The sequence below is a fragment of the Coregonus clupeaformis genome, unplaced genomic scaffold (assembly GCF_020615455.1).
Source record: "Coregonus clupeaformis isolate EN_2021a unplaced genomic scaffold, ASM2061545v1 scaf0360, whole genome shotgun sequence".
Classification (NCBI taxonomy): Eukaryota; Metazoa; Chordata; class Actinopteri; order Salmoniformes; family Salmonidae; genus Coregonus; species Coregonus clupeaformis.
Window position 1 is genome coordinate 243,438 of NW_025533815.1, and position 72,089 is coordinate 315,526.

At 42.0% G+C, this 72,089-nt stretch overlaps 1 protein-coding gene across 1 annotated transcript; it reads right to left on the minus strand.

Moving 5' to 3' along the window:
* Positions 1–29,372: 29,372 nt before the first annotated feature.
* Positions 29,373–58,844, minus strand: LOC121555894 (metaxin-2). Its single transcript, XM_045215057.1, has 10 exons — positions 58,709–58,844; positions 53,767–53,814; positions 53,197–53,243; positions 48,778–48,850; positions 47,618–47,694; positions 39,963–40,055; positions 39,349–39,387; positions 35,595–35,720; positions 33,627–33,703; positions 29,373–30,000 (listed from the first exon to the last, which is right to left on the minus strand). Exons 1-10 carry the CDS (start codon positions 58,746–58,748, stop codon positions 29,799–29,801), a joined length of 822 nt encoding a protein of 273 aa, XP_045070992.1. The 5' UTR covers positions 58,749–58,844; the 3' UTR covers positions 29,373–29,798.
* Positions 58,845–72,089: the final 13,245 nt, after the last annotated feature.

Consider the following 72,089-nt stretch of genomic DNA (forward strand, 5'->3'; position numbering starts at 1 on the left):
GACCACAAGGAGCAGATATTAAGATAAACACAGATGATTATCTGGATAAAGAATTTGAGATTGAGAAGAGTGTGCCACATGTGACCTTGTTGGTTTCTGAAGGCTATGAGCAGAAGCAAATAGGAGAAATGATGACAGAAGCAGAGAAAGCTGTTTTTGTACTGATAAAAGAGAATTTGGGGATTTGGAGGAGTGAAGATCAGCGATTTCTCAAAATAATGATTGTGGCTCAAGGACAAGGAGAGTCATAAGCTCTACGGATGACACATTAATCTATTTGCAGTGTGAAGATGGATTGAGGACCTATGAAAGAGGAGATGTTGCAACAAGTTCAATATTGTTTGTGGTCTCAAAGTAGTACCGATATTGGACTTGTGAAATCAGCCCAATTGAGGTGAAAGTTGAACTTCAACCAGGAGCCAGACCTCCTTGGAAGAATCAGTATCCATTGAAAGATGAAGCAATCCAAGGGATTGAACCACAAATTGAAGGACTTTCAAAAGCAGGTGTTTTGAAGACAATGAAAAAATCCTCAGAGTAACAATCCTTTGTTGTCTTTGGAGAAACCATGAGGGGTTGATAGTAGCGCCTCTAGACCTATTAGGTCTGATGATTTAGGAAGCTATGGGTTAGCTAATGTTGCAAGGGGGAGGTTAGGAGAAAGATCACAAAGGAGTAGGGTTTTTGGGAACCATATTTGCTTGAACAGGTTGACTATGTCATAGGCAGGTGCACAATCTGTCTGAAAAATTATGTTTGCAGGGGTGTGAGTGTTATTCTTGGTTACATTCCTACACCAAGAGGTGCATAAGATGTCAAACTAAGCTAAAAGATGCTCAATCTTTTGCCAAGTTTTTGTGTAAAGAAGTCATAAGCAGGTGGGGAGTTCCCGATCAAATATCCTCAAATTAGTGGGAAAGGAATTTGTGGATAAATCAGTGAAATGTTTTTTGAAAAAAATTGTGGGAAAGGAATTTGTGGATAAATCAGTGAAATGTTTTTTGAAGAAATTAGGAGAAAAAGTCAGACTAAAAAGTTATGAAAACTAGGGTTGAAGGAACTCTAGGACAGTCAGCTCAGCTTCAATGTTGGTACGAGAGAGAGAGAACAGTGGTGAAGGGAAATTTAGAGTTCAGTGGAGAGATAATTATGGAGAAGAAGTGTTGTTATCAGGACAAGAAGTAGAAGCTGTTTCACCTAGTCAAAGGAAGTATATTTTGTACAACGATATGAAGTGGAAGAGGGTTATGAGTGATTGCTCACTTATTTTGAGTAATGTTAGAGGGGAATATCAGGGAGAATACTATCATGGAGGTACAGGATGAGTTCTTTGATTTTGATGGAAGACAAGAAGATATATCTGATCAATACTGCTCGTTAGGGAAGAGAGAAACTAAATGGAAGGCATATGGATTTGATTCTTCTGTTTTGCAAATTAAAGATGGATGGGCAGGTAGGAATCTTTGGTTCCAGCAGTAACCTCATTCTGTAAGATCAGTGAGGAATCTTGAGGGTCCATGTCTGTTGAGAATTCCAGCACCAGGAACATGGGGTTGAATCTTAGAGAAGGTAGCTCAACCTCTATCAAGTATGTGTCAATATTATGCTTTATCATGGCTGTTGTATCAGCAACAATCATTAACAGATATAATAATGTCGTTGTGGAAGCATTTGTTTAGGCCGAGGTTTAAGTGTTCTTGGTTAAATGAATTACCCTATGTGAATTTGTTAGATCGGAAGGAAAATCAGTTAACAGCGCTTCATGAAGCATTGGAGGTGAAACCTGTGAGGGCTAAAAGCTGTTTTTGTTAAAATAAAACATATGATGGAAAGGGGATGTTTAGGGGAATATCAGATTGTGATGATTATATGATGACTTTGGGTAAGCATGAACAAAAGGTTAGTAATGAGAAATATTATGTAACTTTTTATGTTCAAGTTAGTAAGAAGAGCAGGACTTTGATGTTGAAAGATCAGCTTTTGCATTGTAATGTGACTATTGGGAATTTTAGAGATATTTAGGGGTTTGTGGTGATAAAGCATATATATTCTTATGGATGGAAAGGACGTTGTTACATGTCGATGTTGAAGCTTCCATATGAGGTTTTTACCATTAAAAGAGGGGAAGCACCGGAAACAGATTATTCTGATTCTGAAAGAGAGAAATGTCATAGTCTGGAAGCCTACCATTGGAGGATAGGTCTAGGAGAGAAGTGGGGACTTGGACTTTTTCCATGGTATGGTGTAACATTTTTGGCAGATCACATTGATAATATTACCTATACTTTGAAGGGTTTTGCAAATGAAACGATAAGAGGGTTTAACCTTCTGTCAATACTCAAAGGAGTATTGATGGATAGATATCAATTTTGAATATCCGATCATTTTTCACATGTTTTTAAATAGGCGCGGCTCACTCCTGGATCGCGTCCTACCTGACCAGTCGCTCCTACCAAGTGGCGTGGCGAGAAGCTGTCTCCGCACCACGTGCTCTCACCACTGGTGTCCCCCAGGGCTCAGTTCTAGGCCCTCTCCTATTCTCCCTATACACCAAGTCAATTGGCTCTGTCATATCCTCACATGGCCTCTCCTATCATTGCTACGCTGACGATACACAACTAATCTTCTCCTTTCCCCCTTCTGATAACCAGGTGGCGAATCGCATCTCTGCATGTCTGGCAGACATATCAGTATGGATGACGGATCACCACCTCAAGCTGAACCTTGGCAAGACGGAGCTGCTCTTCCTCCCGGGGAAGGACTGCCCGTTCCATGATCTCGCCATCACGGTTGACAACTCCATTGTGTCCTCCTCCCAGAGTGCGAAGAGCCTTGGCGTGACCCTGGACAACACCCTGTCGTTCTCCGCTAACATCAAGACGGTGACCCGATCCTGTAGGTTCATGCTCTACAACATTCGGAGAGTACGACCCTGCCTTACACAGGAAGCGGCACAGGTCCTAATCCAGGCACTTGTCATCTCCCGTCTGGATTACTGCAACTCACTGTTGGCTGGGCTCCCTGCCTGTGCCATTAAACCCCTACAACTCATCCAGAATGCCGCAGCCCATCTGGTGTTCAACCTTCCCAAGTTCTCTCACGTCACCCCGCTCCTCCGCACACTCCACTGGCTTCCAGTTGAAGCTCGCATCTGTTACAAGACCATGGTGCTTGCCTATGGAGCTGTGAGGGGATCGGCACCTCTGTACCTTCAGGCTCTGATCAGTCCCTACATCCAAACGAGGGCATTGCGTTCATCCACCTCTGGCCTGCTGGCTCCCCTTCCTCTGCGGAAGCATAGTTCCCGCTCAGCCCAGTCAAAACTGTTCGCTGCTCTGGCACCCCAATGGTGGAACAAGCTCCCTCACGACGCCAGGACAGCGGAGTCACTCACCACCTTCCGGAGACATTTGAAACCCCACCTCTTTAAGGAATACCTGGGATAGGATAAAGTAATCCTTCTACCCCCCCCCACCTAAAAAAATATATATATATTTCATAGAAATGTATTTACTCTCCATAAAGATGTGTTCATATTTCATAGAAATGTATTTACACTCCATAGAAAAATGTGTTTTTGGTTTATTGTTAAAGTTACTCAATAAGAGAAAAATTGTTATTTGTCATAATCCTATTCTTTTTGTTTTCGAGACTTAGTTAGTCTTGAAGGGGGGAAATATGTAGTATCTAGACAATTTACAATTTTGCTGACGTTTGCAAATGGTGTTAGAGGAAGTTGACTCAGCTTGTGGAAGCATCTGGAGAGCATTTCTATAGGGGAACCCTAAAACAGAGGAAGTCTGTTATGTGGAGTCCTGGGATTGGTCTGTAGGGGAAAACACCCATATCAGGTTACATAGGATATATATACTATGCTTTGGGACAAAGGACGGGGAGAACAACATCTTAAGAGATTGGGCCGTTGTTCTCCAGATGTCTGCAGAAGTCTGTAAATTGGCGCTGAGATCTTCAATGTAATAAATAATTATAATCGAGGACAGTGTCAGCGGATTTCTTGTTCTCACAGCATCTCAGCATAGTTCTCGACACTACAGGTTCCTTGGTGTCTACATCACCAACAAACTATCATGGTCCAAACACACCAAGACAGTCGTGAAGAGGGCATGACACCATATTTTCCCCCTCAGGAGACTGAAAAGATTTGGCATAGGTCCCCAGATCCTCATAAAGTTCTACACCTGCACCATCGAGAGCATCCTGACCGGTTGCATCACCGCCTGGTATGGCAACTGTTCGGCATCTGACCGTAAGGCGCTTATAGAGGTTATTGTGTACGGCCCAGTACATCACTGGGGCCAAGCTTCCTGCCATCCAGGACCTATATACTTGCCGGTGTCAGAGGAAGGCCCAAAAAATTGTCAAAGACTCCAGTCACCCAAGTCATAAATGTTTCTCTGCTACCGCACAGCAAGCGGTACCGGAGTGCCAAGTCTAGGTCCAAAAGGCTCCTTAACAGCTTCTACCCCCAAGCTATAAGACTGCTGAACAATTAATCAAATGGCCACTATTTACATTTACATTGACCCCCCCCCCCTGCCCTTTGTTTTTACACTGCTGCTACTCGCTGTTTATTATCTATGCATAGTCACTTTACCCCTACCTACATGTACAAATTACCTCGACTAACCTGTCCCCCTGCACATTGACTTGGTACTGGTACCCCCTGTATATAGCCTCGTTATTGTTATATAATTTTGTGTTTGTAGTGTCGAGTCAATGCTGGTAATTATTGCTGTTGAACAAAGGAGTCCGCTCATACTGAACCTTGATCATAAGTTTTATTCATATCACAAGATGTCAGCATAAGTTTACGGGTGTCATGATCCCCCTGGAGAGCAGCGTTTCCCAGATTGTAATGGCCGCTCTAACCTCTTCTTCGTTTAAACCCAGTATATATAATCTTCCCCAAAATATGGGTGGCTCCCTCTACTGTCCAATCCCCTGTCTACAACACACTTCCTCTGTTCTATCTGGGGTGTCACACTAAAAACAGCTCTCTTTGAACCTAAATAAACATCCCCTCAAGTTCCACTTAAAACCATTAACACAGTCATAATCTTAATACACTACATATTCCCCCCTTCGAGACTAACTAAAAGTCTCGAAAACAAAAAAGAACAGGATTATGACAAGTAACAATTTATCTTATTGAGTATCTTTAACATTAAACCAAAAACATTTCCCTCTGGAGTGTAAATACCTTTCTATGAAATATGAACAAATGTTTATGAAGTGTGAATACATTACTATGAAATATGAACAAATCTTTATGAAGTGTGAATACATTACTATGAAATATGAACAAATCTTTATGGAGTGTAAGAGCGAAAAACTGTCTGGCAGCCTTCTTTCATCAATCAAGACAGTAAAATTCTCTCACAGCCCCTCTGCCCCAGGCAACCACCTAGGTACTCCAGATCAATTCATAAATCTTTATCAGTGCATTTGAAACTATGATGCAATTAAATACACATGAAAGCCCCAGCAAACAAAATACTATCCAAAAAATATCCACACTAAGGCTGGTCGACCCATCGGACCCTACAGTGGATCTCTATCCCTGCCTAGACTCCCTGTCCCTAAGCATTCCCGAAATAAACAAAAACATCTAAGATCCCCACATGTATTCAATAACATCAAATATCATTCTACAAAAATTCATACCTAAGAATATGACACACATTATGTATTACACATGCAAATATGTCTATATTTCATTGCAGACACTGGAATGTAGTCCACTACACTTCCTCTCCTCCGTAGTCTCCTCTTCCAATGCATTGTTGATGATGGAATTGGAACATTTCCACACCTTCCTTGTTCCATCTCCTCCAGTCATTGTCCTTTCATATTGTCCTTGTTTGAGTATTTCAATCTCTACATATTCCCCCAAATGCTTCTGGAAGAAAAGAAAAGACCAAACAGTATCTTTTGCAAAACAACACATTCAAATTAAAACATCACTATCAACTAAGAATATAAAAAATGATATAAAATGATATATGAATCACATTATCCTATTTCCCCCCTTTGATTCATAACATCATACTAAAATCACACTACTATTGAAAAAAAAAATTTTTGAAAAATGATCAAATAATCAAAAAGGATATTTATCCATCAATACTCCATCCAGTCCCACTTGTCCATCTTCATCCAGATCAGGAACAGTCAACAACGGCATCTGAGCGTTGTCTCCAGGCATCACAACTCCAACCTATCTCAATATCATAGCTTTCTCAAAGGTCATTAACACATTACAAAAGAAAAACATCACACACACAGTGCTATCAAAACTGCTATTAAATCGTAAACCATCACTGCTCCCACTGGGCCTAACTGATCTTGCAACCAAGACTTCGCTGACCATCCAGCTCCTTCAGATCTACCAAATGCATCCCTTATATTCTTCAATGCATCTATAACTATCTGGAATCAAAGTATAGCTAATATTATCAATATGATCTGCCAGAAATGTTACACCATACCATGGAAAAAGTCCCAGTCCCCACTTCTCTCCTAGACTTATCCTCCAATGGTAGGCTTCAAGACTATGAAATGTCGCCATGTCTCTTTTCACCCTATTTCCAAACCTAGATTCAGATTTATCTGTGTCCGGTGCTACCCCTCTTTTGATGGTAAAAACCTCATATGGAAGCTTCAACGTTGACATGTAACAACATCCTGTCCATCCATAGGGTAAGAATATATATGCTTTATCACCACAAACCCACCAAATATCTCTAAAATTCCCAATAGTCACATTGCCAGGCAAAATCTGATCTTCCACCATCAAAGTCCTGCTGTTCTTACTAACGGGAACATAAAAAGTAACATTATATTTCTCATCTCTAACCTTATGTTCATGCTTACCCAAAGTCATCATATAATCATCACAATCTGATATTCCCATGAACATACCCTTTCCATCATATGTTTTATTAGAACAAAAACAACTTCTGGCCCTCACTGGTTTCACCTCCAATGCTTCAGGGTTCGCTGTTACCTGATTTTCCTTCCCATCTAACAAATTCACATAGGGTAATTCATTTAACCAAGAACACCTAAACCTAGGCTTAAACAAATGTTTTGATAACGACATTATTTTATCTGTTAATGATTGTTGCTGATACAACAGCCATGACAAAGCATAAGATTGACACGTACTTGATAGAGGTTGAGCGACCGTCTCTAAAATGGAACCCCACGTGCCTGGCGCTGGAATTCTCAACAGACATGGACCCTCAAGATTCCTCACTGATCTAGCAGAATGAGTTAACTGTTGGAACCAAAGATTCCTACCTGCCCATTCATCTTTAATCTTCAAAACAGAAGAATCAAATCCATATGCCTTCCATTTAGTTTCTCTTTTCCCTAACGAGCGGTATTGATCAGATGTATCTTCTGATGTTATGTTGAAACCAAAGAACTCATCCTGTACCTCCATGATAGTATCTTGCACTATTTCAGATGAATCTATATTCTTCTCTACCACCATCTGCTCTCCTATTTTAACCCTATCCTTACTACCATTGACAGCACTCTCCATCCGTATCATAAACTCCTGAGTCACTCTTGCTACATCCTTTAATTTCAGAAAAGTTGTTGTTGGTGTCTGTGTCATACTTCCTACATTTATTATTGCCATCGTACCATTAATCCCTTCCAAAATTACCATTAAAGTAGTTGATTTAGTTGATGTATTAACACCCTTAACTACTTCTAGTGGGAAAGCTACCGATATCCTCTGTGTATTATTTACTGTTGGAGTGGCTACTGTAATATACTTCTCCTGAACTCCTTCGGTGACTGTGGAAGCTTCAACAGACTTCAACTCTTTCATTATAAGCGTCACTTTGCGAATTACATAGCCTTTTAACCAATAATTCTTAACCGGAACAAATTTTAATGCTTGCACTAGATAAGTACACATATATTCTCCCTGATCTTTCTCTGTAACATTACGCAAAATAAGTGAACAATCACTCATAACCCTCTTCCACTTCATATCGTTGTACAAAATATTCTTCCTTTGACTAGGGGGCACAGCTTCTACATCTGGTCCTGATAACAATACTTCTTCTCCATAATTATCTCTCCATGTGGGAGGAACGTCCCCTCCCCCACTCCATCTCTCACAGCTACAAGGAAGATGAGCTGTATCACCCATCCTAACCCTAATAACAGTCTTTTCTTCTAAAATTAGTGCTGGAGCTATTGGTTCCCTTGTAATCAAATGCGATATATTTATGGCTTTAATAACTATCAATGTTGAAAGAGTTGAATTGCTTCTCACTGTTGTTTTAATATGCTGAAGTGTTGATGTCATTGTTGTTACTTCATCCATTCTCCCTAAAGCTTTGAACTCTTCACTTGTATTTCCATCTATCACCACTAGTGTCACTACATTCACTCTCTCTTCCTACTAACATTGAAACTTAGCTTACTGTCCTAGCGTTCCTTCAACCCTAGTTCTCATAACCTTCTTAATCTAATATTTTCTCCTAACTTTTAAAAAACCTTTTCCACTGATTTATTCACAAAATCCTTTACCACCAATTTTTTGAATATGTGATTGGAAAGTCCCCACCTGCTTCTGACTTCTTTACACACAGACTTGGCAAACGATCAAACATCTTTTAGCCTAGTTTGAAATTTCCTGGTGTAGGAATGTAACCAAGAATAACAGTCACCCCTTTTAACTTTATTTTTCAGACAGATTGTCTAATAGGCAGTCTAATAGATTGTCATCCTTCCTATGATATTATCTTTTCAGGCAAATATGATTCCCAAAAACCCTACTTTTTAAAATCTTCTACCAGACAGCCGTCTAGTGTACATCTTATTGTACAGTTCAATTTACACAATGCATCTCTTCCCAACAATGCAATAGGTATATGTTCTAATACCAGTATGTGTATTTTAATTTCTCTTTGATTTTTTTTATAGCAGAGCTCAATTGGTTCCTTAAGAGTAATCAGCTGTTTTACCTTCTCAAATCCCTATCCTAATTAGTTAAGTTTACATAGTGAGATGTTTAACCTCTTTAGGCTCAACACAGATAAAAGCTTTTCCACTATTCACCTCTCCTAGTCCTTTGTTTTCACTTCAATTGTTAGATATTTTCTCTTCTTCTCTAATCAGTGCTATCAGCTGACACCCCCCTTCGTATCTTCTAGGCACTCTAGAATCCTTGCTCCTTTAAGGGTTCACCTGGAGAACAGGTGATCTTCACTTGCTCCTTTATCTTCCTCAGAAATGTCCTCTGTTGTTTCCTCCTGGCGCATTGCACTCACAGGTAAAGTAACCAACCTGTCCACAATTATAACACTCTTCTGAAAGTTGCTGGAAGTGTAGCTGAAACCTTCCTCCTCCTTCTAAGCCTTCTCGTCCTCTTCCTCTCCAATTCTGTGTCTGTCCAGAAACTGGCTGTGGATATGGAACAACTTGTACCGCTATTGGTGGCTGATACAATTGCATTTGACCTTGTTCAGTTGACGCTGTAGCAGTGATTGTTGATTTGGTTCACTCTGATTCTTCATAACCAAAGCTTCTCTTCTCCTTCTTCTTCTCCCCCAGCTGTATTTGATTGAGTTTTCTGAGAGTTTCTTTGTCCTGTTCTTTCTGGTTGTTGACATATCAGTATTCTTCAAAAGGTTATATTCTAAGTTCTGTCCTCGAAATATCATCTTCCATCATCTTCTTACTTTTCTCTCTTTCCTTGGCCTCAATGTATTCTTCTCCTCCAATTCTTGGGATCCTTTTCTCAGCAGTTTCTTCAGCTTCTTGAGTTGTTCCTCCAGTTGTGTTACTTCTTCTAACCTATTCGCTTTATCCAGGCATGATACGCATCGGTCTATATCTCTTTCTCTTTCTTCTTTGCTAATCATTGTTGGATAAAATCCTCTTGAATATGAAGCACCTTTAATCTCCAAATCTTCATCGCTGTCTTCATCTTTGCTTTCATCAGAAATCGAATCTCTTGTATCCTTCTTCCTTCAACTTCCATCAGAGATCAAATCTCTAGTATCCTTCTTCTTTCCTCTCTTGCCAACTTCCTTCTGATCACAGAGTCATATCCACCCATGATCTCTTCTTAATCACTCATCTTCATCATCATCATCTTCTTCAAGTTCCATCTTCCTTAACCTCACTCTTCTCTTCCAGACATCTCATTTTCTTCCTTTTGGAGTTTTCTTTTATCTTTATGGTCGTTTCTGCTTGTCCTCTCTCTATTATTCGTTCATCTTCATCTCTGATGCAATAATCACCCTCCTGGATGATCACCAGAAGCTTTATCGTTGGTATCTTTCATCAGTTTTTGTTTGAGAATGAAGGACAACTTAAGAACACCCAGCTCTCTTTGTCTCTTTTCTTTACGTTGTTCCCTTTTTCCCTTCTTTTGATCTTCTTTATGAATTGACAGAAGCACTTTCATGATGTTGATGACGTCAGGGTTAAGATTCCCTTCCACTGGCCATGGTTGTTCAATGTCAGGCCAACTTTTGTTCCATTTGCCGGATAACCTAGCAATACTTTAGTTAAAGGATTACTATTTTCAACTATATCAACAGGTGTAATTACCTTCATAGTCCTGATATCCTTTTTCCCCATTGTAACAACTCTTTTATATTCCTTTATTGTGCATTATTTTATTTTAGACTATATAGCCTATTGCTTCCTCCCTTTAATTATTAATATAAACAACAACAAAAAAACTTAAAATAAAAAATAAAAATAAAAACTTTTTTTAAATCCAAATAACCAAAATCAAATCAATAAAAATATGAATATTCAAAAATAATTAATTACAATTTTTCCCCCCCTATTAAACAATTACTCAATAAATTTATGAATAATCAAAAATCATTTTTTATTTTTATTTCCTATTTTACTAATATATCAATTAATGGCTATCTTACCACATCCCATCAGGAAAGTAAATGCAAGTAGTCAACTTCACAGCAATCCAAAAAATAAAGACTTCCAATCCTACAACACTCCAATACTCATAAATTCCATTGTTTAATAAGCACCCAATTATCTTAATTTTACAGAATAATGTTAGTACTCGATTTCCAACAGAACTGTAATCAAACCCACTCATTCACAGAAACTCCAAAATGCAAATTTTATTCAATCAGTCTTTTGCCAAGTCTCTGTGAAATTGTCATAACATCAAATATCCTGTAGGGGAAGATTTTGTAAACAGAACAGTACTAGCCTGATAATTGACTCGATCCTCTGTCGCGTCACCCCTTGTCACGTGATGTACACGTCAGCACCTCCTCTCTTTCTCTCTCTCTCGTCCCATCGCCTCTCATATGACAAAAGAACACAGAAACAGAAAAATAATTTAGCAGTTTATGCAATCACTGAGTCACTTCAACCATTCAATATTCCTCGCTCTAAGAATTAACTCAGGAATAATTATAGATAGCTCAATAACATTTTTATTTTATTTATTTACTTAATTATTTTTATTTTTAATCCATCAACATCTCTCTCTCATTTATCAATTCAATATGTATCAAGAAACCCGTTTCATCGTCAAACAGCCGATGTAACAACTAGAACATTCCATTCGTGTTCAAATCTCTCCTCTTTGTTCCTTCGTCTGTGTCTCTGTCTCCCCACAGCACCGTGTAGCAGAGGACCTATTCTCCCTACGTCACTCTAGTGTCGTAAAATCACACGCATGCGCAGTACATTCACCAATACGATTTCACCGTGGAAGGGAGCTTCTCAGCTCTCTCCCCAACCCAAACAGACAGTTAACAGTCCCGCTGTAACTCCGTTTTCTCCTCATAGTCAAACAACATTTAACAGAGCTCACAAAGCATAGAAATTAAATTCTACACACACAAACATAATTTAAGAGGCTTTATGCCATCGCAATGGCCCTCTAAGGTCACATGTTAGCATGTAGCATGCAGCATAATTAGCATTTAGCATTAGCATTTAGCCTTAGCATGTATGTAACATGTGGCGTACCATATGTAGCAATGTAACCTGCATTGCGCCTTTTTCTTTGTCTTAGTCCCTACCTTTTATGATGCCGTGAGTTCTGGATATTATATGAGAGGTTCCCCCAAACAGATACCCCTGTCGGATACAAGATGAGCAGTAACTTACAATAGAATATATAACCACACTCCAGAGTCCCCAGGACTCACCTAATCACACCGAACGCGTTATCAGGATTTTCGGCCCACCCTATAGGTCGCCTCGTTTCAGAGGTCTTTACAAGATTGCAATGCCCTAATGTGTATACGTATCTCTGCCTTGTGTATCTGCCTTGTGTGTCTGCCTTATTCACTACCATCGATTGCTCTAGAATTCCTATTCAAGCCTATTTCTATAGACATTCCCCCCTATTTGCGCCGTTTACCATTGCAAACAAAATTTTGAATAATTATGACAGACCCTTAGTCGACAGCAACAAAACCACATCAGCACACACAAGTAATTTACACGGTACATTTTCCCCAGCGCACACCCATAAGCCAGCGACCCAACCAGCGCCCAAAATTTGTGAGGAATCTCACCTTATAGCCGGCTTGAGCAGGAGTCACCTCGCGGCTCATGAATGGAACACAAGAAAGACGCAGACCGATCCCGGACGAGCCCCCATTTGTAGTGTCGAGTCAATGCTGGTAATTATTGCTGTTGAACAAAGGAGTCCGCTCATACTGAACCTTGATCATAAGTTTTATTCATATCACAAGATGTCAGCATAAGTTTACGGGTGTCATGATCCACCCGGAGAGCAGCGTTTCCCAGATTGTAATGGCCGCTCTAACCTCTTCTTCGTTTAAACCCACTATATATAATCTTCCCCAAAATATGGGTGGCTCCCTCTACTGTCCAATCCCCTGTCTACAACACACTTCCTCTGTTCTATCTGGGGTGTCACACTAAAAACGTCTCTCTTTGAACCTAAATAAACATCCCCTCAAGTCCACTTAAAACCATTAACACAGTTATAATCTTAATACACTACATGTTACTTTTTATTTTATTTAGAAGATATATTTTCTTATCTCTATTTCTTGAACTGCATTGTTGGTTAAGGGCTTGTAAGTAAGTATTTCACGGTAAGGTCTGCTACAGCTGTTGTATTCGGTGCATGTGACAAATCTAATTTAATTTGATTTAAACGAGAAAACTAGTTGATATACAATTTTCGTTTTCAACTAGAAAAATGATAAATCAATTAATTTCCTCTTGTTTAGCCTTGCTGACATGAAAGGAAATACAAATTATCTATAAGCACATGGAGCAAATTAATATAATTTTTCCAGAATTAATTATTGTTACTCTAAAAAGTGCTGGGTTAAAAATAACCCAACTTGGGTAAAATTTAACAACCCAGCGCTAGGTCAATATTGGACTAACACAGCATTGGGTTAATTCAACCCAGCGAGTTTGGGTTGTGCTTCTAACCCAGTGTCTTTGGTTTCAGCATTTGACACAACTGCTGGGTAAATTAGACTATATTGCTGGGTTAAAACAACCCAGTGTGTTGGGTTGTGACATAAACCCAGCACATTGGGTTGGAGGATTTACCCATCAACTGGGTAATGTTTTATGTAATCATTTACATTTACGTCATTTAGCATTTACACATTTTATTTTATTGTATTTTTTTGGGGTGGGGGGGTGGGTTGGGGTAAGGTGGGGGGGTAGAAGGATTACTTTATCCTATCCCAGTTATTCCTTAAAGAGGTGGGGTTTCAAATGTCTCCGGAAGGTGGTGAATGACTCCGCTGTCCTGGCGTTGTGAGGGAGCTTGTTCCACCATTGGGGTGCCAGAGCAGCGAACAGTTTTGACTGGGCTGAGCGGGAACTATGCTTCCGCAGAGGTAGGGGAGCCAGCAGGCCAGAGGTGGATGAACGCAGTGCCCTCGTTTGGGTGTAGGGACTGATCAGAGCCTGAAGGTACGGAGGTGCCGTTCCCCTCACAGCTCCGTAGGCAAGCACCATGGTCTTGTAGCAGATGCGAGCTTCAACTGGAAGCCAGTGGAGTGTGCGGAGGAGCGGGGTGACGTGAGAGAACTTGGGAAGGTTGAACACCAGACGGGCTGCGGCATTCTGGATGAGTTGTAGGGGTTTAATGGCACAGGCAGGGAGCCCAGCCAACAGCGAGTTGCAGTAATCCAGACGGGAGATGACAAGTGCCTGGATTAGGACCTGTGCCGCTTCCTGTGTAAGGCAGGGTCGTACTCTCCGAATGTTGTAGAGCAGGGGTGTCAAACGTCCGGAGATGATTTTGTAAAGTTTAAAAATGAGCTGCAATTTTTCAATAAAAGAAACTGCTGTTCCAATTGTGTCCACTGGATGGCGCAATATCAATTGTGTTAAGCAAGCAAACTGTTTATACCGGGGCAGAGCAAATAGGTCAAGCAAGTGCAGCCAGTCCGGATGAGCTACTTTGTTTTGCCCGCGATATTCATTACGGCTTCTACTTTTAACATTATGTGCTTTGGCACCCTCATTGCCCCAATATGTCTCTGTCAAAAAAGAGAAAAGTGGACGCAGAGTGCAGAGTGTTCCAAGAAAAATTGTCATCCTTCTATTTATTCACGGAATTGAATGGGAAAGCTGTATGTTTGGTGTGTTCACAGCATGTTGCAGTGCTGAAAGAATATAACCTTCGTCGCCACTATGTGAGTCTTCATGCCGACAAATATGACAACTTTCAAGGACAGCGGAGAAGAGAGAAGGTGAATGAACTGTTGGTGGGTCTGAAGAAACAGCAGTCTGTGTTTACTCACAGCCGAGACATCAGTGACGCTGCAGTGAAAGCTAGCTACCTCATTGCTAATGAAATCGCAGTGGCTTCAAAACCATTTAGTGAGGGTGAATTTGTAAAAACATGCATGATGAAGGCAGCAGAGATTGTGTGCCCTGAAAAGCACCAGGCTTTTGCAAATATCAGCCTGACAAGAAACACAGTTGCAGACAGGATTTCCGATCTTTCAGTGGATTTGGACAGCCAGTTGAAGCAAAAAGTAAAGTCATTTATTGCGTTTTCGGTTGCAATTGATGAAAGCACGGACATTACAGATGTTGCACAACTGGCCATTTTCATCCGCGGAGTTGATGACACATTGACCGTCACCGAGGAGTTCGTGGAGTTGGTGCCGATGACAGATACAACGACAGCAGCTGATATTTTCACTGCACTCGTCGGGCGCGCTGGACAGGGTCGGAGTGGACTGGTCCCGCGCTGTCAGCCTGGCTACAGATGGTGCGCCCTCAATTATCGGGAAAAAAGCAGGCGTTGTGACAAAGTTCAGAGAGAAAGTGCAATCTGCAAATGGAGGACGTGATTTTTGACTTTTCACTGTATTTTTGCACCAGGAGGCTTTGTGTTGCAAGTCATTAAAGATGGATAACGTCATGAATAAAACAAAGCTGCGCTCAAGGCTCACGCACAAGCACTTGAATCACATCCTGAAGTTGGCTGCCACTCAGGATGTGACGCCTGATATTGATGCGCTGGTGAAAGCTAAAAGATGCCAGGTATCAGGAGTCAAATAAACTATGCAACCCCACTTAAAGTGCTGCATGAGACACCCTGATATAGTTCTGTGATCTGTGATATACTTCTGTGAATCACTGAGGCATTGTGTGTTTGTGTGTTGTTTGTCCTCAGAATTTCAAATAACTTGAGGTGTTTTATGATTAATAGTGATGTTGTGCTTTTGGACACACTGTCCTCAGGCTCCAGCTTTATGTTTATATGTTTTTATGTTGATGTGCTATTGTTTTTAATTGATTTTATTTTATTTGTATATTTAACCTATTCTTGACTCTGTGGTTCTTGCACTTGTTTGGGGAACAGCATTTCATTATTTGTATCTACATTTATGCCTGAGAAATGACACCCGGATATAGTTCTGTGATCTGTGAAACAGTTATGTGAATCACTGAGGCATTGTGTGTTTGTGTGTTCTTTTTCTTTAGAATTTTCAAATAAACTTCAGGTGTTTTATGATTAATAGTGATGTTGTGCTTGTACTATTTTGGGCACACTGTCCTCAGGCTCCAGCTTTATGTTTTATGTTGATAGTATTAAAACAAAGAAAACAATCTGAAGTTGTTGTTTTTAAGTTATATATACCATGATTTTACCGGTCCGGCCCACTTGGGAATAGATTTTCCTCCATGTGGCCCCTGAGCTAAAATGAGTTTGACACCCCTGTTGTAGAGCATGAACCTACAGGATCGGGTCACCGCCTTGATGTTAGCGGAGAACGACAGGGTGTTGTCCAGGGTCACGCCAAGGCTCTTCGCACTCTGGGAGGAGGACACAACGGAGTTGTCAACCGTGATGGCGAGATCATGGAACAGGCAGTCCTTCCCCGGGAGGAAGAGCAGCTCCGTCTTGCCAAGGTTCAGCTTGGGTTATTTTCAGTGTCATCCTAATTTCCAATTTTACTTGTGCATTTTTGCCTTCTCTACCATCCAACCCCCTCCCTTTCCTACTGTACACACACAATCAAGATACAATGTTGAATTTCAAATAATTAATTTGTATTGCCTGCATTTCAGAACATACCTCACATCAGAGAATGTTGAAACAAAGCCCTATTGTCTAAATATGTATTATTTCACAAGATAAGATTTCATAAGACAGGATCGATTATTATTCTTTATTTATATTATTTAATGAACCAAACAGTCCAAACATTAGACTAAAGCCTCAGTTGAACTTGATGTGCACACTCAGATTGCAATCTGAGAAAAACAAAGCATGCGTGGGTGTGACACTGTCTGTCTTAAGTGGTATTAACACAGACAGTGCCAGAGCTAATTAATAGATATTCACATTCACTGACACACTTATCTTAGGTGACAGCACACACACACACACCATGCTGCTTTGCCATACAGAAGTGTAAATGTTATATTTGAAGATCACTCTACTAAGGACATGGACTAATGACTCATTACTTAACTGTATTTCATTCATTAAGCAGTTTTCACAATCCCCCAAAATGTAACATTTGTATTTAAAATAAATTGTTGTGATATATATATATTGTTATCAGTATAAAAGACACCTGTCCACAACCTCAAACAGTCACACTCCAAACTCCACTATGGCCAAGACCAAAGAGCTGTCAAAGGACACCAGAAACAAAATTGTAGACCTGCACCAGGCTGGGAAGACTGAATCTGAAATAGGTAAGCAGCTTGGTTTGAAGAAATCAACTGTGGGAGCAACTATTAGGAAATGGAAGACATACAAGACCACTGATAATCTCCCTTGATCTAGGGCTCCACGCAAGATCTCACCCCGTGGGGTCAAAATGATCACAAGAACGGTGAGCAAAAATCCCAGAACCACACGGGGTGACCTAGTGAATGACCTGCAGAGAGCTGGGACCAAAGTAACAAAGCCTACCATCAGTAACACACTACACCGCCAGGGACTCAAATCCTGCAGTGCCAGACGTGTCCCCCTGCTTAAGCCAGTACATGTCCAGGCCCGTCTGAAGTTTGCTAGAGTGCATTTGGATGATCCAGAAGAGGATTGGGAGAATGTCATATGGTCAGATGAAACCAAAATAGAACTTTTTGGTAAAAACTAAACTCGTCGTGTTTGGAGGACAAAGAATGCTGAGTTGCATCCAAAGAACACCATACCTACTGTGAAGCATGGGGGTGGAAACATCATGCTTTGGGGCTGTTTTTCTGCAAAGGGACCAGGATGACTGATCCGTGTAAAGGAAATGGCATGTATCGTGAGATTTTGAGTGAAAACCTCCTTCCATCAGCAAGGGCATTGAAGATGAAACGTGGCTGGGTCTTTCAGCATGACAATGATCCCAAACACACCGCCCGGGCAACGAAGGAGTGGCTTCGTAAGAAGCATTTCAAGGTCCTGGAGTGGCCTAGCCAGTCTCCAGATCTCAACCCCATAGAAAATCTTTGGAGGGGAGTTGAAAGTCTGTGTTGCCCAGCGACAGCCCCAAAACATCACTGCTCTAGAGGAGATCTGCATGGAGGAATGGGCCAAAATACCAGCAACAGTGTGTGAAAACCTTGTGAAGACTTACAGAAAACGTTTGACCTGTGTCATTGCCAACAAAGGGTATATAACAAAGTATTGAGAAACTTTTGTTATTGACCAAATACTTATTTTCCACCATAATTTGCAAATAAATTCATTAAAAATCCTACAATGTGATTTTCTGGAGAAAAAAAATCTCATTTTGTCTGTCATAGTTGACGTGTACCTATGATGAAAATTACAGGCTTCTCTCATCTTTTTAAGTGGGAGAACTTGCACAATTGGTGGCTGACTAAATACTTTTTTCCCCCACTGTAGAGGTCTGTAATTGTTATCATAGGTACACTTCAACTGTGAGAGATGGAATCTAAAACAAAAATCCAGAAAATCCCATTGTATGATTTTTAAGTAATTAATTTGCATTTTATTGCATGACATAAGTATTTGATCACCTACCAACCAGTAAGAACTCCGGCTCTCACAGACCTGTTAGTTTTTCTTTAAGAAGCCCTCCTGTTCTCCACTCATTACCTGTATTAACTGCACCTGTTAGAACTCATTACCTGTTTAAAAGACACCTGTCCACACACTCAATCAAACAGACTCCAACCTCTCCACAATGGCCAAGACCAGAGAGCTGTGTAAGGACATCAGGGATAAAATTGTAGGCCTGCACAAGGCTGGGATGGGCTACAGGACAATAGGCAGGCAGCTTGGTGAGAAGGCAACAACTGTTGGCGCAATTATTAGAAAATGGAAGAAGTTCAAGATGACGATCAATCAACCTCGGTCTGGGGCTCCGTGCAAGATCTCACCTCGTGGGGCATCAATGATCATGAGGAAGGTGAGGGATCAACCCAGAGCTACACGGCAGGACCTGGTCAATGACCTGAAGAGAGCTGGGACCACAGTCTCAAAGAAAACCATTAGTAACACACTACGCCGCAAGGTCCCCCTGCTCAAGCCAGCGCATGTCCAGGCCCGTCTGAAGTTTAACCAATGACCATCTGGATGATCCAGAGGAGGAATGGGAGAAGGTCATTTGGTCTGATGAGACAAAAATATAGCTTTTTGGTCTAAACTCCACTCGCCGTGTTTGGAGGAAGAAGAAGGATGAGTACAACCCCAAGAACACCATCCCAACCGTGAAGCATGGAGGTGGAAACATCATTCTTTGGGAATGCTTTTCTGCAAAGGGGACAGGACGACTGCACCATATTGAGGGGAGGATGGATGGGGCCATGTATCGCGAGATCTTGGCCAACAACCTCCTTCCCTCAGTAAGAGCATTGAAGATGGAGTCGTGGCTGGGTCTTCCAGCATGACAACGACCCGGGAAACACACAGCCAGGGCAACTAAGGAGTGGCTCCGTAAGAAGCATCTCAAGGTCCTGGAGTGGCCTAGCCAGTCTCCAGACCTGAACCCAATAGAACATCTTTGGAGGGAGCTGAAAGTCCGTATTGCCCAGCGACAGCCCTGAAACCTGAAGGATCTGGAGAAGGTCTGTATGGAGGAGTGGGCCAAAATCCCTGCTGCAGTGTGTGCAAACCTGGTCAAGACCTACAGGAAACGTATGATCTCTGTAATTGCAAAAAAAGGTTTCTGTACCAAATATTAAGTTCTGCTTTTCTGATGTATCAAAAACTTATGTAACCTCCTGAGTGGCGCAGTGGTCTAAGGCACTGCATCGCAGTGCTAACTGTGCCACTAGAGATCCTGGTTCGAATCCAGGCTCTGTCGCAGCCGGCCGCGACCGGGAGACTCATGGGCGTCGCACAATTGGCCCAGGGTAGGGGAGGGAATGGCCGGCAGGGATGTAGAGCAGTTGATAGACCATGGTGTTTGCAACGCCAGGGTTGTGGGTTCGATTCCCATGGGGGGCCAGTATAAAAAAAATATGTATTCACTAACTGTAAGTCGCTCTGGATAAGAGCGTCTGCTAAATGACTAAAATGTAATGTAAATGTTATGTCATGCAATAAAATGCAAATTAATTACTTAAAAATCATACAATGTGATTTTCTGGATTTTTGTTTTAGATTCCGGCTCTAACAGTTTAAGTGTACCTATGATAACAATTACAGACCTCTACATGCTTTGTAAGTAGGAAAACCTGCAAAATCGGCAGTGCATCAAATACTTGTTCTCCACACTGTAGGTGCACACAGGTTGAGAGACAAATTTGAGGTGACAGACAGTGACACAAGGACTGACGGTGACATTCAATACTGCATCTAGCTGATATAGGGTGTAATCATTAGTCCAACATTTGCAAACAAGAGTTTCTGTTGGACAAATTCAGGTATGTTTATCCCCATTTTGTTCCGTTTAATAAACGTTTTCAACAGAATCAGTGGAATGAATACACCCCTGATCACTTATAAACACAGTTCACTTTCATAGCAGCCACGTTGTATTCCTTCTCGCATCTATGCGCTCTCCTCCTCTCCCCTCTTCCCTTCCAGTGTTGTGTTGGATAGTCATAGCCTGCTAGCTAACATAACATCCCTCTGTTTGAGCAGGGTGTTTCAGTATGCTGAACTAGCTAGCTGCATTAGCTAGCTAAGTAAGTGAAACTGAAATTGAAAAAAAAGGACGAAATGTCTCTCTCTATATATATATATATATTTCTCTCTTGCTTCTCCTTCATTTTGGAATAAATTAATTTGTTCAAAACTGTTCAACTATTGTCTTTCTCTCTCTTTGAGTCAACTACTCACCACATGTTATGCATTGCAGTGCTAGCTAGCTGTAGCTTATACTTTCAGTACTAGATTCATTCTCTGATCCTTTGATTGGGTGGACAACTTGTCAGTTCATGCTGCAAGAGCTCTGATAGGTTGGAGGATGTCCTCCAGAAGTTGTCATAATTACTGTGTAAGTCTATGGAAGGGGGTGAGAACCATGAGCCTCCTAGGTTTTGTATTGAAGTCAATGTACCCAGAGGAGGACGGAAGCTAGCTGTCCTCCGGCTACACCATGGTGCTACCCTACAGAGTGCTGTGGCCACTGTAGACCTTATTTGCAAAATAGTGTGTTTTAATCAATTATTTGGTGACGTGATTATATTTAGTATAGTTTTATCTAAAAAGGATAACTTTTTTTATGTTTATTTTTATGAAATTCAGTGAGGAGGATGGTCCTCCCCTTCCTCCTCTGAGGAGCCTCCACTGCTCTACACATGTGTATACATGGATTGTTTATACATGAAATGCCAGTACAATTTTATGAATTTGTTCATTTGACAAGGTGGGATCTTGTTCTGTTGCTAAAATTAATTATGTGAGAAATGACGGTAGAAACTCCTTTATTCGCAAATATTGATATAATGACCATCATATTGAAGTAAACTTTGAGTCTCGCGTTGATATGTTGTGTGGTCCTCCCACTACGACTCGGGAAAGCATGCAGTTTATTAGGCTCCAGATTAAATAAATTATGATGAACTTCACAGGATGGCGAATGTGCAAGCTTGATGCTCCTTTCCAATAGATATTGAGGGTCTTATTCTGGTGACATGATGTTTGAGCTTGGCTGCCATTTGACAAATAAAAATAATATCTCATAATGTAGATAGCCTACCCCCACTGTATGTGCTAGCTGTTGGCTAGAGCGCATGTGACAAGACCAGAGTGGGCACATTTGCTATATAAAGCAACCGTTTGTGACAAAACCATCAGTAGAGTTGAAAATGCGATGGAAACCCATTTAACTATTTTTATTTCTAATTTAATGGCAAAAATTATTTTCATGTGCACTACGTCGTCACGCACAGCCATTTATCCACAAAAAGTATGTTTGCTGGAATCATCTCCGGTGGTAAAATGCATATTGTTTTACACAGAATTTAGAATATCCGCATGAAAATCGGTCAAAAATTGGATGGAAACCTACCAAATGTCTTAGTGTGCAGTTATGCGTAACAGATTTTGGAATGCTGTTCCTTTCATTCAAGGTTTACAAAAAACCATCATCTAATTTACCCATCAATCTCCCTATGCCTATCCACTATTTAAGTCAATGAAGGACTTTCTGATCTCATTGAAACTGGGTTGGAATGTCTTCCTGCCTATCTTGTAGACTGGTGTCGGGAGGACCACTGGCAGAAGTCCTAAAGCGATGTCACCTTGTGTATCTGGAGAGAAGAATGTTTAGTGAATAACTTGATTGTTTCAGGCAAAAAATAAGGTGTATAACTGTGGCTCCTTCCACCTTCAAATCATAGGCAAGAGGACCAACCATGGAGAATAGTAAGACACTTCATTATTTATATTTATAGAACTACTCTATATTGTTTGTCCTCATGTGTCTGTGCATGTTTTTCAGTATGAAGTACTCCGCAGCCACTTACCGTAGACACCAGGTGAGGCCACACACACAGATTCCTGTTGAACATAGTCTCTTTAACTACCTTATTTTCTCAATAACAGTCTCTCTCCTTCACTTAATCCCTCTCCCCCCTAAATCCTTTAGGTTATATCAGCTGTGTCGGTGAACCCCTCCCGCATCTGAACTGGCTACATAGAGGGCACAGCATGATCAGAGGTGAAAGGTCACTTTGTGGGGTCAACAGGAAATATTATTAAAGAGATGCTTTGCATTGAAATACAGATAGAGATGTAGTAGTCCAAGAGTTAATGATCCAAGATCAGTTTTGCATTTCACATCCTGATGATTATGATGACTGACAGTATTAGAATAAAAAAAACACAAGGTTTAATCATGCTCTCTCTCTCTGCATCTGTCTCTCAACTGCAGGTATGTTTGATGTGAGAGAGGATACCAACCCCCAGTCCCATCATCGCCACCTCATCGGCTCTTAAGATAACCTTCGGGCCAACTGGGGACCCAAGGCTGGTTAGGAGACACCGCTAGAGACACTATAATGTACACTACCAGTTAAAAGTTTTAGAACACCTACTTATTTGACTATTTCACAGGTAACGTGGACAAATTGAGAAGTGAAATGACAACATTGAAAAGTGAACCATCATATTTGTGTATTTAAGATCTAATAATGAAAGAGAAGGGACAGCCGTTTTGAATATGGTCAATTTTGAGTGGAAGAGGTGGAAAAACTGTTGTTATCCATCAATAATGCCACAAGGTATAGGCAACCTAGATGGGAAACTATTGAGAATGGTAGCAGACTTTATTGCCACCCCTATTTGCCATGTCTTTAACCAAAGCCTAAATGAGTGTGTGTCCACAGGCATGGAAGGAAGCTAAAGTAATTCCACTACCTAAAAATTGTAAAGCACACTTTGCTGGCTCTAACAGCCACCCAATCAGTTTGCTGTCTGTTCTTACAGTAGTCAACTGATGGAGAGAATTGTGTTTGAACAAATACAATACTCTTTTTAAAAGAACAAGTTAACTACCTCCTTTCAGCATGGATATAGGGAAGGGCACTCAACTTGTACTGCACTGACTCAGATGACTGATGATTGGCTATAATAAAAGGATAATAAGATGATAGTTGGAGCTGTATTGTTAGATTTAAGCCTTTGATGTTATTGATCATCATTTGTTATTGAAAAAACTAACTTATGGCTTTACATCAACTGCCATCACATGGTTGGAGAGTTACGTATCCAATAGAGTATTCTTCAACTCAGAGTATTCTTCAATGGAAGCTTCTTTAACATGAGATACAGTATGCAGTGCGGTATCCCTGAGGGCAGTTGACGTGGGCCGTTACTCTTCTCTATTTTTACACATGATTTGCTACTTGTCTTACAAGAAGCTAAAATGAGTTGAAGTCGGAAGTTTACATACACTTAGGTTGGAGTCATTAAAACTTGTTTTTCAACCACTCCACAAATTTCTTGTTAACAAATTATAGTTTTGGCAAGTCGCTTAGGACATCTACTTTGTGCATGACACAAGTAATGTTTCCAACAATTGTTTACAGACAGATTATTTAACTTATAATTCACTGTATCACAATTCCAGTGGGTCAGAAGTTTACATACACTAAGTTGACTGTGCCTTTAAACAACTAGAAAATTCCAGAAAATGATGTCATGGCTTTAGAAGCTTCTGATAGGATATTTGACATCATTTGAGTCAATTGGAGGTGTACCTGTGGATGTATTTCAAGGCCTACCTTCAAAGTCAGTGCCTCTTTGCTTGACATCATTGGAAAATCAAAAGAAATAAGCCAAGACCACAGAAAAAAATATTGTAGACCTCCACAAGTCTGGATCATCCTTGAGAGCAATTTCCAAACGCCTGAAGGTACCACGTTCATCTATACAAACAATAGTACGCAAGTATAAACACCATGGGACCACGCAGCCGTCATCCCGCTCAGGATCGAGACACGTTCTTTCTCCTAGAGATGAACGTACTTTGGTGCGAAAAGTGCAAATCAATCCCAGAACAACAGCAAAGGACCTTGTGAAGATGCTGGAGGAAACAGGTACAAAAGTATCTATATCCACAGTAAAACAAGTCCTATATCGACATAACCTGAAAGGCCGCTCAGCAAGGAAGAAGCCACTGCTCCAAAACCGCCATAAAAAAGCCAGACTACGATTTGCAACTGCACATGGGGACAAAGATCGTACTTTTTGGAGAAATGTCCTCTGGTCTGATGAAACAAAAATAGAACTGTTTGGCTATAATGACCATCGTTATGTTTGGAGGAAAAAGGGGTATGCTTGCAAGCCGAAGAACACCATCCCAACCTTGAAGCACGGGGGTGGCAGCATCATGCTGTGGGAGTGCTTTGCTGCAAGAGGGACTGGTGCACTTCACAAAATAGATGGCATCATGAGGAAGGAAAATTATGTGGATATATTGAAGCAAGATTTCAAGACATCAGTCAGGAAGTTAAAGCTTGGTCACAAATGGGAGTGGCCATCACAAAGCCCTGACCTCAATCCTATAGAAAATGTGTGGGCAGAACTGAAAAAGCGTGTGCGAGCAAGGAGGCCTACAAACCTGACTCAGTTACACCAGCTCTGTCAGGAGGAATGGGCCAAAATTCACCCAACTTATTGTGGGAAGCTTGTGGAAGGCTACCTGAAACGTTTGACCCAAGTTAAACAATTTAAAGGCAATGCTAGCAAATACTAATTGAGTGTATGTAAACTTCTGACCCACTGGGAAAGTGATGAAAGAAATAAAAGCTGAAATAAATCATTCTCTCTACTATTATTCTGAAATTTCACTTTCTTAAAATAAAGTGGTGATCCTAACTGACCTAAGACAGGAATTTTTACTACATTTACATTTACGTCATTTAGCAGACGCTCTTATCCAGAGCGACTTACAGTTAGTGAATACATATATATATTTTCTATACTGGCCCCCCGTGGGAATCGAACCCACAACCCTGGCGTTGCAAATGCCATGCTCTATCAACTGAGCTACATCCCTGCCGGCCATTCCCTCCCCTACCCTGGACGAATTGTGCGCCGCCCATGAGTCTCCCGGTCGCGGCCGGCTGCGACAGAGCCTGGATTCGAACCAGGATCTCTAGTGGCACAGTTAGCACTGCAATGCAGTGCCTTAGACCACTGCGCCACTCAGGAGACCTAGGATTAAATGTCGGAAATTGTGAAAAACTGAGTTTAAATGTATTTGGTTAAGGTGTATGTAAACTTCCGACTTCAACTGTATGCTGATGATTGTACACTCTACGCATCAGCACCTACAGCCAGTGAGCTCACTGAGACTCCTAGCAAGGAGTTACAGTCAGTCAGAATGGGTAATTAAAATTAACTGGTCTTAAATGCATCTAAAACCAAAAGCATTGTATTTGGTTTAAAGCATTCTCTTGGACTGTTACAGGCTTTGTTTTTTTCATTTATATTTAGAGGTTGGACGTTAGCATGTGGGGTGCACCGATTAGTGTCACCTCGTCAGTCACCATGTGTAGCATCTGTGCTGGCTTGTCCATCTCGCTAGTCGGAAGTTGTTTCACCTGTGCTAGCCCAGGTGCTATTTAAGAGTGGCTGGCCCAGTGCTCCAGTTGTCTTGAGAGATGTGGAGGGTTAACACCTTATGGAACACCGTGGACTGTGAAGAGACACACGCATACGCACAGTTGTGTTGTGGACATGTAGTGGTGTAGCAATGTTATATGATGTACTGTTTTATCTTTTGTTTTATGTGTAATATAAGTGTCTTGATGTGTTTGGACCCCAGGAAGAGTAGCTGCTGCCTTAGCCAACTAAAGGAGTCAAGGCAGCAACTAATGGGGATCCCTACTAAAATACAAATACAAACTCCTTTTAGATGGCTCTCCTATTTGATTTCTAGAAAGACAATCCTTTATCTGATTTTCCCTGTTTTTGGTTTACTTCTTGTCTTTAAGTTTGGTGTAGGTTTTTCTTTTGTTTGCCTCTCAGTGGGTAAATTTAGTGGGCGCTCATGGTGCGTGTCTTTTAGGTCCCAGTTGTTGTTATGCTACTTTCAATGGACACCCTGATGAGTCTTTCAGAACCCCTTCTAAAACTCCACCTGTTTCGTTTTTAGTTGTCAGTGACTCTTTGTTAGTTTCCCCTTCTGTTTGAGCAACCTTTTTGGTTTTCTTGCTGGGGAACGTAACAAAACCTAAATTGAGTTGTGCATAAAGGGTGTGACCTTTGAATAAGTTGAATAAGCCGAACTCCTAAAAGTAACATTGGATAGTCCGTTATCATGGTCAAGTCATATTGACAAAGTTGTTGTGAAGATGGGGAGAGGTATGTCTGTTATAAAAATATGTTCTGTTTTAACACAAAGATCAACTGTACTAGTTGTTCAGGCTTTGATCTTGCCCCATATTTATTACTGACCGGTAATATGGTCAGCTTCAGCAAAGAAAGACCTAGCAAAGTTGCAGCTGGCACAAAACAAAGCAGCACGCCCTGCCCTTAACTGCACACACACAGAACTAACAACATGCATGAGTCTTTCATGGTTGAGGAGAAATTGACTACTTCTCTTCTAGTCTTTTTAAGAAACATTTGTTTGTTGAAAATGCCTAACCACGTATAATCTATTTGATACACTTCAGCAGACCACGCCACTATGGGTTTCTTTACGGTACCCAAACCAAAAAACAGATTTACTGTGTTGCTCAGTTATGTATAGAGCCATGTCATCATGGAATGCTCTGCCCACCAGAGGTTACTCTGGCAAAAAGCAAGTTTAGCTAAAAAAAAAAAAAAATTGATAAAAAAACATCTTGCATCAGTGCCTCTCTTTCTGAAGATCTACTTTAACTGACTGTATATACGAATAACGTGTAAATAGTATTTTTGTTGTCTCTGTGTCTTTCCTATATATATATATATATATAAAAAAATATATATATATATATATATATATAAAACTTGTTTCATTTTTTTATCTTTTACTGTTCTGTACTTTGTCATGTACAGTATTTATGTTTTATGTGGACCCCAGGAAGAGTATCTGCTGCATGTGCAGTAGCTAATGGGGATCCTAATAAACTAAACCCTAACATCCATATGTGGAAAAAAGAAAGGAAGATAAGTGTTTCCAATGACATCGGTGTGCATCATGCGATTTAAACTAATTATGAGTAGGCCTGAGTTGCTTACTAATTGTTTGTCATTGTAAACATATTTTTGACTACAAAAGATAGAAACGTGCTATTTTCACATACTTTTGTGTGTATATACAGTGTGTGGCCACCCCTTCAAAATAGTGTATTCGGCTATTTCAGCCACACCCGTTGCTGACAGGTGTATAAAATCAGGCACACAGCCATGCAATCTCCATAGACAAACATTGGCAATACAATGCCCTTACTGAAGAGCTCAGTGACTTTCAACGTGGCATCCTATGCCACCTTTACAACAAGTCTGTCAAATTTCTGACCTGCTACAGCTGCCCCGGTCAACTGTAAGTGCTGTTATTGTGAAGTGGAAACGTCTAGGAGCAACAAAGGCTCAGATGCGAAGTGGTAGGCCATACAAGCTCAAAGAACGGGACCGCCGAGTGCTGAAGTGCATAGCGAGTAAAAATCGTCTGTCCTCGGTTGCAACACTCACTATTGTGTTCCAAACTGACTCTGGAAGCAACGTCAGCACAATAACTGTTTGTCGGGAGCTTCATGAAATGGGATTCCATAGCCGAGCAGCCGCACACAAGCCTAAGATCACCATGCGCAATGCCAAGCGTCGGCTGGAGTGGTGTAAACACATTCTCTGGAGTGATAAATCACGCTTCACCATCTGGCGGTCCGACGGACAAATTTGGGTTTGGCGGATGCCAGGAGAATGCTACCTGTCCGAATGCATAGTGCCAGCTGTAAAGTTTGGTGGAGGAGGAATAATGGTCTGGGGCTGTTTTTCAAGGTTCGGGCTAGGCCCATTAGTTCCAGTGAAGGGAAATCTTAACACTACAGCATACAATGACATTCTAGATGATTCTGTGCTTCGAACTTTGTGGCAACTGTTTGGGGAAGGAAATTTCCTGTTTCAGCATGACAATGTCCCCGTGCACAAGCGAGATCCATAGAGAAATGGTTTGTCGAGATCGGGGTGTGGAAGAACTTGACTGGCCTACACAGAGCCCTGACCTCAACCCCCATCGAACACCTTTGGGATTAATTGGAACGCCGACTGTGAGCCAGGCCTAATCGCCCTACATCAGTGCCAGACCTCACAAATGCTCGTGGCTGAATGGAAGCAAGTCCCGGCAGCAATGTTCCAACATCTAGAGGAAAGCCTTCCCAGAAGACTGGAGGCGGTTATAGCAGCAAAGGGGGGACCAACTCCATATTAATGCCTATGATTTTGGAATGAGATGTTTGATGAGCCCATGTCCACATACTTTTGACCATGTAGTGTATGCGATGTTTGCAACTTTCAGGGACCACTTTTGGCTCGTGAGCGATACACTACTTTCAGAACTTATGGCAAAAAAGTTCCGGAACATCTCTTTACATTTACATTTACATTTTAGTCATTTAGCAGACGCTCTTATCCAGAGCGACTTACAGGAGCTTTAAGTGTTCAAGTCAAATTGCTGTGGTCTGAGGGGCTTTGTCCCTTCTAATACATTTATTTCTATGTTTAAAACCATGTGGTGCAGGGAAATTGATCTCATGTGGCTTTATTTGACTCCATTACCTGCTTGTTTCTTTAATCACTATTACAAATGTAAGTTTATGTAGCTGATTATTCATGGGCTTTGTTGGATGTAATAACTGGATACACCAGCTGAAAGCCCTAACAACCCACTTTGGGATTACTGGTCTAGCGTAGCAGTGTATCTTTCTCATCTCCCAGGCCTTGGACCGTCAATCTTTATAAACTAGTATAACCTACAGCATATTACACGAACAACAGTAATAGGAGGTAAAGACATTAATTTCACTTTTTATTTTTAATTATTGTACGTGCATCATGGTTTTTCACAAGCATGATACAAATATGGTACATCTGTGGATTTCATACTTAAGTTGTTTCAATACTAAGCTCAGACTTCCAAAAAGAAACCATAAATTGTGAAGAATAAGAGTTTGGAGGAGTATGGAATTGTATTTTTGTAGGCACTTTCCATTCAAATATCAAACCAGAAACTGCACAATGTGGAAAAAAGAAATCACAATTGCTTTTCATTTTGTTTTTTTACATCAAAGAATCACCACTACATTTTCAGGAAAGTCATACTTCCAGTTTATGGCATTCACAGGCAAGCAGGTGGAGAAAGGAGGACTGGAAATGCAGTAGGATAGGATGGGATGGAGGTGGAATGGGACTGTTGGGCTTCAGGAGATGGGCATCAAAAGAGCGAGGGGCCTTTCGAATAGCCTCTGGACGAGGAGCCAGCTTGGCTGTCCTCGAAGTAGCTCTGCTCAATGCGGCGGCAGAAGGCCAGCAGGTTGCTGTAGCTCTTGATCTTCTCGCCCAGCTCGTCGCTGGTGAGCCGTGTGGTCAGGATGGTGAAGAGGTGGCCGAACACCAGTGCATCCAGCTCAGTGGGTCTGAGGACAAAGGGGAGCCTTTATAACCCATAAAAGTTTGAGCATGGGCTCAACATGATTCTTGACACAAACATACATTCTATTTTTAAAGGAGATCAGATAAAAAAATATAGATCGGGGGATAGATGGTATATCAGCACAGACAGTGGCTGAGACAGGGCTTAAGCCCCCGTTGCCATGGTCTAGTTCCAATAGTTTGTAGGATTGTGGGTTCGTTTCCCGGGACCACCCAAAAGTAAAATGTATGCACGCATGACTAAGTTGCTTTGGATAAAAGCGTCTGCTAAATGGCATATAGTACCAGTCAAAAGTTTGGACACACCTGCTCATTCAAGGGGTTTTCTTTATTTTTACATTGTAGAATAATAGTGAAGAAATCAAAACTATGAAATAACACATATAGTATCATGTAGTAACCAAAAAAGTGTTAAACAAATCAAAATATATTGTCTTTTATGAGTCCTCAGCACCCTTCGCTGTACAGCTTTGGCATTCTATCAACCAGCTTCACCTGGAATGCTTTTCCAACAGTCTTGGAGTTCCCACATATGCTGAGCCCTTGTTGGCTGCTTTTCCTTCACTCTGCGGTCCAACTCATCCCAAACCATCTCAATTGGGTTGAGGTTGGGTGATTGTGGAGGCCAGGTCATCTGATGCAGCACCCCAGCACCCTCCTTCTTGGTCAAATACCCATTACACAGCCTGGACGTGTGGTTTGGGTCATTGTCCAAGACACACTTAACAAGCATGGCTACCACAGCATTCTGCAGCGATACGCCATCCCATCTGGTTTGGGCTTAGTGGGACTATCATTTGTTTTTCAACAGGACAATGACCCAACACACCTCCAGTCTGTGTAAGGGCTATTTTACCAATAAGGAGAGTTATGGAGTGCTGCATCAGATGACCTGGCCTCCACAATCCCCCGACCTCAACCCAATTGAGATGGTTTGGGATGAGTCAGACGGCAGAGTGAAGGAAAAGCAGCCAACACATGCTCAGCATATGTGGGTACTCCTTCAAGACTGTTGGAAAAGCATTCCAGGTGAAGCTGGTTGAGAGAATGCCAAGAGTGTGCAAAGCTGTCATAAAGGCAAAGGGTGGCTATTTCAAGAATCCCAAATATAAAATGTATTTTGATTTGTTTAACACTTTTTTGGTTACTACATGATTCCATATGTGTTATTTCATAGTTTTGATGTCTTCACTATTATTCTACAATGTAGAAAATAGTAAAAATAAAGAAAACCCTTTAATGATTAGGTGTGTCCAAACTTTTGAGTGGTACTGTATATTATCACAGTGCCTTCAAAAACACCCCTTGACTTTTTCCACATTTTGTTGTGTTACAGCGGAATTTAAAATGGATTAAACTGAGTTTTTCTGTCAATGGCCTACAGACAATACCCCATAATGTCAAAGTGGAATAAAAGAAATGGAATGAGTGTCTAGCAAATGAGTTGTTCAGTCTGCTTTAGACAACCAAATAATCTTTGGCTTGCGTGGTGTCCTGAGTGGCCTAGTTACAGTTCTGACATAAATCGGTTTGAAAATCTATGACAAGAGCTTGAAGAATTTTTAAAAGAATAATGGGCAAATATTGTACAATCCAAGTGTGCAAAGCTGTTAGACTTACCCAGAAAGACTCACAGCTGTAATCGCTGCAAAAGGTGATTCTAACACATATTCACTACATATTCATATATATGTAAATTAGAAATTTCTGTATTTCATTTAAATCAATTTGAACGTTTTATTTATCAAATTACATGTTTTCACTTTGTCATTATGGGGTATTGTGTGTAGATGGATGAGAAAAAAGTATTTTTAATCCATTTTGAATTCAGCCTGTAACAACAAAATATGGAATAATTCCAGGGGTATGAATACTTTGACGGCACTTGGTCCAAATCATACAGCAAATAAGGCTGTAATTTGTCACCATGTCTATGTGCGGGAGACATTACCATTTAAAAGGCAACATGCCATACCATTGTTGGATTCACAAAGACCTTCTATATTTATTCTATGCACCACAATGTATTATGTTGACTATTCTCTTTCTCTGCTCTAGCCAAGGTCAGCCCAGGCAGTCAGTCAATTATACCACATAATAATAATAATAATATGCTGTTGAGGAGCTGTACAACTTCATCTGTTTTTGGGCTAAAATGCAGGCAGCTTTATAATGGCATTTAAGATTTCACCCATACTGGCAATCTTAATTTTTATTACAGCAAGTTATTGTCTTCTCTTCTAGCATATGACAAGGCCAGGATGTCATTACCAGATTAATTAGAGGCTCAGGGGGGGAGAAAGCTCAGACAATGGAAGAAAGGGGAGCGCTGGTTCATGGATTCAGCAGCGCTATCCTTGTGTAAACTAATCCAGTTAAAACGAATGGTGGGTTCCTTCCGGAGGACTACCCTGAGGCTAAGACAGACACTCATCAAAGCCCTGACTATCTAAAAAGGTACTGTATAGGCCCGAGTCCGACCCAAAACAGCACATCTAGTCTGCGTCCCAATTCTCCACACTTCTCCCAAAGTTCCTGTCATTGATTTAAAAGCATTGGATTGACAAAGGGTGTGCAAGTACAAGGCTCCTAAGGCTCCTCCTAACCTCTCTTGTTTAGAGAGTAGGAGGAAAACAACCTGCTGAGAGACCTTAAGAGCAGCACTTTAACGTGACTAATGTAATACTAAATAATACAATAAAAGGAGTAATTTAATACATTGAAAGGACTGATAAAGTAAAAGGACTAAAATGTTAGTACAACAGGCTAATACAACGTAATAATAGGTCTAATATGGTATAGACCAGGGGTGTCAAACTAATTTTGCCCTGGGGGCCCGCATTCGGTCTTCAATGAGGTCCAGATGGCAGCACTGAAAATTTGTTATATTTCTACGTCGTCAAAATTGCCCTAAAATAGTCTATCCATTGTTTTTGGAATTTGATGCTCCCTGACTGTCTAGCTTTCATTTAGGTGATTATTAGCGAGCTGGACACAGTAAAAAAATTAAATAATGTTATGAATGTAGGTCCATTATCATTTCTACACATTTTCGATTTGGTTTAGTCATTTTAAAGTATATATTGAGTTTGCCCCCCCAAAAAAAAACACCCGCGGGCAGGTTTGTACCCATTGTGGGCCGGATCCGTATGTTTGACACCCCTGGTATAGACCATGTGTGGGCTCTAGCTGGTAATGCCGCCTCCTGCAGCACATTCATTACGGTGTTACAGTGAGTAGCAATCCCACTGCTCCTTTGTATATCTCTCTCTCATTCTGTTTCTTTTCAAGGGCCGGTAGGTAGCATAGCGGTTAAGAGTGTTGGGCCAGTAACCGAAAGGTCGCTGGTTCAAATCCCTGAGCCAACTTGGTGAAAAATCTGTTGATGTGCCTTTGAGCAAGGCACTTAACCCAAATTGCTCCAGGGTCCCCGTCAATAATGGCTGATCCCTGGCCATGACGCCACTCTCAGAGGGAGTGGGATATGCAAAAAATGCATTTCTAATTTACACGTGAAATAGGACAGATGTAAGCATCAACTGTTTTATTATTATTTATTGTCTATCAAAATAAATAAAAAGTATTCAAAGAAAAGATTGTATGAACCTACTGCTTATTGAAGAAGTATGGCTGTGTGCCCAGCCTCTGGGAAAGAGCTTGACAGCATTGGCTAACATCTTCATAAACCTGGAGAAGAAGCGTGGAAACAGTTACTATTACAACTATGTGGAAACATTAGCCTGAGAGATGAGAGAAAAATCCATCCACACTTTGGTTTTGTTAAACTAGCCACTGACAACAAATGCTAACATTAGCACTTTCAGACCAAAACCCCATGTAAGTCAATCTCCCCTGTTTATCATTTTTTAAATGTCATGCCCAAATGGATTGTGTTGCTCAATTTGTTTACAATTATTTTGAGAAGATTTGGGCATGACATTTCAAACATGCTAAAACGGGGAATATTGACTTACATGAGGTTTTGAACAGAAAATGCTAACATTAGCATTCATTGGCAGTAACTAGTTTAACAAAACCAAAGTGTGGATTGCAGTAATTCCTTGTCCATAGACTGCTTTCAAGAAGGAAACAAATAATACATCTCTAAAATTGCTGAACTGATTATGGTTCAGGTACTATGGTGTTCTTTTTCAGCTGAGGTTGGCATCTCAGGGCACTAATCTCTGGTGGACAGACTACGTTACAAATGGTATCCTAATGTCTGTCAACATACTGTGGGATGCAACACTAACAAGCAACAGTTGATCCGGTGCACAGGTTTTCGTCACTGGTTATTTGAACAAATCAAAATTTAGCGGGTGTGCGTTTCTTTTGAAGTTCGCTATACTCAACTTCAGTGGGTTGAGTCACTGACGTGATCTTCCTGTCCGGTTTTGCGCCCCCTCGGCCTCGTGCGGTGGGGGAAATCGTTGTGGGCTATACCCCCCCCCCCAGTATCTATGCTGCAATAGTCTTATGTGCCGGGCAGCTAGGGTCAATCTGTCCTATCTGGTGTAATTCTCCTGTCTTATCTGGTGTCCTGTGTGAACTTAACTATGCTCCCTCTAATATTCTCTCTCATTCGCTCTCTCTCCCGGAGGACTTGAGCCCTAGGACCATGCCTCAGGACTACCTGGCCTGCCGACTCCTGGCTGTCCCCGTCTCCAGTCCACCTGGTCGTGCTGCTGATCCTGTTTCTGCTGTTTTGCGTGCGGCTATGGAAACCTGACCTGTTCAAAAGACGTGCTACCTTGTCCCGGACATGCTGTTTTCGACCCTCTCTCTCTCTCCCGGCACCTGCTGTCTCAATCTCTGAATGCTCGGCTATGAAAAGCCAAAATGACATTACTCCTGAGGTGCTGACCTGTTGCACCCTCTATTTATTTTATTTGTAACCTTTATTTAACTAGGCAAGTCAATTCTTATTTACAATGACGGCCCACACCGGCCAAACCCGGACGACGCTGGGCCAATTGTGTGCCGCCCTATGGGACTCCCAATCACGGCCGGTTGTGATACAGCCTGGAATCGAACCAGGGGGTCTGTAGTGACGCCTCAAGCACTGGAGATGCAGTGCCACTCGGGATCTCTACAACCACTGTGATTATTATTTGACCCTGCTGGTCATCTATGAACGTTTGAACATCTTGAAGAACGATCTGGCCTTAATGGCCATGTACTTTTATAATCTCCACCCGGCACAACCAGAAGAGGACTGGCCACCCCTCAGAGCCTGGTTCCTCTCTATGTTACTTCCTAGGTTCCTGCCTTTCTAGTGAGTTTTTCCTAGCCACCATGCTTCTACATCTGCATTACTTTCTCTTTGGGGTTTAAGGCTGGGTTTCTGTATAGCACTTTGTGTCATCTGCTGATGTAAAAAGGGCTTAATAAATACATTTGATTGATTGAGGGAAAATTTGGCCCATAGACTAGCCCGAAACTTGCAAAGAGTGGGGGGGTGGAGCTACCGCCCTGCTTCCACTACTCATTCAAGTATCTCCCCCCAAAACCTTATGGAGTATCTGACGAAATTACACAAGATTTTAGTTCTTGGCTTCCGAGATCACAAGGCACTGACCTGCTCCAGGCTCTTCCCTGCCCAGCCAATGGCAGTCATCTTACGACGGACCTCCCACTGCTTCTGATAGGCCAGGATTTGGTTGAGGGGCCAGGAGTATGGGCTGCTGTATCTCGGCCTGGAGATCTACAGACATGAGGCTGAGGTGAGCTTAAAGGAGAAGTTTCCACATTTTGAACTTTGTCTGGCTTAAGTTTGGTGGTCCTTGTAAACAAAAGGGTCTTGTTACTTTTCATGTTTGTTTCTAGCGAATTTAGTTGTTTTTGTAATTAAAGACAAGAAACACTCAAAGATACTTGAAACGCAATTACGCTATTGCCGTATAGAAAATATTTGATTAGATTTATAGATATCGGACCTAGGTTCAACTACTATTATTGTATTTCAATTACTTTCAAATACATTTGAAAATACTTTTCCCACATTTGTTTTACGTTAGTCTTATTCTAAAATTGATTACAACAATTTTTTATCAATCAATCTACACACAATACCCCATAAAGATAAAGCAAAAACAGGTTTTAGATATTTTTGCACATTTATTAAAAATAACAGAAATACCTTATTTACATAAGTATTCAGACCCTTTGCTATGAGACTCGAAATTGAGCTCAAGTGCATCCTGTTTCCATTGATCATCTTTGAGATGTTTCTAAAACTTGATGATTGGAGTCCACCTGTGGTAAATTCAATTGAATGGAAAAGCACACACCTGTCTATATAAGGTCCCACAGTTGACAGTGCATGTCAGAGCAAAAACCAAGCCATGAGGCTGAAGGAATTGTCCGTAGAGCTCCAAGACAGGATTGTGTCGAGGCACAGATCTGGAGAAAGGTACCAAAAAATGTATGCAGCATTGAAGGTCCCCAAGAACACCGTGGCCTCCATCATTCTTAAAATGAAGAAGTTTGGAACCACGAAGACTCTTCGTAGAGCTGGCCGCCCGGCCAAACTGAGCAATCGGGGGAGAAGGGCCTTGGACAGGGAGACCAAGAACCCGATGGTCACTCTGAAAGAGCTCCAGAGTTCCTCTGTGGAGATGGGAGAATCTTCCAGAAGGACAACCATCTCTGCAGCACTCCACCAAGCAGGCCTTTATGGTAGAGTGGCCAGACGGAAGCCACTCCTCAGTAAAAGGCACATGACAACCCACATTGAGTTTTTTTTGGTAACCTTCCCCAGATCTGTGCCTCGACACAATCCTTTCTCTGAGCTCTACGGACAATTCCTTTGACCTCATGGCTTGGTTTTTGCTCTGACATGCACTGTCAACTGTGGGACCTTATATAGACAGGTGTGTGCCTTTCCAAATCATGTCCAATCAATTGAATTTACCACAGGTGGACTCCAATCAAGTTGTAGAAACATCAAGGATGATCAATGGAAACAGGATGCACCTGAGCTCAATTGAGTCTCATAGCAAAGGGTCTGAATACTTACGTAAATAAGATGTTTATTTCTTATACATTTGCAAACATTTCTAAAAACCAGTTTTCGCTTTGTCATTATGGGGTATTGTGTGTAGATTGATGAGGATTTTTATTCATTTAATCAATTTTAGAATAAGGCTATAACGTAACAAAATGTGGAAAAAGTCAAGGGGTCTGAATACTTTCTGAATGCACTCTACACATTAGTGGTGCATGGGTCAGCTATTTGTTCACCCGCACCCACCTGCAATTCCTAATAACCCATCCGCAACCGCGGTATGTGATAAAGCGAAAATCTGAGGCCTGCACCCGCCCGTAACCTGGTAATATAAAAAATGCGCTGTAGGCTACAGTAAAAGACATCGGAACTATTTGACATTTTTTGCCCGATTTAGATACGTTTTTGCTTAAAATAAATGTCCCACATTTTGGTAGGCTATTTGTTAGTCAACTAATTAGATACATGCAGCTTATCTTCTGTGATTATATGTTGCCCTAGAAGGCTAAATAAACCATTGCTCACCAGAATGTCATAATTCGATAGAATGAATGCGTCAATCTAGTTGACATCAATAAAGTTCTGTCATCTCTGCTTCTTTCGCGGAGCAAAGACATTTATGGACAGGGAGAAAATGCAATAACAAAAAAAAAACTGGAACGCTTTTCTGTGCAAAACGTCCAAATGGCATCAGTTTGACCAGTTGTAAGGAAATAAAAAAAAGCAGTGAAAACGACCCAACATGTTTCTGATATGATTTCAGTTCGGCTGTTTTAAGTGGTTGAAATACTACCAGCTTTTATGATGCTGATAAAGATAGCACCTCTACAGACGGTATCTAACTGCGCATTCACATATTTCTCCACTCCTGTTCCCGAGTCACATATTTCTCCACTCCTGTTCCTGAGTCAAAATGTTGCCTACATTTGGTGTATCATTTTAATGCAAGAAATACTTAATTATGTAGGAGTTAATATACGACTATGTTATAGACCTACAGTCAGTGTCCAGATTTCAGTTTCCATTTAACCGATCTGAACAGAAGGCTACAGTTCCCTTGACGTGCCATAGGCCTATTTGAAGTCCCCGTTTTGTGACCGTCTAATTTGTATAGCACTGCTATCATCTTCTTTTACCACTCTACCAAAATATTTCTCAAACATTACTTTTCTGGCCCTTCCCTCTATTTTCAACTCTTCATTTCGCATCTTTTCTATTATTGAATTAAACTGTGATATATTCCTTTTTGCCTGTTCCCAAAAGCATTTGCCAATTAGCGTGTAGGCTCTTCGCCACACGATACAGTTAGGCCCTAAAGCTTAGGCTAAATTGTACAAGAATGATACACTTATGGATTTTTTAAAGGTATTGTTTTCTCTTTATTCAACTTGCCCTCCACCCACCCGCCCTTCATCCACACAATATTTAATTACCCTAAACCTGCCCACAGGTTATGAGTCAACCCGCGCATCACTAATACACGACTGCATTTCAGTGTTTACATAGAAAACAAGTCACAAAATAGGGATGGGCACGCTTTTCGAAAACTTGATTATCCGAACAGATGTTAGTATTCGAACGTGTATAGATTTTTGTAGAAAAATAATTGTAGGCCTATTTTAAAAATTAAAAGTATTCTTGTGACATTGTTACATGAAGGATATACCATGACAATTGAAAGTGTTATTTTCTAACTCTCATGCTGCGTTTTACATAAAAAAGGCATTTGACTTTCAAAGCACATTTAGCCCTCCAGTCAGCCCTGACAAAATAGCCTATGCTATTTTCCCCATTTCAATTAGCTATTATAGGTGCGCACCTAACAGAGGTTCCACAAGACCTGTCACAGATCAATGCAAAACACTCACCAGAAAACTTGTAATAAACAGAATCAGTTCTATCATGGCGAACATCAGACTTCGCTTTCACTGTTGCTGTTAGTCAAAACCTACCAGAGAATACTAACCTAAAAACAACTGAACACTGTCTGCCCTCTGCATTTGTGTCATTTTGATTGGTCAGGGGATGAAAGAGAAACTTATGACATATTAGAGTAATGAAAACATTTCAAATACCCCACCCTAACATCGAAGATGAATGAATGTTAACCGGGGGAGAACGTTTCTAAATCGGTGTAAAGCAACACACCAGTCACAGCTGATGGCGGCAATAAAAGGGCTATGGAGAAGAGAGGGCAATGAGGGGGAGCCAGCGGTGTGTGTGAGGGCCTAATAAATGGAAGCTCAGTAAAGCATGGCTCATTTATGAGAGGGGGCCCTGGCCGAGGCTGCAGCCAAATGAAGATGAATGCCCAGGGAGAGCTCACCTCGGTCGCCGTGGTATCGTCACACCACTGGATATACAACTGCATAGAGGAAAGAGGGATACAAAGGATGAACACACAGAGAGAACATGGAGGGGAAGGAAGGAGAGGGAAAGGGAAGGATATAAGACAAGATGCATGAAGAGGGGAAGAAATTAGGAGAGAAGAGCTGGAGGGATACAGGGGGATTTGAGATGGGGAAAATTTGAAAATAAACAAAGGGAGGAAAAGTAGTGGGGAGCAGTGAAGGGGTGAAGATGGACAAGGATCTAGGGGGAAGAACATTCCTCACAAACAGAGTACATGGTGTCATTGCTTGATTTTACTGAACATTACTAAGGAGCAAAGGACTATCCCCTGATTTCAATGCATACTATAAAAAAACGTCTAGAACCACATTTAGACAATCAAAAAGATATACAATCATGAGACAAGATCATTTCAGGGATATGCTCATTGCATTTCAAACAATTTATTGATGTAACCTCATGAGTCCCTTGCCAAGCACTTCCTTCCTGTGACAGGATTATAGAGAGCTTCATCTGCATAAATACCCACTGTGTATTCAGTATGTACTGGATTATTCTTTCCTGCCTCGAGTGGTTTCTCTACTGTACCTCAGCGGTGAGCAGCATGTTGTTGACCAGCTCCATGTAAGCTTTCATTTCAGCCCTCTGAATGTCATCCAGACCATCACTGAGAGAGTGACCCTGGAGAGAGAGTGATAAGCAGTGATAAGTGTGTGTGTGTGTGTGTACGCGTACGAGAGAGTGTAGAGTAGCAAGATGCTTAGATAAGCAAGCAGTCATAACAGTAGTGCTTTCAGAAAGTATTCATACCCCTTGACTTATTCCACATTTTGTTGTGTTACAGCCTGAATTCAACATTAATTGTATTAAAATTTTAGTCATTTTAGCAGACGCTCTTATCCAGAGCAACTTACAGTTAGTGAGTGCATACATTTTCATACAAAATGGATCAAATTATGTTTTTCTCAACCATCTACACACAATAACCCCATGATGACAAAGTGAAAACGTGTTTAGAAATGTTAGCAAATTTATAAAAAATGAAATACATCAATATCTCATTTACATAAGTATTCACACCCCTGAGTCAATACATGTTAGAATCACCTTTGGTAGCGATTACAGCTGTGAATCTTTCTGGGTAAGTTTAAGAGCTTTGCTAATCTGGATTGTACAATATTTGCACATTATTATAATTTTTGTAATTTTTCAGCTCTGTCAAATTGGTTGTTGATCATTGCTAGACCGACATTTTCAAGTCTTGCCATAGATTTTCAAGCTGATTTAAGTCAAACCTGTAACTAAGCCACTCATGATTGTTTTGGGCAGTTTGCAAACAGGATGCATGTTTTGGAATATTTTTTCTGTACAGGCTTCCTTCTATTTACTCTGTCATATAGGTTAGTATTGTGTAGTAACTACAATGTTGTTGATCCATCCTCAGTTTTCTCCCATCACAGCCATTCAACTCTGTGACTGTTTTAAAGTCACAATTGGCCTCATGGTGAAATCCCTGAGCGGTTTCCTTCCACTCTGGCAACGGAGTTAGGAAGGATGCCTGTATCTTTGTAGTGACTGGGTGTATTGATACACCATCCAAAGTGTAATTAATAACTTCATACTCAAAGAGATATTCAATGTCTGCTTCCCCGTGTGTCTGTTGGTTCCAGTGCGCCTGTTTTGCGCACTGGACTGACGCATTTCTGCGTAACACTGTATTCCGGAATAAACTCTATATTCTGTGATTTACCCTCCTGCGCCTGACTCCTTCAAATCACCCATCACAGCTAGACTGAGGGACCTTAAAGATAATTGTATGTGTGGGTACAGAGAAGCACTAGACAAATAAAAAAAAAAAAAAGTGAAACACTATTATTGCACACAGAGTGAGTCCATGCAACTTATTATGTGACTTGTTAAGCACATTTTTACTCCTGAACTTATTTAGGCTTGCCATAACAAAGGGGTTGAATACTTGACTCAAGACATTTGTCCTTTACATTTTTTATTAATTTCTAAAAGTTTCTAAAAACATAATTCCACTTTGACATTATGGGTTATTGTGTGTTTTATTTATTTTTTATTTCACCTTTATTTAACCAGGTAAGCCAGTTGAGAACAGGTTCTCATTTACAACTGCGACCTGGCCAAGATAAAGCAAAGTAGTGCAATAAAAACAACACAGAGTTACATATGGGGTAAAAAACATAAAGTCAGAAATACAACAGAAAATATATACAGTGGGGGAAAAAAGTATTTAGTCAGCCACCAATTGTGCAAGTTCTCCCACTTAAAAAGATGAGAGAGGCCTGTAATTTTCATCATAGGTACACGTCAACTATGACAGACAAATTGAGGAAAAATTTTCCAGAAAATCACATTGTAGGATTTTTAATGAATTTATTTGCAAATTATGGTGGAAAATAAGTATTTGGTCACCTACAAACAAGCAAGATTTCTGGCTCTCACAGACCTGTAACTTCTTCTTTAAGAGGCTCCTCTGTCCTCCACTCGTTACCTGTATTAATGGCACCTGTTTGAACTTGTTATCAGTATAAAAGACACCTGTCCACAACCTCAAACAGTCACACTCCAAACTTCACAATGGCCAAGACCAAAGAGCTGTCAAAGGACACCAAAAACAAAATTGTAGACCTGCACCAGGCTGGGAAGACTGAATCTGCAATAGGTAAGCAGCTTGGTTTGAAGAAATCAACTGTGGGAGCAATTATTAGGAAATGGAAGACATACAAGACCACTGATAATCTCCCTCGATCTGGGGCTCCACGAAGATCTCACCCCGTAGGGTCAAAATGATCACAAGAACGGTGAGCAAAAATCCCAGAACCACACACCTAGTGAATGACCTGCAGAGAGCTGGGACCAAAGTAACAAAGCCAACCATCAGTAACACACTACGCGCCAGGGACTCAAATCCTGCAGTGCGAGACGTGTCCCCCTGCTTAAGCCAGTACATGTCCAGGCCCGTCTGAAGTGCATTTGGATGATCCAGAAGAGGATTGGGAGAATGTCATATGGTCAGATGAAACCAAAATATAACTTTTTGGTAAAAACTCAACTCGTCATGTTTGGAGGACAAAGAATGCTGAGTTGCATCCAAAGAACACCATACCTACTGTGAAGCATGGGGTTGGAAACATCATGCTTTGGGGCTGTTTTTCTGCAAAGGGACCAGGGCGACTGATCCGTGTAAAGGAAAGAATGAATGGGGCCATGTATCGTGAGATTTTGAGTGAAACCCTCCTTCCATCAGCAAGGGCATTGAAGATGAAACGTGGCTGGGTCTTTCAGCATGACAATGATCCCAAACACACCGCCCGGGCAACGAAGGAGTGGCTTCGTAAGAAGCATTTCAAGGTCCTGGAGTGGCCCTAGCCAGTCTCCAGATCTCAACCCCATAGAAAATCTTTGGGGGAGTTGAAAGTCTGTGTTGCCTAGCGACAGCCCCAAAACATCACTGCTCTAGAGGAGATCTGCATGGAGGAATGGGCCAAAATACCAGCAACAGTGTGTTGAAAACCTTGTGAAGACTTACAGAAAACGTTTGACCTGTGTCATTGCCAACAAAGGGTATATAACAAAGTATTGCGAAACTTTTGTTATTGACCAAATACTTATTTTCCACCATAATTTGCAAATAAATTCATAAAAAATCCTACAATGTGATTTTCAGGAAAACTTTTTCTCATTTTGTCTGTCATAGTTGACGTGTACCTATGATGAAAATTACAGGCCTCTCTCATCTTTTTAAGTGGGAGAACTTGCACAATTGGTGGCTGACTAAATACTTTTTTTCCCCACTGTATACAGTGTGTGCAAATGTAGCAAGTTATGGAGGTAAGGCAATAAATAGGCTATAGTGCAGAATAATTACAATAGTATTAACACTGGAATGCTAGATGTGCAAGAGATTATGTGCAAATAGAGATACTGGGGTGCAAAAGAGCAAAATAAATAACAATATGGGGATGAGGTAGTTGGGTGGGCTAATTTCCGATGGGCTGTGTACAGGTGCAGTGATCGGTAAGGTGCTCTGACAACTGATGCTTAAAGTTATTGAGGGAGATAAGAGTCTCCAGCTTCAGAGATTTTGCAATTCGTTCCAGTCATTGGCAGCAGAGAACTGGAAGGAATGGCGGCCAAAGGAGGTGTTGGCTTTGGGAATGACCAGTGAGATATACCTGCTGGAGCGCAGACTACGGGTGGGTGCTGCTATGGTGACCAATGAGCTAAGATAAGGCGGGGATTTGCCTAGCAGTGATTTATAGATGGCCTGGAGCCAGTGGGTTTGGCGGCGAACATGTAGTGAGGACCAGCCAACAAGAGCGTACAGGTCACAGTGGTGGGTAGTGTATGGGGCTTTGGAGACAAAAGCGGATGGCACTGTGATAGACTACATCCAATTTGCTGAGTAGAGTGTTGGAGGCTATTTTGTAAATGACATCGCTCGAAGTCAAGGATCGGTAGGATAGTCAGTTTTACGAGGGCATGTTTGGCAGCATGAGTGAAGGAGGCTTTGTTGCGAAATAGGGAAGCCGATTCTAGATTTAACTTTGGATTGGAGATTATTTATGTGAGTCTGGAAGTTGAGTTTACAGTCTAACCAGACACCTAGGTATTTGTAGTTGTCCACATACTCTAGGTCAGACCCGTCGAGTGGTGATTCTAGTCGGGTGGGCGGGTGCCAGCAGCGTTCGATTGAAAAGCATGCATTTAGTTTTACTAGTGTTTAAGAGCAGTTGAAGGCTACTGAAGGATTGTTGTATGGCATTGAAGCTCGTTTGGAGGTTTGTTAACACAGTGTCCAATGAAGGGCCAGATGTATACAAAAATGGTGTCGTCTGCGTAGAGTGGATCTGAGTCACCAGCAGCAAGAGCGACATCATTGATATACACGGAGAAAAGTGTCGGCCCAAGAAGTGAACCCTGTGGCACCCCCATAGAGACTGCCATAGGTCCAGACAACAGGCCCTCCCGATTTGACACACTGAACTCTATCTGAGAAGTAGTTGGTGAACCAGGCGAGGCAGTCATTTGAGAAACCAAGGCTATTTAGTCTGCCAATAAGAATGCGGTGGTTGACAGAGTCGAAAGCCTTGGCCAGGTCGATGAAGACTGGCTGCACAGTACTGTCTATTATCAATCGCGGTTATAATATCGTTTAGGACCTTGAGCGTGGCTGAAGTGCACCCGTGACCAGCTCGGAAACCGGATTGCATAGCGGAGAAGGTACGGTGGTATTCGAAATGGTCGATGATCTGTTTGTTAACTTGGCTTTTGAATACTTTCGAAAGGCAGGGCAGGATGGATATAGGTCTGTAGCAGTTTGGATCTTGAGTGTTACCCCCTTTGAAGAGGGGGATGACCACGGCAGCTTTCAATCTCTGGGGATCTCAGGCGTTATGAAAGAGAGGTTGAACAGACTAGTAATAGGGGTTGCGACAATTTCGGCAGCTAGTTTTAGAAAGAAAGGGTCCAGATTGTCTAGCCCAGCTGATTTGTAGGGGTCCAGATTTTGCAGCGCTTTCAAAACATCAGCTGTCTGAATTTGTGTGAAGGAGAAGCGGGGGGGCATGGGCAAGTTGCAGCAGAGGGTGCAGAGTTGGTGGCGGGTTAGTGGTAGCCAGATGGAAAGCATGGCCAGCTGTAGCAAAATGCTTGTTGAAATTCTCGATTATTGTAGATTTATCGGTGGTGATAGTGTTTCCTAGCCTCAGTGCAGTGGGCAGCTGGGAGGAAGTGCTCTTATTCTCCATGGACTTTACAGTGTCCCAAAACTTTTGGAGTTAGTGCTACAGGATGCAAATTTCTGTTTGAAAAAGTTAGCCTTTGCTTTCCTGACTGCTTGTGTATATTGGTTCCTAACTTCCTGAAAAGTTGCATATCGCGGGGGCTATTTGATGCTTAATGCTGTACGCCACAGGATGTTTTTGTGCTGGTCAAGGGCAGTCAAGTCTGAGGAGAACCAGGGGGCTATATCGGTTCTTAGTTCTGTATTTTTTGAATGGGGCATGTTTATTTAAGATTGAGAGGAAATTACTTTTAAGGAACAACCAGGCATCCTCTACTGACGGAATGAGATCTATATCCATCCAGGATACCTGGGCCAAGTCAATTAGGAAGGCCTCCTCGCTAAAGTGTTTTTAGGGAGCGTTTGACAGTGATGAGGGGTGGTCGTTTGACCGCGGACCCGTTGGACGCAGGCAATAAGGCAGTGATCGCTGAGATCCTGGTTGAAGACAGCTGAGGTGTATTTAGAGGGTATGTTAGTCAGGATGATATCTATGAGGGTACCCATGTTTACGGATTTAGGGTTGTACCTGGTAGGTTCGTTGATAATTTGCGTGAGGTTGAGGGCATCTAGCTTGGATTGTAGGATGGCTGGGGTATTAAGCATATCCCAATTTAGGTCACCAAGCAGTACAAACTCTGAGGATAAATGGGGGCAATCAATTCACATATGGTGTCCAGGGGCACAGCTGGGGGCTGAGGGGGTCTGTAGCAAGCGGCAACAGTGAGAGACTTATTTCTGGAAAGGTGGATTTTTTAGAAGTAGAAGCTCAAACTGTTTGGGCACAGACCTGGATAGTATGATAGAGCTCTGCAGGCTATCTCTACAGTAGATTGCAACTCCACCCCCCTTTGGCAGTTCTATCTAGACGGAAAATGTTATAGTTGGGGATGGAAATTTCAGAATTTTTGGTGGCCTTCCTGAGCCAGGATTCAGACACTGCTAGAACATCAGGGTTGGCAGAGTGTGCTAACGCAGTGAATAACTCAAACTTAGGAAGTAGACTTCTGATATTTATGTGCAAGAAACCAAGACTTTTGCGATTACAGAAGTCATCAAATGATAGCGCCTGGGGAGTAGGAGTGATACTGAGGGCTGCAGGGCCTGTGTTAGCCTCTACATCACCAGAGGAACAGAGGAGGACTAGAATAAGGATACGGCTAAAGGCTTTAAGAACTGGTCTTCTAGTGTGTTGGGTACATAGAATAAAGGGGGCAGATTTCCAGGTGTTATATAAAAGATTCAGGGCATTATGTACAGACAAGGATATGGAAGGATATGAGTAAAGTGGAGGTAAACCTAAGCGTTGGGTAACAATGAAAGAGATAGCATCGCTGGAGGAGGCATCAATTGAGTCGGTCTCCGCGTGTATAGGGGGAGGGGCAAAGGAGCTATCTAAGGCAGGTTTAGCTAGGCTGGGGGGTCTACAGTGATATAGTACAATTCGAAATAACTGAAACAACAATAAACTAACCATGTTTGGGCTGAGGCTAAACATAAACAGGATGTAGTACCGTAAAAAGGAACAGTCCAGCAGATATCAGCTGTATAGCTGAGTTATCATAAGGTCCGGTGGTGAAGCACTAGTGAGTAAGAGGCCGCGGCTAGCGTGTGCTAGCGGGCCAGGGCTAGCAGATGGATGGAATCTTCGTGGTTATCTTCGTGGTTAACGTCGTAACCACATCAGACGATTTCGTCGGCAGACCAGTCGTGTAGGATCGGCGGGGCTCCGTGTCAACACTAGGTGGTCCCGTCCGGTTGACAGAGAAGTAGATAGCCGGGAGATGGGCCTAGCTCAGGATGATTAGCCAGACCACTGCGCCCGTTTTGTTGTAGCCAGCTGGTAGCGATGAATCCGGAGTTAAAGGTCCAGTGATTCAGTGATTCCGGCGGAAAAACTGATATGTTCTGGGTCGGTAACGCGCTGTGCAGACTGGCCGAATATCCGGTGATCAATGTCCAGTGATTAAAATTAATCCCGCGGAAAAAAATCCAATGTTCTGGGTGAAACACCGCTAGCTGTGGCTAATAGCAAGTAGCTAGTTAGCTGGCTTGCTAGTTTCAACTGGAGATTCTAGATTCTAGATAAAGGCAAGTCAATAATAGAATCCGTTCCACATTGAGTGAGGCGGGTTGCAGGAAAGTATATCTTGTAGAAGGATGAAAAGTCTGATAGGGAAATATGTACGAAAAATAGGGTATTTACAGGCTATTTACAGACATACGATAAAAACACAACTGCACTACTACGCCATCTTGGAAAGTGTAGGCCAGTGACGGAAAATATAAATGTAATCCATTTTAAATTCAGGCTGTAACACAACAAAATGTCAAAATGTCAAGGCAGGTATGTGAGAGAGTAGCAGGGAGTGATTGATGACTGATCACAAAAAGGGCATGGTCCTGCTGCTCATTCATAAGGCTCACTTACCTTTGCCTTTGTAAACTGAACTATGGGCCCCAGCTCAGACACAACCTGATTTCCCACATGGACAAAGGGGACTTTACCTGAAGAGAGGAATAAGCAATATAAAAAGTTCAATGTAGTGACAAAAGGAAAGAGAGAGAGATTATGGAATGCATATTTGAACCTCTCTGTAAATAAGCATCTGGTTTCCTATGTTGTTATTCAAACTGCCCAGTAGGCTGCACTGAGTGCAGAGCTACTAGGTCTAATCAAATTCAGAACATTTAGTAACGTGTCTGAGTGGGTTTGACCGGGCGAAATCTATGATGAAGCTTGAGTCTCTTATGTGTTGGTTTTGAGTGTTCAACTAACCTTTTTGCTTACCTTGAATTCCTTACAAGAAAACATTACACAGAAATCATATAAATGTGGTAATATTGAATCACATTTGCAAATCACATCATTGGTCAAACACTAGGCTACATTACACTATTGGATTCTCCAAATCTCAGGTTGGCTATGGTGTTTTGTTCACCCTTTTTGAGAAAATGTAAACATTATTTCACTCTATGCAAGGTGGTCGGTTATGAGAGGGGGCTGGAGAAGGAAACGAAGGATTCACATTCGCATAAAATAAATGTAATCTCCAAATGGCGTAATTTAATTTTAATGCTGTGATATAAAACATTGCCTCAGTCACACTGTGCAGATATTCTTCAGTTAAAAACAGCCTAAGATGTATGATTCCTACATTTGTTAAAAGTAGATTCAGGCATTGAGAAAGACTAATTTAGAGCATGATTCAAATTTATCTGAGAGCGGCAAACCTAGTCATGGTTTTACAGAGTCATCCTTTAATATTGGTCTGCCAGGTGCAATGTAATCATGTGTGATGCTCCTACAAAAGGCCTGTCCACATCCAGGGGATAAAGATCTACACTACAGACATACACATACCTAACTGCAGTCCCCTGTAGCTCAGTTGGTAGAGAATGGTGCTTGCAATGCCAGGGTTGTGGGTTCGTTTCCCATGGGGGGCCAGTATGAAAATGTATGCACTCACTAACTGTAAGTCGCTCTGGATAAGAGCGTCTGCTAAATGATTAAAATGTAAATGTAACAGGAAACCTAACGCGCACACACAAACACACACCACACTTTTTTCAATAGTGTGGAGAACTCACCAGATGGGGACATGTACTCTGCGTTTGACCGACAGGACACAAGAACAGGCAGATTGCACATCCTCAGATAAGCCTGAGACAAAAAACAGCATTTCATATGAACTAGGCCTGAACAACACAGCTAGTTAACAGTCTAAATGCAGTAGATCAAATAGCGAAAATCAGATGGAATATGCTTAGTATTCATGACTGTGATTGTTTTCTTACCTTCAAATGACATTCAAGGTAAATCAATATTACAAGAACAAAATAGAATAATTGGGTTTAGGCCTACAGTGGGGAGAACAAGTATTTGATACACTGCCGATTTTGCAGGTTTTCCTACTTACAAAGCATGTAGAGGTCTGTAATTGTTATCATAGGTACACTTCAACTGTTAGAGCCGGAATCTAAAATCCAGAAAATCACATTGTATGATTTTTAAGCAATTAATTTGCATTTTATTGCATGACATACAGTGAGGGAAAAAAGTATTTGATCCCCTGCTGATTTTGTACGTTTGCCCACTGACAAAGAAATTATCAGTCTATAATTTTAATGGTAGGTTTATTTGAACAGTGAGAGACAGAATAACAATAACAAAAAATCCAGAAAAACGCATGTAAAAAATGTTATAAATTGATTTGCATTTTAATGAGGGAAATAAGTATTTGACCCCCTCTCAATCAGAAAGATTTCTGGCTCCCAGGTGTCTTTTATACAGGTAACGAGCTGAGATTAGGAGCACACTCTTAAAGGGAGTGCTCCTAATCTCAGCTTCTTACCTGTATAAAGACACCTGTCCAAAGCAATCAATCAATAAGATTCCAAACTATCCACCATGGCCAAGACCAAAGAGCTCTCCAAGGATGTCAGGGACAAGATTGTAGACCTACACAAGGCTGGAATGGGCTACAAGACCATCGCCAAGCAGCTTGGTGAGAAGGTGACAACAGTTGGTGCGATTATTCGCAAATGGAAGAAACACAAAAGAACTGTCAATCTCCATCGGCCTGGGTCTCCATGCAAGATCTCACCTCGTGGAGTTGCAATGATCATGAGAACAGTGAGGAATCAGCCCAGAACTACACGGGAGGATCTTGTCAATGATCTCAAGGCAGCTGGGACCATAGTCACCAAGAAAACAATTGGTAACACACTACGCCGTGAAGGAGTGTAATCCTGCAGCGCCCGCAAGATCCCCCTGCTCAAGAAAGCACATATACAGGCCCGTCTGAAGTTTGCCAATGAACATCTGAATGATTCAGAGGAGAACTGGGTGAAAGTGTTGTGGTCAGATGAGACCAAAATGGAGCTCTTTGGCATCAACTCAACTCGCCGTGTTTGGAGGAGGAGGAATGCTGCCTATGACCCTAAGAACACCATCCCCACCGTCAAACATGGAGGTGGAAACATTATGCTTTGGGGGTGTTTTTCTGCTAAGGGGACAGGACAACTTCACAGCATCAAAGGGACGATGGCCGGGGCCATGTACCATCAAATCTTGGGTGAGAACCTCCTTCCCTCAGCCAGGGCATTGAAAATGGGTCGTGGGTGGGTATTCCAGCATGACAATGACCCAAAACACACGGCCAAGGCAACAAAGGAGTGGCTCAAGAAGAAGCACATTAAGGTCCTGGAGTGGCCTAGCCTGTCTCCAGACCTTAATCCCATAGAAAATCTTGGAGGGAGCTGAAGTTTCGAGTTGCCAAACGTCAGCCTCGAAACCTTAATGACTTGGAGAAGATCTGCAAAGAGGACTGGGACAAAATCCCTCCTGAAATGTGTGCAAACCTTGTGGCCAACTACAAGAAACGTCTGACCTCTGTGATTGCCAACAAGGGTTTTGCCACCAAGTACTAAGTCATGTTTTGCAGAGGGGTCAAATACTTATTTCCCTCAATAAAATGCAAATCCATTTATAAAAATGTTGACATTCGTTTTTCTGGATATTTTTGTTGTTATTCTGTCTCTCACTGTTCAAATAAACCTACCATTAAAATTATAGACTGATCATGTCTTTGTTAGTGGGCAAACGTACAAAATCAGCAGGGGATCAAATACTTTTTTCCCTCACTGTAAGTATTTGATACATCAGAAAAGCAGAACTTAATATTTGGTACAGAAACCTTTGTTTGCAATTACAGAGATCATACGTTTCCTGTAGGTCTTGACCAGGTTTGCACACACAGCAGCAGGGATTTTGGCCCACTCCTCCATACAGACCTTCTCCAGATCCTTCAGGTTTTCGGGCTGTCACTTGGCAATACGGACTTTCAGCTCCCTCCAAAGATGTTCTATTGGGTTCAGGTCTGGAGACTGGCTAGGCCACTCCAGGACCTTGAGATGCTTCTTACGGAGCCACTCCTTAGTTGCCCTGTCTGTGTATTTCGGGTCGTTGTCATGCTGGAAGACCCAGCCACGACCCATCTTCAATGCTCTTACTGAGGGAAGGAGGTTGTTGGCCAAGATCTCGCGATACATGGCCCCATCCATCCTCCCCTCAATATGGTGCAGTCGTCCTGTCCCCTTTGCAGAAAAGCATCTACAAAGAATGATGTTTCCACCTCCATGCTTCCGGTTGGGATGGTGTTCTTGGGGTTGTACTCATCCTTCTTCTTCCTCCAAACACGGCGAGTGGAGTTTAGACCAAAAAGCTATATTTTTGTCTCACCAGAACACATGACCTTCTCCCATTCCTCCTCTGGATCATCCAGATGGTCATTGGCAAACTTCAGACGGGGCTGCAGGATTTTAATCCATGACGGCGTAGTGTGTTACTAATGGTTTTCTTTGAGACTGTGGTCCCAGCTCTCTTCAGGTCTTTGACCAGGTCCTGCCGTGTAGTTCTGGGCTGATCCCTCACCTTCCTCATGATCAGTGATGCCCCACGAGGTGAGATCTTGCATGGAGCCCCAGACTGAGGGTGATTGACCGTCATGTTGAACTTCTTCCATTTTCTAATAATTGCGCCAACAGTTGTTGCCTTCTCACCAAGCTGCTTGCCTATTGTCCTGTAGACCATCCCAGCCTTGTGCAGGTCTACAATTTTATCCCTGATGTCCTTACACAGCTCTCTGGTCTTGGCCATTGTGGAGAGGTTGGAGTCTGTTTGATTGAGTGTGTGGACAGGTGTCTTTTATACAGGTAACGAGTTCAAACAGGTGCAGTTAATACAGGTAATGAGTGGAGAACAGGAGGGCTTCTTAAGAAAAACTAACAGGTCTGTGAGAGCCGGAATTCTTACTGGTTGGTAGGTGATCAAATACTTATGTCATGCAATAAAATGCAAATTAATTACTTAAAAATCATACAATGTGATTTTCTGGATTTTTGTTTTAGATTCCGTCTCTCACAGTTGAAGTGTACCTATGATAAAAATTACAGACCTCTACATGCTTTGTATGTATGAAAACCTGCAAAATCGGCAGTGTATCAAATACTTGTTCTCCCCACTGTAAGACTATAAAATCACCAGGAAATCAGCTCAAAGTGATTTTAATTCAGGAAATGTGTTCCTAAGTATTCCCACACATAAATAAAGAGGCATATGTGATCGTATCCTAATGTAATCAAGGTTTGAAATGATTCTGTTTTTGTCAAATACTATGTTTGGGAATCTTGTAGGCAATTTGCAGTGTACAAATTATTTATAACTATGTTCCAGCCACCCAGACATTTAATTGGAGACCCTGATCTATCCATCCGGGCCAGCCTACAAATGTGACAACTGTAGCCGAGTCTGCCTCTCAAGAGTGGACTTCACAGCCACAGCAGACACTGTGCTAAGACCTAACTCCCCAAAGGCACGAGAAATCTATGGTCTCCCGGGTCTGCGATGACGAATGATCAAGATATTGGTTTCAGACCCCGCTGGTGACAATGGCGCCCAACTGTGGGACAGGCTCTTGTTGGTGAGGAGGTCAAAGGCGGGTGAATGTAGCGGACATGAGTCCAGCTCATGGTCTAGTGATGAGGTTGGAATTTCCTGTTGGTCTAATGGTCAATACGTTGATTTCTCCCATGGGAGACCTGGGTTCAGATCCCGTCCATGACATAGGCATGCACAGTTGTATACCAGATCGCTACGATAGTGCCAACGACGACGAGCAGCCTTAGCAAAGCATCTGTATATCTTCACAGCGGTTTCCATGCAAAAAAAAAAATCTTACATATAACGATGTTGGATTTTAATGAAAACAGGTGTCTTATGAAAAGTATAATAAAATAGTTTGATCAAATATGACAAACCCTATCAACACGGTCGCCCATGTTTGATCGGAGGACTAGCTTTACGGGACCCATGTACTGTATGGTCTTTTAAGTTGGCCTAGCCTATACCACAACGCAACATTTGTTTGTGTAACGGCTAATACCAACAAGCCAACTCTTGGTTTCACATCCTATTTGGCTATGGCAAAGGCATAAACATGATCTTACCTGTACAGCAAGTGATGATGCACAATCTGACAGTAGTATCTGGTCCTCTGAAAAAACAAACAGGCCAACAGACAGACATGCATTCGCACATTATAAAGTGACAAGATACACTGCAATTTGGCTAAATGCAGATACCTATGGCTCAAACAGTTTTACAATTCTTAATCCTATATTCCTCTCCGAGACATTAACATAATTTTCCTCAACATTACATCAAATAACTTTTATTGACTTGAAGACTATGGTTAGCAGTGTACTAGTAGTGCACAATATTGTAGGGTTTAGGGCTTAAGCCTAAACTAAAAACTAATTAATTAAGTAACAACTTTAGCATTATTTAGATTTTAGTCATTTAGCAGACGCTCTTATCCAGAGCGACTTACAGTTAGTGAGTGCATACATTTTTCATACTGGCCCCCCGTGGGAAACGAACCCACAACCCTGGCGTTGCAAGCGCCATGCTCTACCGAGCTACAGGGGACTACAATACATGACTTAACAATGTAAATGCGGAAGTAGGTATATGAACAGTTTTGTCTCTGTAAAGTGCAGAGTGAATGAATGGCTTACCTCTCAGAGGCTGATACAAGGTGGCATTTTCAGGCCATGGCTCCGCAGCTGTGGGAAAACATATGCAGGAGAGCATTGGCAAAAGGTCACATTGAGGAGTTTGTCAGGTTGCAGAACAGTGACACTGTTGTGACATGATGACTTTTGAGCTTAAGCCAATCTGAAAGGCAGCATCATATAAAATGTTCCTGTGAGGATGATTGAATTTCAGAGGGCTAGTAGAACATTGCCTGGGGATCAGACCACCAACGTCTGGGACATTACACCGTTTATTCTGGAAATGATCCTCTCAGGTCCTCTACAACCCAGAATGTTGAATAAAATTACATTTGAACTTACTCTACCGGTTGTCTGCATGGTTTGTCCTTATGTGGCAAGATATGAGACAATATATCCACAGTAAAGTATTATTAAACCAACTTTTCAAAGCGCTGGTAATGCACCTTAAGCATTGGCCCTACCGAGCTAAAGAACCAGCTGGCGCCTGTTATAAAATGTTTGTAAATTATGTTGAAAAAAAAATATCTATGCCGTGAAAAAAAAAAAAAAAAACCATCTGCAACTAGTCTTGTATGTACCAGCCCAATAATGTCCACTTCACTTTCACGCACATCTCGTGTGGCAGCTTTGATTAGCCAGCCGCATCCCCGTCCAGCCATCACTCGCCTGCTTCTCTACGTCCGCTCTTCCTGTGCATTTATTCATCCATCAGTTTTTAAAATATAATTTAGCCGTAATGGTGAGCGGGGATGCAGACCCTGATGAGTCTTCTGTTGTTACATTTGTACATTTGGAGCAGCGTGCAGAGCGAGCAAAGTTGACACATTATATAATTTCATCGCCTGCCTAGTTAGCTACCGGTGTCGCCCCCGCCTCCCACCTGATAGCTAGCACAGTGTCCTTCGCTCCCGCCAGCTGAACACCTGCCCTCGTCATCGTTAACAGAACTGTGGGAACGCAGTGCCCAACAGGCGGGGGCGAAGGACACTGTCTACCGGTGTCCTAGCTAGCTAGCTACATATCCCACCTGCTATGGCCACCCGGACTATTTGCATTGACCCCCCCCTTTTGTTTTTACACTGCTGCTACTCGCTGTTTATTATCTATGCATAGTCACTTTACCCCTACCTACATGTACAAATTACCGACTAACCTGTAACCCCCGCAAATTGACTCAGTACCGGTACCACCTGTATATAGCCTCAAAATTGTTAATTTATTTTGAAACTTCTTTTAATCTTTTTTTTGAAACTTTAGTTTATTTAGTAAATATTTTCTAAACTATTTTCTTAAAACTGCATTGTTGGTTAAGGGCTAAGTTGTAATGTTTGTGAGGGCCGAGAATCCACTCTCACATAGGTACGTGGTTGCAAAGGGCATCAGTGTCTTAACAGCGCGATTTGCCAAGGCAGGATACTCTCAGCGCAGCCCTATCCAGAAATCTGGCAGTGGCTTCTGATTAAATTCAATTTTCACAGAAACGCTTGCTGCAATTTCAATGAGGCTCTCTTGTTCAGATATCGGTAAGTGGACTGGAGGCAGGGCATGAAAGGGATAATGAATCCAGTTGTTTGTGTCGTCCGTTTCGGGAAAGTACCTGCGTAATGGGATGTAGCTCAGTTGGTAGAGCATGGCGTTTGCAACGCCAGGGTTGTGGGTTCGATTCCCACGGGGGGCCAGTATGAAAAAAGAATAATGTATGCACTCACTAACTGTAAGTCGCTCTGGATAAGAGCGTCTGCTAAATGACGTAAATGTAATGTAAATGTAATTGCGCACCCAGCTCATTCAGGTGCTTCGCTACATCACATTTGACATTGTCTGTAAGCTTGAGTTCATTTGCATTAGTAACGGTTAATGTGATTGGATGTTAATTATTTGACAAGGCTACCTGTATTTGACTTTGTGTTATTATTTCGCTGAACACTAGATGGTTTAATTTGATTTTTGGCAGCGAAACGAGGCTACTCAGGCGAGAAAAAACGAAAAGTATAGCACCGTTGGAAAATCTAAATGGACTGTTTGAAAATGTGAATCACATTTTTATTTGGCGTACCCCCGACGGCATTGTACACCGGTTTGGGAATAGCCGGTATAGAAAATAAAAAACAGAAATACCTTATTTAAGTAGGTATTCAGACCCTTTGCTATGAGACTCGAAATTGAGCTCAGGTGCATCCTGTTTCCATTGATCATCCTTGAGATGTTTCTACAACTTGATTGGAGTCCACCTGTGGTAAATTAAATTGATTGGACATGATTTGGAAAGATACACAAGTATCTACATAAGGTCCCACATTTGACAGTGCATGTCAGAGCAAAAACCAAGCCATGAGGTCGAAGGAATTGTTCGTAGAGCTCAGAGTCAGGATTGTGTCAAGGCACAGATCTGGGGAAAGGTTTCAAATAAATTATGCAGCATTGAAGGTCCCCAAGAACACAATGGCCTCCATTCTTAAATGGAAGAAGTTTGGAACCACCAAGACTTTTCCTAGAGCTGGCCGCCCAGCCAAACTGAGCAATCAGGTGAGAAGGGCCTTGGTCAGGAAGGTGACCAAGAACCCGATGGTCACTCTGACAGAGCTCTAGAATTCCTCTGTGGAGATGGGAGAACCTTCCAGAAGGACAACCATCTCTGCAGTACTCCACCAATTAGGCAGTTATGGTAGAGTGGCCAGACGGAAGCCACTCCTCAGTAAAAGGCACGTGACAGCCCACTTGGAGTTTGCCAAAAGGAACCTAAAGGACTCAGACCATGAGATACAAGATTCTCTGGTCTGATGAAACTAAGATTGAACTCTTTGGCCTGAATGCCTAGTCTGGAAGAAACCTGGCACCATCTCTATGGTGAAGCATGGTAGTGGCAGCATCAATGTGGGGATGTTTTTCAGTGGCAGGGACTGGGAGACTAGTCAGGATCGAGGCAAAGATGAACGAAGCAAAGTACAGAGAGATACTTGATGAAAACCTGCTCCAGAGCGCTCATGACCTCAGACTTGGGTGAAGGTTCACCTTCCAACAGGACAACAACCCTAAGCACACAGCCAAGACAACGCAGGAGTGGCTTCGGGACAAGTCTCTGAATGTCCTCGAATGGCCCAGCCAGAGCCCGGACTTGAACCTGATCTAACATCTGGAGAGATCTGAAAATAGATGTGCAGCGACGCTCCCATTCCAACCTGACAGAGCTTGAGAGGATCTGCAGAGAGGAATGGGAGAAATGCTCCAAATACAGGTGTGCCAAGCTTGTAGCGTCATACCCAAGAAGACTCAAGGCTGTAATCGCTGCCAAAGGTGCTTCAACACAGTACTGAGTAAAAGGGTCTGAATATTTACGTAAATGTGATACGTTTTTTATTTCTTAATACATTTGCAAAAATTTCTAAAAACCTGTTTTTGCTTTGTCATTATGGAGTATTGTGTGTAGACTGATGAGGAAAATAAACAATTTAATCCATTTTAGAATAAGGCTGTAACGTAACAAAATGTGGAAAAAGTCAAGTGGTCTGAATACTTTCCGAATGCACTGTTTGTAGTTGCTTTTATTCAAACACATAGGGTGTGTCTGTTTATATATAGAAAAATATGTTGGTCGAAAGAACAGGATGACTCTCGTCGACCAAGATTTGATTTTTGTCGGGGACAGCCCTAGATCACCATTTGCCTCATGCAGCACAACATCTCCTTCGCATAGAGTTGATCATGCTGTTGATTGACACTTCAATGGCTGTGCAAAGTTACTGGATATTTTTAACTAGTCAGTTAAGAACAAATTCTTATTTTCAATAACGGCCTACACCGGCAAAACCCGGACGACGCTGGGCCAATTGTGCGCCGCCCTATGGGACTACCAATTACGGCCGGTTGTGATACAGCCTGGAATCGAACCAGGGGATCTGTAGTGCAGTGCCAAGCACTGAGATGCAGTGCCTTAGACCGCTGTGCCACGAGGTAGCCCATATTGGCGGGAACTGGAACACGCTGTTATACACGTCGATCCACAACCATGGAAGAACTGGGACATTATCAGCTTCCAGGAATTGTGTACAGATCCTTGTGACATGGGGCCGTGCATTATCATGCTGAAATATGAGGTGATGGCGGCGGATGAATGGCATGACAATAGGCCTCAGGATCTCGTCACGGTATCTCTGTGCATTCAAATTGCCATTGTGTTCGTTGTCTGTAGCTTAAGCCTGCCCATACCATAACCCCACTGCCACTATGGAGCACTCTGTTCACAACGTTGACATCTGCAAACCGCTCGCCCACACTACGCCATGCCATACATGTGGTCTGCGGTTGTGAGGCCGGTTGGACACACTGCCAAATTCTCTAAAACGACATTGGAGGTTTATGGTAGAGAAATAAACATTCAATTGTCTGTCAACAACTCAGGTGGACATTCCTGCAATCAGCATGCCAATTGCACGCTCCCTCAGAACTTGAGACATCTGTGGCATTGTGTTGTGTGACAAAACTGCACATTTTAGAGTGTTTTTTTATTATCCCTAGCACAAATTGCACCTGTGTAATGATCATGCTGTTTAATCAGCTTCTTGATTTGCCACACCTGTCAGGTGGATGGATTATCTTGGCAAATGAGAAATGCTCAATGACAGGGATGTAAACAAATTTGTGCACAAAATGAGACAAATACGCTTTTTGTGCGTATGGAACATTTCTGGGATCTTTTATTTCAGCTCATGAAACATGGGACCAACATTTTACATGTTGCGTTTATATTTTCGTTCAGTGTCGTTTAATATGATAAGCTAGCTAGCTAGCTAGCTACCTCATTTGTCAGTGAAGCCACAGACAAAAGGGAAGCTTTCCACAGCTAGCTAATGGCTAGCTTAGCTAGCATCTGATGCTAGCTAACAGCAAAACGAATCCTAATGACGTTAGCTTTATGTTGCAGAACACAGATTACACACATTACCTGCTATCTGGGAGACGAATGCCTCTGCAGCAAGAGACATGATGAAATCGGACAGAAAATAAATCCAGAATGGTGTAAAATAAAATGTAGCAAACAAGGTTAAGGGCACGCTTAGCGTAGAGTACTAAAGATGACGTCAGACGCAGTGGTACGTCGCGCCAGTTTTTCCTGTTCCAACTTTAGTTCAATAACAATCGTTCTGCCTACACATCCCTCTGATCTGGGACCATATCCACACTCAGAGTAGGAATGCTGACCTAGGATCTGAGAAGGGGTTAGCTGCAGCCTGAACCAGTATCGGGGAAAAGGAGGCGATGTATAGGACAAAACCTCCTCTCTGCCCAGAAAGCTACCATTCACCAGCTCTGCTAGCCTTATAATGTCAAAATAATAACCAAATATTACATTTACCTGCATTACGCCCGGTATGTACTTCCAAAAATTGTTTAAATAAAAATTTACAAGCAACCACATTTTTTAAATGGATTGTTTTTGACCGGAAAAGGTGAAAAACAATACAAAAAAAATGTAATCGGAAGCGGTCAGAAACAATACATAAAATGTTTTGGTTGCTTGTCATTTACATTTACGTCATTTAGCAGACACTCTTATCCAAAGCGACTTACAGTTAGTGAGTGCATACATTTCTCATACTGGCCCCCTGTGGGAATCGAACCTACAACCCTGGCGTTGTAAGCACCATGCTCAACCAACTGAGCTACAGGGGGGTGTGCACCAGCTCATGTTTTTCAAATGACCTAAATGGTAACACAACTTAAGTAAACCAGAGCCAACTGCTATCGTACTGGTGCCTATGGGAGAGCCATACAATTTGACCGAATGATACAGATTTCCCCCACAGACAGTAATAGTAGTACATTTTGGGCAAATGTTATGACAAGCCAAACGTGTTCTGAGCATTCTGAGCACAAACGGACATCTTTCCAATATGTAGATAAGGAGAAAAACTTTGACGAGTGACTTCACAAAGCAGGTTTGGAGAATTAACATAGCCCCCCTCCAATGGGCTGTGCTCTCTGGATCAGAGCTCTGTCCCTTTGGCGGTTGTGGCCTGCACGCAGCCGGCATTTCAGCAGCCCTCTTCTCAGGTGAGTTGCTTCGAGACATGGCAGAGACCGGATCATTCCGGCGATTGTGATAGGGAGTTCGATGGTGAGGCATATATCTCTACCTGGGGCAAAGACTGTGTTTTCCTGGGGCAAAAGTTCAGGATATCACCAGGTTGCTTCCCAAGGCTGAGAGTCAGTCACCGGGGGCTGATACTGTCATAGTTCATGTGGGGTCAAATGACATTATGAAGGGCAGCTCAGAACAGCTGAAGATGGATTTTAAAGAACTTATTGGGTCTCTACTTGACACCAACAAACGCCCCATAGTATCTGGCCCTCTGCCCTCCCTAAATTGTGGCATTGAACGGTTCAGCAGACTTTTAGCCCTCCATAACTGGCTACGAGACTATTGCAGCTCTGTGGGTATAACATTTATTGACAATTTTGATACCTTCTGCAAACAAAGCTCGTATTATAAGGAGGATGGGATCCACCCAAATCATTTGGGTTCCTGGATCCTTTCACAGCATTATAAGGCTGCGTTGAGACAATGACTTATCAATGACCCAAGTCCAGCTCATTTAATACCTAACATTGTGTCGCTGAGTTGTCATAATGCTTCAGCAAATGTATATTATCCTAAGGGCGTTGGAAGACACAATGTAAATAACCAAATTGATGTCCCTCTTACTGCCCGGAATGCCTCTGCTGATCCTACAGCTATTGTATGCAGTAATCATATGCCTATAAACCAGATAAATATTGTTAGCACTGAGGTGGTGTGCCCTAGTAGGAAGTCCACTGTGTGCAGCTCACCCTGCACTAATAAGAATAACCTGAGAATGTCTACCTCTGCTAAGCTTCCCAGTAAAGCAAGAAAGATAATCAAGCATCCCAGAAAAGTGTTAAAAATAGCCCATGTTAACATGTAGCTTAAGAAACAAGGTTCATGAAATCAATAATTTGCTAGTAAAAGATGACATTCATATTCTGACAATCTCTGAAACTCACTTAGATAATACCTTTGATGATACAGTGGTTGCAATACAAGATTATAACATTTACAGAAATGGCAATCGGGGCGGAGTTGCGGCCTATATTCAGAACCACATTCCTGTAAAGCTTAGAGAGGATCTCATGTTAAATACTGTTGAAGTAATATGGCTACAGGTTCACCTGCCTCACCTAAAGCCCATTCTGGTGTGAAGCTGCTAGACCACCAAGTGCTAACAGTCAGTATCTGGATAACATGTGTGAAATGCTTGATAATATATGTGATATCAATAGAGAGGTATACTTTCTGGGTGATTTAACTATTGACTGGCTTTGATCAGGCTGCCCACTCAAGAGAAAGCTTCAAACTGTAACTACTGCCTGCAACCTGGTTCAGGTTATCAAGCAACCTACCAGGGTAGTTACAAACAGTACAGGAATGAAATCATCAACATGTATTGATCATATCTTTACTACTGCTGCAGAAATTAGTTTGAAAGCAGTATCCAAATCCATCGGATGTAGTGATCACAATAAAGTAGCCATATCTAGGAAAAGTTCCAAAGGCTGGGCCTAATATTGTGTATAAGGGGTCATACAAGAAGTTCTGTAGTGATTCCTATGTTGTTGATGTGAAGAATATATGTTGGTCTGTGGTGTGTAATGACAAGCTACCAGACGCTGCACTTGACACATTTATGAAATTGCTTATCCCAGTTACTACTAAGCATTAAGAAAATGACTGTAAAAACTGTTAAATCCCCATGGATTGATGAGGAATTGAAAAATTGTATGGTTGAGAGGGATGAGGCAAAAGAGATGGCAAAAAGGTCTGGCAAACGTACTGCAAATTGAGAAATGATGTGACTAAACTGAATAAAAAGAAGAAACTGCACTATGAAACAAAGATAAATAAAATATAGAATGATTGTAAAAAGCTTTGGAGCACCTTAAATGAAATTTGGGGCAAAAAAGCAAACTCCGCTCCATCATTCATTGAATCAGATGGCTCATTCACCACTGCTGCTCTGCATTCTTAACAGCACTATCAACAAGGCAGGTCCTACAGGCCCTAGTTTTGTCGGACACCAGGACTACTGTTCAGTCGTGTGGTCAGGTGCCACAAAGAGCACGGCTGGCCCTTAGATGTACACAGAGAGCTAACATTAATAATATGCATGTCAACCTCAAAGTGGAGGAGAGATGGACTTCATCACTACTTGTATTTGTGAGAGGTATTGATATGTTGAATGAACCAGGCTGTCTGTTTGAACTACTGGCACACAGCTCGGACACCTATGCATACCCCACAAGACATGCCACCAGAGGTCTCTTCACAGTCCCCAAGTCAAGAACAGACTATGAGAGGCGCACAGTTCTACATAGAGCCATGACTACATGGAACTCTATTCCACATCAAGTAACTCAGCAGTAAAATTATATTTAAGAAACAGATAAAAATACACCTTACAGTGAGGGAAAAAAGTATTTGATCCCCTGCTGATTTTGTACGTTTGCCCACTGACAAAGAAATGATCTGTCTATAATTTTAATGGTAGGTTTATTTGAACAGTGAGAGACAGAATAACAACAAAAAAATCCAGAAAAACGCATGTCAAAAATCTAAAAAATTGATTTGCATTTTAATGAGGGAAATAAGTATTTGACCCCCTCTCAATCAGAAAGATTTCTGGCTCCCAGGTGTCTTATACAGGTAACGAGCTGAGATTAGAAGCACACTCTTAAAGGGAGTGCTCCTAATCTCAGCTTGTTACCTGTACAAAAGACACCTGTCCACAGAAGCAATCAATCAATCAGATTCCAAACTCTCCACAATGGCCAAGACCATAGAGCTCTCCAAGAATGTCAGGGACAAGATTGTAGACCTACACAAGGCTGGAATGGGCTACAAGACCATCGCCAAGCAACTTGGTGAGAAGGTGACAACAGTTGGTGCGATTATTCGCAAATGGAAGAAACACAAAAGAACTGTCAATCTCCCTCGGCCTGGGGCTCCATGCAAGATCTCACCTCGTGGAGTTGCAATGATCATGAGAACGCTGAGGAATCAGCCCAGAACTACACGGGAGGATCTTGTCAATGATCTCAAGGCAGCTGGGACCATAGTCACCAAGAAAACTATTGGTAACACACTACGCCGTGAAGGACTGAAATCCTGCAGCGCCCGCAAGGTCCTCCTGCTCAAGAAAGCACATATACAGGCCCGTCTGAAGTTTGCCAATTAACATCTGAATGATTCAGAGGAGAACTGGGTGAAAGTGTTGTGGTCAGATGAGACCAAAATCGAGCTCTTTGGCATCAACTCAACTCGCCATGTTTGGAGGAGGAGGATTGCTGCCTATGACCCCAAGAACACCATCCCCACCGTCAAAAATGGAGGTGGAAACATTATGCTTTGGGGGTATTTTTCTGCTAAGGGGACAGGACAACTTCACCGCATCAAAGGGATGATGGACGGGGCCATGTACCGTCAAATCTTGGGTGAGAACCTCCTTCCCTCAGCCAGGGCATTGAAAATGGGTCGTGGATGAGTATTCCTGCATGACAATGACCCAAATCACATGGCCAAGGCAACAAAGGAGTGGCTCAAGAAGAAGCACATTAAGGTCCTGGAGTGGCCTAGCCAGTCTCCAACCTTAATCCCATACAAAATCTGTGGAGGGAGCTGAATGTTCGAGTTGCTAAACGTCAGCCTCGAAACCTTAATGACTTGGAGAAGATCTGCAAAGAGGAGTGGGACAAAATCCCTCCTGAGATGTGTGCAAACCTGGTGGCCAACTACAAGAAACGTCTGACCTCTGTGATTGCCAACAAGGGTTTTGCCACCAAGTACTAAGTCATGTTTTGCAGAGGGGTCAAATACTTATTTCCCTCATTAAAATGCAAATCAATTTATAAAAATTTTGACATACGTTTTTCTGAAATGTTTTGTTGTTATTCTGTCTCTCCCTGTTCAAATAAACCTACCATTAAAATTATAGACTGATCATGTCTTTGTCAGTGGGCAAACGTACAAAATCAGCAGGGGATCAAATACTTTTTTCCCTCACTGTATGGAACAGCGGGGACTGTGAAGCAACACAAACATAGACACATGCATACAAACACATGATAACATACGCACTATACACACATGTACACATGGATTTTGTGTTATAGATATGTAGTAGTAGAGTAGAGGCCTGAAGGCACACACTTAATATGTTGTGAAATCTGTTATGAATGTATTGTAATGTTTTTAAAATGTATAACTGCCTTAATTTTCCTGGACCCCAGGAAGAGGTTCTGCTGCCTTGGCAGCAGCTAATGGGGGATCCATAATAAATACAAATAGCAGGTTAGGAGAATTAGGTTAAGGTAATAGGAAAAGGGTTAGGTTTTGCTAAAATGCTTCAGTTGTCCCCGACGCGACAACTAGATGGAGCTGTACTCCATCTTGTAGAAGCCATCAGTTCTGAGAAACCATCAATATCATAACATCGGAACTTTGTCCAATGTTTTTGATGGGAAACTGCTTTTTTGCTTAATCTCAATTCCTCCATGATGTCTGATTATAGGTCATTAACCAATCACAGGCCTCCTTTAGTATTGCCCAAAGCAGCCAACCAAAGTAATGTAGTTAATTTTATCATGGGCACAGTGGGAATTGATATCTGTATTGTTCAAATTATTTCTTACCCCCTGTGTCTTACTTGCCCCAGTCATACTTGCCTGTACCAGACATTGTTGAAAAACAAGCAAACAATGAATCAAGATCATACACAAACAATCGGCTCCTAGAATAGGTTGTATTACATTCACGTTTTGGTCAAAGCTGCCAACTAAAGTAATGTACATTTAAATAAATTAGCAGACGCTCTTATCCAGAATGACTTACGGGAGCAATTAGGGTTAAGTGCCTTGCTCAAGGACACAGACAGATTTTTCACCTAGTCATCTCAGAGATTCGAACCAGTGACATTTCGATTACTGGCCCAACATTCTTAACCGCTAGGCTACCTGCCGCCCTAGTAGTTAACATAAGTTCAATCACAAAGGCTAGTCTGAGTCCATCTCCTCACAGTTTCATTCCGTAGTACAATACAATTCACATTGCATCTTATCATGGGCAGTGAGAATTTAAATCTGTGATGTTTAAATTATGTCTTATCCCCAGAGTGAGAGAGAGAGTACATCACCTACAGCAGATATCCTTGCTGAGGGTGGCATTGATCATGCACTGCTGCTCATGGGTTCAGCCTGATGTTCCTCATGTCATGCCTCATGTCTAAAACATGGGGGAAAGGGTACATAGTCAATATTGATGCATCTACAAATTCAATGTTTTACATAATATTGTATCATATTTGATGAGTTTTGTATGGGGAAAACATTAAGCCCACAAGTCCTTTGTTTGCTAGCTAGCCAACTTTAGCTAATGTAGCTAACTAGCCAACCAATGGAAGAGGCAAGTGGAAGGGGGGAACAGTAAGGAACTTGTCTGTCGGCCCTGCATTAAAGATCAAAATTGGTTAAGGAAAATTGTGATAAATAAAAAAGTATACCAGTTTCATTTAAGGACCAAAAAATTGACAGCTGTGCCATATACAGTGAGGGAAAAAAGTATTTGATCCCCTGCTGATTTTGTACGTTTGCCCACTGACAAAGACATGGTCAGTCTATAATTTTAATGGTAGGTTTATTTGAACAATGAGAGACAGAATAACAACAACAAAATCCAGAAAAACGCATGTCAAAAATGTTATACATTTATTTGCATTTTAATGAGGGAAATAAGTATTTGACCCTTCTGCAAAACATGACTTAGTACTTATAATATGCCATTTAACAGACGCTTTTATCCATTTTTACAAATATATTTTTTTATATACTGGCCCCCCGTGGGAATCAAACCCACAACCCTGGCGTTGCAAACGCCATGCTCTATCAACTGAGCTACATCCCTGCCGGCCATTCCCTCCCCTACCCTGGACGACTTGTGCGCCGCTCATGAGTCTCCAGGTCACGGCCGGCTGCAACAGAGCCTGGATTCGAACCAGGATCTCTAGTGGCACAGTTAGCACTGCAAAGCAGTGCCTTAGACCACTGCGCCACTCCGGAGCTACTTGGTGGCAAAACCCTTGTTGGCAATCAAAGAGGTCAGATGTTTCTTGTAGTTGGCCACCAGGTTTGCACACATCTCAGGAGGGATTTTGTCCCACTCCTCTTTGCAGATCTTCTCCAAGTCATTAAGGTTTTGAGCCTGGCGTTTGGCAACTCAAACCTTCAGCTCCCTCCACAGATTTTCTATGGGATTAAGGTCTGGAGACTGGCTAGGCCACTCCAGGACCTTAATGTGCCTCTTCTTGAGCCACTCCTTTGTTGACTTGACCGTGTGTTTTGGGTCATTGTCATGCTGGAATACCCATCCACAACCCATTTTCAATGCCCTGGCTGAGGGAAGGAGGTTCTCACCCAATATTTGACGGTACATGGCCCCTTTGATGCGGTGAAGTTGTCCTGTCCCCTTAGCAGAAAAACACCCCCAAAGCATAATGTTTCCACCTCCATGTTTGACGGTGGGGATGGTGTTCTTAGGGTCAAAGGCAGCATTCCTCCTCCTCCAAACACGGCAAGTTGAGTTGATGCCAAAGAGCTCGATTTTGGTCTCATCTGACCACAACACTTTCACCCAATTCTCCTCTGAATCATTCAGATGTTAATTGGCAAACTTCAGACGGGCCTGTATATGTGCTTTCTTGAGCTGGGGGACCTTGCGGATGCTGCAGGATTTCAGTCCTTCACGACGTAGTGTGTTACCAATTGTTTTCTTGGTGACTATGGTCCCAGCTGCCTTGAGATCATTGACAAGATCCTCCCGTGTAGTTCTGGGCTGATTCCTCACCGTTCTCATGATCATTGCAACTCCACGAGGTGAGATCTTGCATGGAGCCCCAGGCCGAGGGAGATTGACAGTTATTTTGTGTTTCTTCCATTTGCGAATAATCGCACCAACTGTTGTCACCTTCTCACCAAGCTGCTTGGCGATGGTCTTGTAGACCATTCCAGCCTTGTGTAGGTCTACAATCTTGTCCCTGACATCTTTGGAGAGCTCTTTGGTCTTGGCCATGGTGGAGAGTTTGGATTCTGATTGATTGATTGCTTCTGTGGACAGGTGTCTTTTATACAGGTAACGAGCTGAGATTAGGAGCACTCCCTTTAAGAGTATGCTTCTAATCTCAGCTCGTTACCTGTATAAAAGACACCTGGGAGCCAGAAATCTTTCTGATTGAGTGGGGGTCAAATACATATATTTCCCAAGCAAATCAATTTATAACATTTTTGACATGCGTTTTTCTGGATATTTTTGTTGTTATTCTGTCTCTCACTGTTCAAATAAACCTACCATTAAAATTATAGACTGATCATTTCTTTGTCAGTGGGCAAATGTACAAAATCAGCAGGGGATCAAATACTTTTTTCCCTCACTGTAGATTGCAAAATAATTGGGAAGAGATTTGCGATGTACCGATTCCATGGCACATGGTTTATTGACTGATACGCCAAACGATGCCGTATTCAAAACTTAGAATTGTTCAATTTAAATGATTATAGAAAATTCTTGCAACCAATAAAATGTTTTCTATATGGGGGATACAGCCATCCCATCTCTGCAGATTTTGCTGCAAAGAGACAGAATCATTAGATCATTTGTTTTGGTACTGTCCATATGTAGCTTGTTTTTCATCGCAGGTCTAGGAATGACTGAAGAATTGCAACATTTACCTGGAGCTAACTCTGCAGATAGCACTACTGGGTAATTTGAAAAGTAATAGTCAACCAACCAATAATATAATACCTGTAGCAATAATGTTTCTTTAATTTAAAATCTGTAGAAACTATGATAATATAAAGGTTCAGAAATATTGTGAAATATCACAGCACAGTTGAAAAATATATGGCAAATAGAAATCCAATATGGATGGTGTTAAGCGATAGATGGGAGAGGTTGAGTGGAGCTGAAGGGTGGGACTAATACCAACAATATAACTAATGTAAAATATAATGTGTCCGTAAAATGTGCAATAGTATTCAGACAGCTTTACTTTTTCAATGTTTTGTTACATTACAGCCTTATTCTAAAATTGATTTTAAAAAATACAGTGGGGGAAAAAAGTATTTAGTCAGCCACCAATTGTGCAAGTTCTCCCACTTAAAAAGATGAGAGAGGCCTGTAATTTTCATCATAGGTACACGTCAACTATGACAGACAAATTGAAAGAAAAAATTCCAGAAAATCACATTGTAGGATTTTTTATGAATTTATTTGCAAATTATGGTGGAAAATAAGTATTTGGTAACCTACAAACAAGCAAGATTTCTGGCTCTCACAGACCTGTAACTTCTTCTTTAAGAGGCTCCTCTGTCCTCCACTCGTTACCTGTATTAATGGCATCTGTTTGAACTTGTTATCAGTATAAAAGACACCTGTTCACAACCTCATACAGTCACATTCCCAACTCCACTATGGCCAAGACCAAAGAGCTGTCAAAGGACACCAGAAACAACATTGTAGACCTGCACCAGGCTGGGAAGACAATCTGCAATAGGTAAGCAGCTTGGTTTGAAGAAATCAACAGTGGGAGCAATTATTAGGAAATGGAAGACATACAAGACCACTGATAATCTCCCTCGATCTGGGGCTCCACGCTAGATCTCACCCCGTGGGGTCAAAATGATCACAAGAACGGTGAGCAAAAATCCCAGAACCACACGGGGGGACCTAGTGAATGACCTGCAGAGAGCTGGGACCAAAGTAACAAAGCCTACCATCAGTAACACACTATGCCGCCAGGGACTCAAATCCTGCAGTGCCAGACGTGTCCCCCTGCTTAAGCCAGTACATGTCCAGGCCCATCTGAAGTTTGCTAGAGTGCATTTGGATGATCCAGAAGAGGATTGGGAGAATGTCATATGGTCAGATGAAACCAAAATATAACTTTTTGGTAAAAACTCAACTCGTCGTGTTTGGAGGACAAAGAATGCTGAGTTGCATCCAAAGAACACCATACATACTGTGAAGCATGGGGGTGTAAACATCATGCTTTGGGGCTGTTTTTCTGCAAAGGGACCAGGACGACTGATCTGTGTAAAGGAAAGAATGAATGGGGCCATGTATCTGTCACGAGTTGCTAAGCCAGAACCCAGAAGCAGACCAGGACAAGGTAAGTTGAAACGAAGGTGAGTGTTTATTTACAAGTTCAAGAGTGATGCTGAATAATCCAGGGAACAGAGCGGGCGGCGTTGATTAGTTGTTGGGGGGTGCAGTGGTTGATCCCATCCTGGAGTCGGCAGCCGCCGACCACCAGGCAGAGGGTTGGATGAAGGTTCCGGACGGGTGACTGCAGATGGAACAAAACGGGGGTAAGTAAGCAACAAACCAACAAGGTGCAAAAACAACAAAACTAACGCTAGGCTCTAAGACTGATACTCTGGTAAACCTACTGTTCATGGCTAACGATCCGGCAGGGAATGGATGTTAGGCCAGAGCCTAAGAAGGGTGATGATCAGGACCAGGTGTGCAGATTGCTGATGGGATGCAGGTGCGGAAATCAAGAGAGCTCCCCGGAGCGTTCCAGAACCCTCGGGAAACTGGAGATCACGAACATAACAACTAGTCCACAGACAGGACCCGACTCAGACTGCCGGGATCGTTACAGTATCGTGAGATTTTAAGTGAAAACCTCCTTCCATCAGCAAGGGCATTGAAGATGAAATGTGGCTGGGTCTTTCAGCATGACAATGATCCCAAACACACCGCCCGGGCAACGAAGGAGTGGCTTCGTAAGAAGCATTTCAAGGTCCTAGAGTGGCCTAGCCAGTCTCCAGATCTCAACCCCATAGAAAATCTTTGGAGGGAGTTGAAAGTCCGTGTTGCCCAGCGACAGCCCCAAAACATCACTGCTCTAGAGGAAATCTGCATGGAGGAATGGGGCAAAATACCAGCAACAGTGTGTGAAAACCTTGTGAAGACTTACAGAAAACGTTTGACCTGTGTCATTGCCAACAAAGGGTATATAACAAAATATTGAGAAACTTTTGTTATTGACCAAATACTTATTTTCCACCATAATTAGCAAATAAATTCATAAAAAATCCTACAATGTGATTTTCTGGAGAAAAAAAATCTCATTTTGTCTGTCATAGTTGACGTGTACCTATGATGAAAATTACAGGCCTCACTCATCTTTTTAAGTGGGAGAACTTGCACAATTGGTGGCTGACTAAATACTTTTTTTCCCCACTGTAAATAATCCTCATCAATATACACACACACAAACAATACCCCATAATGACAAAGAGAAAACAGGTTTTTAGAAATTGTAGCTAATTTATAAAAATAAGAAAACGGAAATATGACATTTACATAATTATTCAGACCCTTTACTCAGTACTTTATTGAAGCACCTTTGGTAGCGATTACAGCCTCGAGTCTTCTTGGTTATGACGCTACAAGCTTGGCATACCTGTATTTGGGGAGTTTCTCCCATTCTTCTCTGCAGATCCTCTCAAGCTCTGTCAGGTTGAATGGGGAGCGTCGCTGCACAGCTATTTTCAGGTTTCTCCAGAGATGATCGATCGGGTTCAAGTCCGGGCTCTGGCTGGGGCACTCAAGGACATTCAGAGTCTTTTCCCATAGCCACTCCTGAGTTGTCTTGGCTTTGTGCTTAAAGTCGTTGTCCTGTTGGAAGGTGAACCGTCGCACCAGTCTGAAGTCATGAGCGCTCTGGAGCAGGTTTTCATCAAGGATCTCTCTGTACTTTGCTCAGTTCATCTTTCCTTAGATCCTGACTAGTCTCCCAGTCCCTGCTACTGAAAAACATCCCAACAGCATGATGCTGCTGCCACCACCATTCTTCAGCGTAGGGATGGTGCCAGGTTTCCTCCAGACGTGACGCTTGGCATTCAGGCCAAAGAGTTCAATATTGGTTTCATCAGACCAGAGAATCTTGTTTCTCATGGTCTGAGAATCCTTTAGGGGCCTCTTGGCTAACTCCAAGCGGGCAGTCGTGCCTTTTCCTGAGGAGTGGCTTCGGTCAGGCCACTACCATAAAGGCCTGATTAGTGGAGTGCTGCAGAGGTGGTTGTCCTTCTGGAAGATTCTCCCATCTCCACAGAGGAAATCTTGAGCTCTGTCAGAGTGACCATCAGGTTCCTGGTCACCTCTCTGACCAAGGCCCTTCTCCCCCGATTGCTCAGTTTGTCTGGGCGGCCAGCTCTAGGAAGAGTATTTGTGGTTTCAAACTTCTTCCATTTATGAATGATGGACGCCACTGTGTTCTTGGGGACCTTCAATACTGCAGAATTTGTTTGGTACCCTTCCCCAGATCTGTGCCTCGACACAATCCTGTTTCGGAGCTCTACGGACAATTCCTTCGACCTCATGGCTTGGTTTTTGCTCTGACATGCACTGTCAACTGTGGGACCTTATATAGACCGGTGTGTGCCTTTCCAAATCATGTTCAATCAATTCAATTTACCACAGGTGGACTCCAATCAAGTTGTAGAAACATCTCAAGGATGATCGATGGAAACAGGATGCACCTGAGCTCAATTTCGAGTCTCATAGCAAAGGGTCTGAATACTTATGTAAATAAGGTATCTGTTTTTATTTTTAATAAATTTGCAAACATTTCTAATAACCTGTTTTCACTTCGTCATTATGGGGTGTTGTGTGTAGACTGATGAGGGACACATTAATTTTATTTTATTTTAGAATAAGGCTTTAACAAAATGTGGAAAAAGTAAAGGGGTCTGAATACACTCTGTAATATATACATACATTCATACATACAGTACCAGTCAAAAGTTTGGACACACCTACTCATTCAAGGATTTTTCTTTATTTTTACAATTTTCTACATTGTAGAATAATAGTGAAGACATCAAAACTATGAAATAACACAGATGGAATCATGTAGTAACCAGAAAAAGTGTTGCTTGACTGATAGTGTTTATTTACCAAAAAATATATGGGGGATTGGAAATTATGCATACAATTACATTGATGGAAGCTACAATTTGCAATATTAAACCTGATCCCCCCCCCCCCAAAAAAAATAAAAAAATCAATGACTAGCCAGCCAAGGTGCCTAACTAGCTGGACCACCAGGCGATATTTAGCAGGATATGCGGGACCGAGGAGGCGTACTGGAGACCAGGAGCGTTGAGCTGGCAAACCCCGTCCTGGCTGGATGCCCATCTTCGCACGGCACGTGCGTGGTGCAAGCACAGGACGTACAGGACTGTGCCGGCGC

What these genes read in the sequence shown, in the direction of transcription:
- LOC121555894 (XM_045215057.1), bottom strand. Translation starts at nt 58,748, where the DNA reads ATGTCTCTTGCTGCAGAGGCATTCGTCTCCCAGATAGCAG. An exon ending in CATCATCACTTGCTGTACAG is followed by an intron (nt 48,851 to 53,196) that starts GTAAGATCATGT and finishes TTTTTGTCTCAG; the next exon opens with GCTTATCTGAGGATGTGCAA. An exon ending in ACATGCTGCTCACCGCTGAG is followed by an intron (nt 39,388 to 39,962) that starts GTACAGTAGAGA and finishes TCCTCTATGCAG; the next exon opens with TTGTATATCCAGTGGTGTGA.